The following is a 72,089-nucleotide window of genomic DNA, read 5'->3' on the forward strand; positions in this document are numbered from 1 at the left end:
TTTACTTTCTTGGTGTTGAAAAATGGGTAAGAGTTGTGTAATAGTTGTTTTCTAAGAATAAAATGCTTCTCTTTCATTACGCCGATGAAGGAATAAAGGGGTGCTCTACTGTTATAATAAATTATTACATTTGTAATCTCCTGTTGATGAAAGGAATGATAAATGTTAACAAATTCCATAATATGACTACAGTGTTCCAATTTCCACACATAAAATTATCGATGTGTTTTTCGTTAGGAAAGTCACAAGGATATTACTCTGTTCTGTAACATTATGATGCTGCATCTACGGAATTACTATTCAAAGTAACTGCCGTTCAAAGACTGTGAATATGGGATCGTGCTACTATGTTTCCTTCATCATTGTACTTTACATCCAATTTTCCTTTCGCAAAAGTCAAAGAAACCTCACACCATTCACTTTAGGATGTTGTTGTTGTCATAGTTGCTTCTGTAGTGTTGGCATTTCCGAAGACTGGCTTCATTGGCATCCTTAGCTGAATGAAACATGTCTGCTGTATAGATAACATACGTGGTGGAACAATGTTACCGCTCAGCGTCTATTTCACTTTCTTATAGGAAGCAAATTTTTCTGGCAGGTAGTTTGCGTGTGTTACGTGTGATGATCCAACAAACAATGTTGAATATACTAAATACACTACTGGCCATTAAAATTGCTACACCACGAAGATGATGTGCTACAGTCGCGAAATTTAACCGACATAAAGACGATGCTATGATATGCAAATGATTTGCTTTTCAGAGCATTCACACAAGTCGGTGAAGGTGCCAACACCTACAACGTGCTGACATGAGGAAGGTTTACAACCGATTTCTCATACACAAACAGCAGTTGACAGGCGTTGCCTGGTGAAACGTTGTTGTGATTCCTCGTGTATGGAGGAGAAATGCGTACCATCACGTTTCCCACTCTGATAAAGGTCGGATTGTAGCCTATCGCGATTCCGGTTTATCGTATCGCGACATTGGTGCTCGCGTTGGTCGAGATCCAATGACTGGTAGCAGAATATGGAATCGGTGGGTTCACGAGGGTAATACGGAATGCCGTGCTGGATCCCAACGGACTCGTATCACTAGAAGTCGAGATGACAGGCATCTTATCCACATGGTTGTAAAGGACCGTGCAGCCACGTCTCGATCAATGAGTCAACAGATGGGGACGTTTGCAAGACAACAACCATATGCACGAACAGTTCGACGACGTTTGCGGCAGCATAGACTATCAGCTCGGAGACCATGGGTGCAGTTACCCTCGACGCTGCAACACAGACAGGAGCGCCTTCGATGGTGTACTTAACGACGAACCTGGGTGCACGAATGGCAAAACGTCATTTTTTCGGATGAATCCAGGTTCTGTTTACAGCATCATGATGGTCGCATCCGTGTTTGACGACATCGTGGTGAACACACATTGGCAGCGTTTATTCGTCACCCGTCTCGGTCGCCTCCTGTTCGCACTGACGGCACTTTGAACAGTGGACGTTACATTTCAGATGTCTTACGACCCGTGGCTCTACCCTTCATTCGATCACTGCGAAACACTACATTTCAGCAGCATAATGCACGACCGCATGTTGCAGGTCCTGTACGGGCCTTTCTGGATACAGAAAATGTTCGACTGCTGCCCTGGCCAGCATGTTCTCCAGATCTCTCACCAAATGAAAACGTCTGGTCAATGGTGGCCGAGTAACTGGCTCGTCACAATACGCCAGTCACTACCCTTGATGAACTGTGGTATTGTGTTGAAGCTGCATGGGCAGCTGTAGCTGTGCACGCCATCCAAGATCTGTTTGACTCAATGCCCAGGCGTATCAAGGCCGTTATTACGGTCAGAGGTGGTTGTTCTGGGTACTGATTTCTCCGGATCTATGCACCCAAATTGCGTGAAAATGTAATCACATGTCAGTTCTAGTATAATGTATACTATACTGTGTATACAGTATAATGTGTACTATATAATAGTACAATGAATACTCGTGTATCATCTGCATTTCTTCTTGGTGTAGCAACTTTAATGGCCTGTAGTGTAGTCTTCAAGGTTTTTCCGTCGTATCACGTTGTGCAAATTCCACAATATTTCTTCGGAGCAACTGTACGATATCTCCATGTCGTTTAACCTTCCTGGTGGCTAGATACGACTGACCGTATCCGCACGTCGACGCCCCGTTTCTAGAACACGCGCGGAAAGAATGCGCACGCTCGGAAATCACGTATGCGCACTGATTTGCAGATAGATGGTGCCATACTCTAGCGCCCTCTGCGGAATATCGCAGAGCGGCTCTCCTGCGTATGCCCAGTGCGCTGTGTTTACTAACAGTGCGGCCAGACGTTACTCACTAAAGACCAATATTATACCGGGTCTGCTATCGAAAAATCTTGATTTTCGCAGTTGCAATCCACAGAGGACGTTCGAGTTTGGAACCATCTATCTGCGAATCAGTGCGCATGCGTGATTTCCGCGCCTGCGCATTCTTTGCGCGCGTGTTCTAGAAACGGGCCGTCGACGTGCGGATACGGTCAGTCGTACCTAGCCACCAGCAAGGTTAAACCACCTGAAGATGCCGGACAGTTGCTCCGAGGAAATATAGTGGAATTTTCACAATGTGATCTGGCAGCAAACCCAAGAAGACTATTTACAACATATCCGCCGAGAAAGCTTGAAGAGTCACAATGTTGAACATACGTTAGAAGTCAGTTGAATGTCATTTATATCCTCAATAGTATACTATCTAAACTTGTGTGTGTTTTTTTCTTTTTTATGTGGTGGAAATATATAACGGAATACCTTGAAAAATGTAATATTGTGTTCCGTTCACTGGGTCATAAGGCTCTCCAACTTTCCTTAATTTTCTTTACTGTTTGCACAACATGCCAGCGGAATAATATGAGGAATACGATTCTATCCTGTCTCGCTTCTTTTTCACTTACTTCTCCCTCACATGTCATTCGATTAATACAACTTGAGTCCGTTGAAAGCTCCCTGGGTTTTAAAAATGAAATGAAATGTGTGTGAAATCTTATGGTACTTAACTGCTAAAGTCATCAGTCCCTAAGCTTACGCACTACTTAAGCTAAATTATCCTAAGGACAAGCACACACACCCATGCCCGAGGGAGGACTCGAACCTCCGCCGGCACCAGCCGCACAGCTCATGACTGCAGCGCCCTAGACCGCTCGGCTAATCCCACGTGGCTCCCTGGGCTTGATGACTTCAGGATTCCGATAAGTGTATTCCTGTCAGCACTCTTATACGTGTTTCCTTAATTTAGAAATGCATGAAGTGTGGGTTTGTCTTTCTTAATTCTAACTTATCAAATCTGTCAGTATCCTAGCTCACTTAGTGCATCACGATATAAATCGCTTGGTGGCGAGCAGAGTATCAATGCACTCATCGACTAAATCATTACATTTTCCCTGAGGAAAGTATGATGTCGGCGCCTTATTCGAACAGTGGTCGTCAAGTACATTCCCAGTCGTACATCAGGCTATCATTAGGGATTACAGACTGCAGGCGCTGGAAACAACGTGATGGCCCCTTGATTTAAGGAGGCTATTCTCCAGGATGGATGGCGCAATCAATGCGCGAGCTATACCTCACTCTCAAATTCGTAGAATGAGAACAACGCAGGAGCGCCAGGGAGGCGAAATGGCTTCCCTGATAGCGTTGCTCCATTTGTCTCCGCGACTCCTCAGAGCTGCGACACGCAAATTAAGGAAGAATGCAAATTACGCCAAAAGTGCGGCCATTACTCACTGGGTGCGCATATTTCCAGATTTCTCCTCCCTTCGGACATTACCTCGCCAACTGTTCCCGCGAAACTTGCTCCGCCAGTTTCCTTTGTTCAGAACTTAATCTCCGCGGGCTCTTCCTCTTCTTTTCAAAGTTCCGAGGCCGGCGCGGCCGCTGCTCGCCGCAAGCTCAGCGCAAACGTGCGGCAAATCTGACAGGCGCAAAGTGGGGATCCGGCCAGAGCCGCTCTCTGCTCCACCTCGCAGCTTCGCCGTCTTTTCTGCCCCCGTTACAGATGCCAGTGCGTGCCAGTGGAATGGAAGGTCCACAATGTAAGATAATGTCTCTTCGCGTTACTTCGCAGTCGTCACGAAACAGCGCATTTCCTGACCTTTTATAACATGCAGTATCCCTCAAAACTACTTTGTTGTGATAACAAATTCCGAAAACTAGTTCTTGAGGAGAAAATTTAAATGAAAGAACTTAACCCTAGGACGCCTAAGGGGGGGGGGGGGGCGGGGTTCGTTGAACCCACAATTTTTTTATGTCCCTTGCTTTTGCCCAAGTAACTTTCATACTACGTATTCCCTTTGAGTTATTGTTTGTTGGCTACTTTATGAAAAGTTTGTGTCAATATATTTCATAGAAAATTCCTGCTTAGAAAGAACAAATAAATAAACTTATTGTGGGTCCAACAAACCCCCCCCCCTTAGGCTACCATGCTATAGAAAATTTCCCTTAGTAGGATTTCGTATTTCTCATCTCTACAACAATGCAAGTTACTTTCTTGTTGGTTGGTATTCTTGATATTCATAACAATCGGTTTACTTTCAGAGGAAGTGATTGTTGATGTCAGTCAGCTATCATTTATCTTGTAAACTTGCAGTGAGTTAGTGCAGTTCCCAACAAGTAGGCCTCCAGTAACATTGGTGTCCTACACAGCAAAAACGAAACCAAGTAAAAACTTGCTGATGCTGTCAACAATGCACCAAGATAAAGGCACTGTTGGAGGAGAGAAGAATAAAACCGAAATAATTCCATATTATAATTCCACTAAAGGTGGAATTGATACCATTGATCAAATGGCGCGTATGTACATCTGCAAGAGGGGAACAAAAAGATGGCCTCTATCTGTATTTTACTCTCTCATCGACATTTGCGCTATCAATGCAACCACCACATTCATCCAGCAACATCCAAGATGGAATGAAAAGAAACACAACAAACAGAAACATTATCTTCTGCATGCTGGGATGGAACTAGTGAAATTGCAGGTAAAAGAAAGAAGTGCCAATGCAAGAGGGTTATCTAACCAAATTGTTCAATCAATGGAGACTATTCTACAAAAGAAAATCAAAGATGTGACAATAGAAGCACGTCAGCCTCCTCCAGGGAAAGGTCAGGGCCATATTTGTGCAACAAAAGCTAAAACAAAACAGCAGAAGTACAACAAGCTAAGTAATCCAAAACAGTATTGTGGACAGTGTAATAAACATGTGTGTGACACACATTCAGAAAAAATTTTGAAGTGTGTCTCTTGCCTTGAAGTTGAGGACTCAGACTAGTCTATTGTATATGAACACATCTGTATTTTGTATCGTAATATGTCAATTTTTTATTCACTCAATCCAATATTTATAACAATTAACAACATTTACAAAACAATGCCTTAGTTAAAATACATAAACCATTTTGAAAGCTGTAATTTTTCGTCAGTAAACTTATTTAATACATATGGGCCCGCCGAACCCCCGCCCCCCCCCCCTCCCCCCTTAGGCATCCAAGTTAGAAAAAAAGGCTTGGACGTCCTAGGGATAAGTGCCCAATCTTTATAATGTGTACTTAATTTTCTTACACATATTATACAATTGTAATCATTTACAAAAATACAAACGAACAAATTAAACTGACTCGAAAGTATTTAGTGAAAATTAAACAGAAGAAAAACAAAACTGAAGTCGTGACCCATGACGATCTTGGTTTAATTCTTGGTTGCATAGGCCATTGTGTGTATTACTGCAGCAAACCCAGATGGCACTGAATCCACGGGTTTTGCCGGTCGCCCCTGACGAATATTCTTCCATAGCTCACACAATTCGTTTTGGTGCAGTTTTGTTGGCGAACAGATCTATAAAGACCCCCTCAAAGAAGATCTATAGCGCTTCGCCATTGGAATACATTGCTTTGGACTGCTTAGGAACTTCTTCACACGGCCAGGACTGGGCTTCGGATCATTGCCCTGCTCGAACTGTCAACTACGAGACTTATTTCGCCTTCCGTGAGGTACCATAGGATCTTTTAACATTTCACCATATTTCAGACTATCTATTACCCTATGATTTTCGACGAATGGACTTATGCCTCCGCGTTAGAAACAACTGCACACCATGATACTTCTTCCTCGGTGCTTCACGGTGGGAACTTGGTACCTGCTGTCGTTCCTCTCGTTTTCGGGCTGTCGAACTTACTACACACTTTAAAAAAAGTTTTGCATCAACTCGGTACCGAGAGTTCTGGAACCTGCACAGAAAATTGGAATAGAGATCAACACAAACATAATTTCCGTCCTTTATATTGCTTATGATAACCACACATTGCATGTTGTACTTCATTGACTAATTCATAAAATCTGACTGGGACAGCCGACCGTGTGGCCGAGCGGTTCTAGGCGCTTCAGTCTGGAACCGCGCGACCGCTACGGTCGCAGGTTCGAATCCTGCCTCGGACATGGATGTGTGTGATGTTCTCAGGTTAGTTAGGTTTAAGTAGTTCTAAGTTCTAGGGGACTGAAGTCCCATAGTGCACAGAGCCATTTTTTTTTGACTGGTACACAGGTCACGTAAAAACTGCTACACTATAGTAAAATATAGAATAATGTAATGGCACGGCTCTTATCGGCATCAGTAGAGGATCTTTTCTTCGTGTGTGCTCGTATGATTAAAGTTAGTTTTTATAATTTTATTGGCCTTTTCTGGTAGAGATAGACCTTTTAATGATTCCAGTATTTAGATCTGAGGGCCACGGTCATTTTACATACGTATAAATTTACTAAAATCATTATATGTTGTTTCAGAAAAGAATTTATAAAGTTAAATAATGATAATTTTTATCATACATAGCTGTGAAATAGTAGTAATGGAATTAAAAATTCTTTGAAAGAAGATTTGACTGTGGAATAATAGTACTGACCTATAGCTCATAGTAGTAGTGCCAACAATGATACCACTTATATTTGCAGTAAATATAGCAATAGTAATGTCAGGAGGTACAAAACATATTTGAGGGCGTCAGAAATAAAATAGCATGACAAATACATTTCTGATGTAGATGAATTCTAATGGACTGCACTAGCTACGGGCTTTAGAGAATGAGTAAACTCAAGTGGAAAGGAAGACTACTTAACCCTAATGGGGTAAGGGGTGTGTACAGCATAATACCAGACATTACTTTTGTTTTAGAAGGTATATCATTAGCTGTTTTCGAAGGTGTGATGCTATTTAGTTCTTCAGTATAATGATGCACATATTACGGAGTCGGGTTCTGCAACGGAAATAGCTTAGATAAGGCAGTTTAATGATGGAGGAGCAGAAGTAATTTCAATCTGATGAAAACGAACGTTTCAGCTCAGTTGTGAAGACAGGAGCGTTAAGGTTCGCTTCGTGCAGCTAACGTGCAATCACACAGTTCGGTTTGGTATTTCTTAAAGGACGTCTTCTAAACCAGGTTCCGCAACCTTCCATTACTCGCGGCACCTCCTGATGGGTATAGACTGATTAGAGCACACCAAAGCGTCTGTCCCCTTAAAACCGTGTCAATCTTAATACAATTAGGAATTATTTCGTCTTTATGTAATCAATTACTTTTATTATTATAAAACATTAAGTGACTCATCCATTTATAAACAACTATTTCACTAAAATTTACTGTAGGGAATAGACCTTCAGAATACGGATTTTAAAGTAAATAATTCAACTCATACCTTCAATGTGATACCTGAACCTGTCTAGCTGCAGACAGCTGATTCGTGGCTGAATCGTTGAAAAAGAAAGCCTAATTTCTTAATCGATGGATATGAGACTCTTTCTTTGATGTTTTAGTTTCAGTCATCGTCGAGAATCCCAGTTCATACAAGTATGTAGCGTAAAGTTGCCATGATTGGACTGGCTCCACAGATGGACCATCGTTATATTTTTGTTTGGTCGTAGCTACTGCCATGTAGCTAAATAGAACTGACTTATATGTTGGGGAGCATGCCAACACCTTACTTTGAAAGTTGAGGGCTACAGCGAAGACGTTATGTACGCGCATGAAGAAAATTGTATCACTTGATGTAGCGTCAGGTTCGAATTGGATAGTATATGGTGATAACAATCATTATTCCAGGTGTACTTGGTATACACCATTGCTAAGTGAAATGATCAATTGTGTGTGAAATCTTATGGGACTTAACTGCTAAGGTCATCAGTCCCTAAGCTTACACACTACTTAACCTAAATTATCCTAAGGACAAACACACACACCCATGCCCGAGGGAGGACTCGAACCTCCGCCGGACCAGCCGCACAGTCCATGATTGCGGCTCCTAGACCGCTCGGCTAATCCCGCGCGGCCATTGCTAAGTGAATCTTACTTACTTTTCATGGATGTACTTTTATTTGTATTATTTGCTGCAACTTCGCATCTAATGGCGTGCAGAGCAGACGTTACGATCATGTCACTATTGAACCACCTCTAGCTCCTAGAAATGGATCAGTGGCTCACTCATGAAAACACGATAAAATTACTAAACGATATCATATGTACAAACAGTTTTATGATTTATTTATGTTACTGACAATAAATACGTACAAGAGACCATTCCAGTTCATCTGATAGGAACACAAATATGATTGAAAGACCAAATATTTCATATTGTAAACAATAACACGAATTAAATATTTAGCAATGGTATTAAACTATTCTAGTATATTTATTTAAAAACAGTGGTTATTATGTTTAGCACTACAATACTGCTACTACGCGCTCTCTTTAAACACAGTGGAACGAAAACAAAATTTAATTCGCATTTAGCATTTGTATACTTAAGTTCAAATGGTTTTAAAGTTTACCAAGTAGAAGCCCAATAAAATTTTCAATGCTTTGAAACTCGTTTTATAAGTAACCTTTGTTTTATTTTCCTTTAATACATACTTAAACTATTCTTCTGCACTCTTGAAAATGCGATAAAAATATGGAAAATCGGAGAATGAGAATATGCATGGAGCGTGTGATGCTGTGCGAAATAGTGAACTGAACGCTACTGCAACGCTGTACTGCGTTCTCAATGCAACCCTCACACGTCGGCTGGATGGAAGAAACTGTTTTACTGTGGAGGATAAAAAAGTACTCGGAAGCGTTAGTGACTTGTCTTACGAAGTGGAGCAAACGGTAGCCAAATGCTAATGATAAATGCAACATATTTCTTAATAAATTTATATTCCTTTTTGAAAACTATTGCCCCAAAAAATTACTAAATCTAACATCAAACAGTTTTAAAAGAAACCGTGCATTACTGCAGGTAAAAGTGTCTTCAGAAAGGAGAATATAACTGTAAGAGACAACAAGAATTAGTAAAGACTCATAAATAATTATACACCATAAAATTATAGTTACATACTGACAAACGTTGTCAGAAAATCAAGAAATATGTATGTCAGAGATGAAATTAAGAACTTGAGCAATAAAATCAAATCAGTATGGAATGTTGTCAGAAGGGAGACAGGAAAAGTACGCGACTGCAAAATTATGGCCAAGATTCAGATACGTATGTGTGTCGCACATCACAGAATATCTCAAGTGGCTAACCGGAAAGGTCAGTATCAAAGTGAGTAATCAGATCAAAAACGGTGTAATATCCCTTGGCCCGTGCCAGCTGGTGGAAGTCCTGGATTGATTGGCTGATCGGTCGTAACTATTATGATGGGTAGTGTTACTATTAAAGAGAATGAGACCATCTTCACAAACAGTACACAAGTAAGTAATGTATTTAACAACCACTTAGTAAGTGAAGGTGAAAAAGTTAGTGAGAATAGTTCAAAAGAGAAAGCCAAGCAGTACATAGAAGAATCAGTTTTGAGAAATCTTAGTCAGATTAACGTCCATCTAACAACCTCTTGTGAAATAAGGAAACTCATTAAATCTTTGAAAAATAAATGTTCTGTTGAAGTAGATGCCGTCTTTAACAAGATACTAAAACAATGTGGAGCAGTTTCAGCTGATGTTCTGAGCCACATATGTAATGCATCACGAACTCAAGGTATTTTCCCATAAATGTTAAAATACACCAGTATCAAACCTCTCTACAAAATAGGGGACACCACAGATGTCAGTAATTACTGGCCAGTGTCATTTCTTATAGCATTTTCAAAAATCGTCGAGAAAGTAATGTACTCAAGAGTGGTAAGCCATTTCAACAGTAATGGTATACTTAGTAAATCGCACTTCGGATCTCAAAAATGCTATTCCACTGAGACAGCAACATACAATTTCACTGCCCACATAACAGAGTCTCTAAATAGTGAAATGGCACCAATAGGAATTTTCTGTGACTTATCCAAAGCATTTGACTGTGTGAAACATGACGTAATGTTACAGACATTACAATTCTATAGTATAAATGAAAAAGCATATGTGTACTTTAAGTCGTATCTACAGAACAGGCAGAAAAACGTTTCTTTAAATGGCTTAAGTGATTTAATAAAGTTAGCAACTTCGTCTCACCCGGGTGAAATTACATTAGGTGTTCCACAGGGCTCGATCATGGTTCTCCTTCTGTTCTTGATGTATGTGAATGACCTTCCTTCTCATCTGAAAAAAAAGGAGCTAAACTAACACAGTTGGCTGGTGATACAAGCATCGTTATTAAACCAGTAAAATAAATTCCAATGGAAAATGATACAAATAATGTCTTTGGAAAAGTTGTTAATTGGTTTTCTGCGAATGGGCTTGCTCTGAACTTTGAACAAACACAATACATCCGACTTTTTGCTGCAAGGAGTACAGTTCCATCAATAAATATAGTACATCAACAGAACTCAGCAGCCAGAGTAGAGCAACCTAAGTTTTCGTTTGTACATGTAGATGAGAATCTTAAGTGGAAAACTCATATTTTGATCTCCTAAAATCAGCTAGATTCAGCAATAATTGCCAATTTTGAGGATGTAGAGATTAGTAAGTTAACATATCTTGTATACTTTCACTTCCTGATGTCATATGGAATGATATTTTCAGGTAACTCGATACTTAGGCGAGAAGTATTCACTACTGAAAATAAAGTGGTTAGAATAATGTGCGGGGCTCATGGTAACACATCTTGTGGTCATCTCTTTAAAAGGTTCGGAATTCTTACAACAGCCCCACAGCACATTTACTCAGTAATGAAATTTGTTCTCAGCAACCACGACCAGTTTAAAAACAACAGTGACATTTATGATTGTAGTTCAGAAGAAATAAAGACTTACACAATCCTCTACTTGACCTGTCTTTGGCACAGAAAGGAGTAAAATAATCCTCTGTAAAACTTTTCGATAAGTGCCAGATGGAATAAAATGTCTCACAGATAGCAATGATAATTTTAAAAATAAACTGAAATGATATCTCCCCGACAACTCCTTCTATACTGAACATCAATTCCTGAATAGCAATAAATAAATCTATGGGTAAATCATTTGTATTTTGTGCCATTTTGAATGTGGAAGATAATAAATACACTCCCGGAAATGGAAAAAAGAACACATTGACACAGGTGTGTCAGACCCACCATACTTGCTCCGGACACTGCGAGAGGGCTGTACAAGCAATGATCACACGCACGGCACAGCGGACACACCAGGAACCGCGGCGTTGGCCGTCGAATGGCGCTAGCTGCGCAGCATTTGTGCACCGCCACCGTCAGTGTCAGCCAGTTTGCCGTGGCATACGGAGCTCCATCGCAGTCTTTAACACTGGTAGCATGCCGCGACAGCGTGGACGTGAACCGTATGTGCAGTTGACGGACTTTGGGCGAGGGCGCATAGTGGGCATGTGGGAGGCCGGGCGGACGTACCGACGAATTGCTCAACACGTGGGGCGTGAGGTCTCCACAGTACATCGATGTCGTCGCCAGTGGTCGGCGGAAGGTGCACGTGCCCGTCGACCTGGGACCGGACCGCAGTGACGCACGGATGCACGCCAAGACCGTAGGATCCTACGCAGTGCCGTAAGGGACCGCACCGCCACTTCCCAGCAAATTAGGGACACTGTTGCTCCTGGGGTATCGGCGAGGACCATTCGCAACCGTCTCCATGAAGCTGGGCTACGGTCCCGCACACCGTTAGGCCGTCTTCCGCTCACGCCCCAACATCGTGCAGCCCGCCTCCAGTGGTGTCGCGACAGGCGTGAATGGAGGGACGAATGGAGACGTGTCGTCTTCAGCGATGAGAGTCGCTTCTGCCTTGGTGCCAGTGATGGTCGTATGCGTGTTTGGCGCCGTGCAGGTGAGCGCCACAATCAGGACTGCATACGACCGAGGTACACAGGGCCAACATCCGGCATCATGGTGTGGGGAGCGATCTCCTACACTGGCCGTACACCACTGGTGATCGTCGATGGGACACTGAATAGTGCACGGTACATCCAAACCGTCATCGAACCCATCGTTCTACCATTCCTAGACCGGCAAGGGAGCTTGCTGTTCCAACAGGACAATGCACGTCCGCATGTATCCCGTGCCACCCAACGTGCTCTAGAAGGTGTAAGTCAACTACCCTGGCCAGCAAGATCTCCGGATCTGTCCCCCATTGAGCATGTTTGGGACTGGATGAAGCGTCGTCTCACGCGGTCTGCACGTCCAGCACGAACGCTGGTCCAACTGAGGCGCCAGGTGGAAATGGCATGGCAAGCCGTTCCACAGGACTACATCCAGCATCTCTACGATCGTCTCCATGGGAGAATAGCAGCCTGCACTGCTGCGAAAGGTGGATATACACTGTACTAGTGCCGACATTGTGCATGCTCTGTTGCCTGTGTCTATGTGCCTGTGGTTCTGTCAGTGTGATCATGTGATGTATCTGACCCCAGGAATGTGTCAATAGAGTTTCCCCTTCCTGGGACAATGAATTCACGGTGTTCTTATTTCAATTTCCAGGAGTGTATTTTAAACTTAAAAGAACCGTGATTTATGTGTGCATTTCTTATGCGCTTGACACGTTCCTCATCATAACAGCTACCGTGAGATTGATCAATGGAGCATGTAACTAACTAACTAACTAACTAACTAGCAAGTCACATAATTAGTGCATGTTTGACATCGCGCCTAAGGACCAACGAATGATAGCATTCGAAGTTGCCAAGGGAAACAATATACTCCACATATTCAACAGTGAGAAAATGATGCCGACAAGAACCGGTACTGCGGTTTCGTGAAGAGATATAAAAAGCTCTCGTTGAGACAACTGGAGGCCACGTCCATGGCTCGTGACACTGATTCCTAAAAAGACAGAACTGCGCAGTTTTTTGACATTCTCACGACGATAGTCGATGAGAACATGATGGAAGCCTCTGAAATGTCTAATATCGATGAAACTGGTCTCTCCACCATACAGATAAACTCAAGGAGAGTATATGAGATTGCAGTCTTTCTCGGCGTATTCCAGTGATGAATTCTTCTCGGATTACTAGCCGAGTGGTGGCGTCGTCTTGTCGCAACGTTTCGATCAGTTTCGTACCCATCATCTGATGATGATGAAAAGAATTCATCAAAGGAAAGTAAGTGCTAAAAAGCGGAAAGCGGAAAGCGTCGTGTTACAGCAGCTGCTGTTTGCTGCGTTAGTGCCGCTGGATAGTACGTACCGCCGATGCTGCTCTTGAAGAGTGCTCGTAAAGATGATCTGAAGGATGGAGCGCCTCTGGGACAATCTTCGCGTGGTAGTGAACAGGAATGTAAGGTTTCTCTTCTCCTTGACAGTCATACAACCGACACAAAACATGCAGAAGTACTGCATCTAGGTCGGGAGAAGGGAGTGATGAAAATGCTTTCTATTCCCGCGTACACCGAACATTGATTGCAGGTTTTAGATGTGTCTTACTACAAAATTTTAAGCAGTTGGTACGTAGACGGAATGGAAAAACGAGTACGTACGCGTCCAGACGTGTAGTGACCCAATTCCTAATTCCAGCAATTTTGGGAAAAGCTTATGAGAGGGCAGCACCTACAGAGACTGCAAGTAATGTAGTCTGGTGGAGGATAAAGATGTCTTTAAGGATTATCACTTTTTCTGCCTATAACGCAGTTCACTCCGATCCAGTGAATGAATATTTACCAGAAGTGAGAGAGACAACACTACCACCACCAACTGTGATGGAAGGGGCCTTACGTTCAACACAATGCTTAGAACCTAAAGCAAGACCACCAACAACCGCAAAGGGCGTAGGAAAAAGTACTGCTGGACTCAGTCGTGTAGCTGTTCCTTTGGCAGACGCTTCTTCTACTCCCAAAACTGCCACGTCAGTGAAGGCCAGGTCCAGAAAAAGCACAGAAAAAGCTTTGATACTGAAATGTTCTCCATACAAGGACCAATTAGGATGTAGTGCTAAATCTCCCACTAACCTGAACATAAAGCTGCTTATAGTGAGTCAAACGAAACAAGTTGAAAGCACAGACACTAATGGTTGGTTTTGTGCGTTATATCAGAATCGATTAGCGGAAGACATGATTGAGTGCATGGAATGAAGGAAGTGGGTGCATGAATACTACGCTAAACTTAGGAAAAATACTAAAAGATCTTTTGTTTTAACTGCAGGTAGATTATATCCCTATGTTTTGTAACAGAGCTTGAACTGTCTCGTATTTCGTCCCTGTTATATGCAATGGCGATTATTTTACAAAGTAATCTAAATTTCTCTTAATTTCGTAATAATGTCAGTTTAGAATTGTACTGCACTTCAGTATTGGTCTACTTCAATTTTTTCGTGTCCAGAATCAACACCGTTTGTCCATATTAAAATTAATCTTCTTTTAATCATTTTTTTTTTTAAATGGAGCTCCTTCGTTTCAAACTGGGGAGTTCACGACATGTGGGGCTATAATATTGTCCGTTCATTTGAGTAGGGCTACCACGAACAGAGGCCCATCGAGGTGATCGAAGTCGACGCAAAGCAGTGGAGAATAGCGGATTTAAGGGAAAAAGCAAAAAGCTGTCAAGGCGAGCTCCAAGGGAAACTATGCTGCAGTCTGGACGGGTACTAAGAGCAGTAGCGGATTTATTGCTACTTGCAACAGATCACCCAAGGGTACTTTACGTTACTGGAGGGATCATGCATCTGGATACGGTGTCACAGCCAGTGTTCGTCATAGTAAGACCGCACTGCGCTGCCGTGAGGCCTTCTGCTGCGCCCTGTCAATGGTGACCCGCGCAGCATCAGGCTGACCTTAGCCGGAGGAACCTCGCTGGCGTTCCGCCTCTTCTGTTGTTGCATGGCGCAGGTTTCCTGCAGCTGATCTTCGAATAGGGCTGCCTGCTAGAAGAGCTGCACTGCGGTCTCTTCGATGGACTGAATGCTGGCTTCTCGCGCTTTCAAGCTGAGTGCTGCCTTCTTGTCTTCCTCGGCGCAGGACACACCTATGAATTGCGGCGTCACCGTCGTTCCCGATGGGGCGACAGATGTCTTCGGGGCGCGCTTCTTCTGCGGCACTGCTGGAGCGGATGCAGGGGCAGGCACTCTTATAACGGACGGCTTATTGACGACGGTATTCTGCAAGGGTGCAAGAATGGTGGCCTTGGTTGGCACCCCTGCAGCTGGTCTAATGTATGAGCACTGGTTGCAAAGCTGACTCGAGGCCTCCTTCTTCTCAGCAGTCAGAACGGCTGCGAACGCGGCCCTCTCTGCGGCTATGACGGCTTTAAGAGACGCTGCTGCCCCCTCTACGACAGCGCGAAGGTCGTCGATGCTCTTGTTATCAAGGGCGAGAATTGCTTCCCGACCGCCCAACTTCGGCCTGTCTTCCCCACTGTAAGCGGGAGGGGAGGTTGTTACTTCCGTGCTATCCCTCTATTACGTCGGGCTGGTCTTATCCCGCCGCCATCGTCGTCGCCGTCGTCGTCTTCTCCGCAGCTACCTGCGTCGGCCCGGCTGTGGCTTGAGGAAGCCGGACAGCCACGGCAGCTGGCAACGTGTCGCCCGCCACACGGAGCGCAGGCTGGCGAAGCTTCTTTGTCGCCCGCGGTCGCTGACGCGTCTGCCGTGGTCACCGGACCACTTCACACATGTGGAGCGGATGACTGGGCCACGGGGCCCTCGCGCTAGCACTTGCAACACTAGGGTTGAGGCTCTATACCGGTCGGGAGAGCTTCCACTGTCGCGGGGAAGCCCAGCATCTTCCGCAGAGAGAAGACGTCACTTGCGCCGGCTGGTGTTTGCATCGCTACAGCAAACAGCGGTGGTCTCCTCCTGTCGGTCTGGTTACACCACCTTACAGCTGCATTACCGAACCCACCACGCAACAGCCCTACCCGGGCAGTTGTTTCGTCAGAGCACCGAGGCAACCCTCTTAGGGGCGCGTTGGTCGTCTTCTCTGCAGAGTCGTCTTCTCTCACGCACGGTGACGCATCGGCGATACGGGCGGTCACACCGCTCTTGATTACCCTGTGGTCGGCCATGCTCGCTGCTTGTACGAGGATCAGTGAATCTGAGTCAACTGACTCGAGGACCAGTTCGTGTGTAGAGCAGCTCGACATCCTGTCGAACAGCGCCATCCACCCGACATCTCTACACTCAATGCACAAAGGAGAGGCACGCTGAGAATGTTGTTCGCTGTTCTTCTTGCGTCGATCGGCAGTCTCGATGAGCTGCACGACCCACGACGACCTCATCGTGGTGAAGACTCCCCACCACCCAGCTAGTTTTGCACCATGCCGTGGCGTGGAGATACATGACAAGCTTCGTTGCACCCTTAACACAGCAAGACACTTCTTCGTGAGCTCTCTCCTTTGGCCTTAATGGCGGTGCGCGTGCAGCAGTGGTCCGCCAGCCTCGATGGCTCAGGGATAACTCACTCAATCATCCTTTACTTATTCACGTATGCAACCTGGTTGGATCTGAATATGGCCACACAACTGAAGAAAGTAAAAGAACTTAATCATCCTTTTGGTTTCTTAATTATTCAAATACATCAGCCGTTGTATACTCGATTAACAGGAATTGAATCAATACAGGGTGGTCTATTGATCGTGACCGGGCCAAATACCTCACGAAATCAGTGTCAAACGAAAAAACTACAAAGAACGATACTTGTCTGGCTTGAAGGGGGAAACCAAATGGCGCTACGGTTGGCCCGCTAAATGGCGCTGCCATAGTTCAAACGGATACCACCTGCGTTTTTTTAAATAGGAACCTCCACTTCTTATTACATATTCGTGCAGTACGTAAAGAAATATGAAAGTTTTAGTTGGACCACTTTTCGGCTTTGTGATACATGGCGCTGTAATAGTTACAAACATATGGCTCACAATTTTAGACGAACAGTTGGTAACAGGTAGGTTTTTTAAATTACAATACAGAACGTACGTACGTTTGAACATTTTATTTCTGTTGTTCCAATGTGATACATGTACCTTTGTGAACTTATCATTTCTGAGAACGCATGCTGTTACAGCGTGATTACCTGTAAATACCACATTAATGCAATAAATGCTCAAAATGATGAAACTTCCTGGCAGATTAAAACTGTGTGCTGGACCGAGACTCGAATTGGGGACCTTTGCCTTTCGCGGGCAAGTGCTCTACCAACTGAGCTACGCAAGCACGACTCACGACCCGTCCTCGAAGCTTTATTTCTGTCAGTACCTCGTCTCCTACCTTCCAACCTCCGCTGCAGAGTGAAAATCTCATTCTGGCTCAAAATGATGTCCGTCAACCTCAGTGCATTTCACAATACGTGTAACGACATTCCTCTCAGCAGCGAGTAGTTCGCCTTGCGTAATGTTCGCACATGCATTGACAGTGCGCTGACGCATGTTGTCAGGCGTTGTCGGTGGATCACGATAGTAAATATCCTTCAACTTTCCCCACAAAGCCGGCCGCGGTGGCCGTGCGGTTCTGGCGCTGCAGTCCGGAACCGCGGGACTGCTACGGTCGCAGGTTCGAATCCTGCCTCGGGCGTGGATGTGTGTGATGTCCTTAGGTTAGTTAGGTTTAAGTAGTTCTAAGTTCTAGGGGACTTATGACCTAAGATGTTGCGTCCCATAGTGCTCAGAGCCATTTGAACCATTTATCCCCACAAAAAGAAATCCGGGGACGTCAGATCCGGCGAACGTGCGGGCCATGGTATGGTGCTTCGACGAGCAATCCACCTGTCATGAAATATGCTATTCAATACCGCTTCAACCGCACGCGAGCTATGAGCCGGACATCCATCATGTTGGAAGTAAATCGCAGTTCTTTCATGCAGTGAAACACCTTGTAGTAACATCGGTAGAACATTACGTAGGAAATCAGCATACATTGTACCACTTAGATTGACATTGGTAAAATGGGGGCCAGCTATCCTTCCTCCCATAATGCCGCACCATACATTAACTCGCCAAGGTCACTGATGTTCCACTTGCCGCAGCGATCGTGGATTTTCCGTTGCCCTATAATGCATATTATGCTGGTTTACGTTACCCGCCGGCCAGTGTGGCCGAGCGGTTCTAGGTGCTCCAGTCCGGACCCGCGCTGCTGCTACGGTCGCAGGTTCGAATCCTGCCTTGGGCATGGATGTGTGTGATATCCTTAGGTTTAAATAGTTCTAAGTCTAGGGGACTGATGACCTGAGATGTTGAGTCCCATAGTGCTCAGAGCCATTTGAACCATTTTTTACGTTACCGCTGTTGGTGAAAGACGCTTCGTCGCTAAATAGAATGCGTGCAAAAAATTTGTCATCGTTCCGTAATTTCTCTTGTGCCCAGTGACAGAACTGTACACAACGTTCAAAGTCGTGCCATGCAATTCCTGGTGCATAGAAATATGGTACGGGTGCAATTGATGTTGATGTAGCATTGTCAACACGGACGTTTTTGAGATTCCCGATTCTCGCGCAATTCGTATGCAACTGATGTGCGGATTAGCCGCGACAGCATACAAAACACCTACTTGGGCATCATTATTTGTTGCAGGTCGTGGTTGACGTTTCACATGTGGCTGAAGACTTCCTGTTTCCTTAAATAACGTAACTATCCGGCGAACGGTCCGGACACTTGGATAATGTCGTTCAGGATACCGAGCAGCATACATAACACACGCCCGTTGGGCATTTTGATCACAATAGCCATACATCAACACGATATCGACCTTTTCCACAATTGGTTAACGGTCCATTTTAACACGGGTAATGTATCTTGAAGCAAATACCGTCCGCACTGGCGGAATGTTACGTGATACCACGTACTTATGCGTTTGTGACTATTACAGCGCCATCTATCACAAAACGAAGAAAATGGTCCAACTAAAACATTCACATTTGTTTACGTACAACACGAATATGTAATAAAAATGGGGATTCCTATCTGAAAAAACGCAGTTGATATCCGTTTGACCTATGGAAGTGCCATCCAACCACTGCGCCATCTGGTTTCCCCCTTCAAGCTAGACGAGTTTCGTTCTTTGTAGTTTTTTCGTTTGATGCTTATTTCGTGAGATATTTGATCTGGTCACTATCAATGGAACACTCTGTATGTACAGGGTGTAAATTTTAAGTTGACAAACCAGAATAACTCGAAAAATAAGCTTCACAAGAAAAAAATGTGTAGAATCCAAACTCGAATATTTTCGAGGGGAAATCTGCTGGTGCTAAAATCAGCCGGCCACTCCAGCCCCCTGGGAGTGGGGCAGGAAGCAACTTCAAAATTTCAAATGGGAACTTCCATTTTTAATTGCAGAATCAGATTTTACAGAAAAACTACTTACGTTTTGTTTTAAACATTGATTTTGATTCAATCTTTGTAGTTGGCGCTGTAATTCAAGAAAATCCATGTTCTCATTTTTGCGTGGAAAATGGTTACGGATAAATAAAAAATACCTATTTACTTCTTAAATTTTGATTCGCTAAACTAGTTAGCTAGTCAGATGATTTGCTTGACAGTTAAAAGTTGTATGGCCTGATGACCACTAAACAACAAGACTTATCCGAATCTGCGGAAAAAATTAATATTTGGGTCAACATTTGTAAAACTCTAATTCCTCTCTCTCAAACCCCACCGTATGGGGAGACTTTTAGTTTTAGCGAATACATATACCATGTGTTGAAATGTACCCGGACACCACAAAAAACATACGTATTTCATATTAGGTGCATTGTGCTGCCACCTATTGCCAGGTACTTCATATCAGCGACCTCAGTAGTCATTAGAAATCGTGAGAGAGGAGAAAGGGGAGCTCCGCGGAACTCACGGATCTCGAACCTGGTCAAGTGATTGGGTGTCACTTGTGTCATACATATGTAAGAGAGATTTCCACACTCCTAAACATCCCTAGGTCCACTGTTTCCGACGTGATAGTGAAGTGGAAACGTGAAGCGACACGTACACCACAAAAGCGTACAGGCCGCCCTCGTCTACTGACTGACAGAGACCACCGAAGTTGAAGAGGTCGTAATGTGCAATAGGCAGACATCTGTCCAGATCATCACACAAGAATTTCAAACTGCATCAGGATCCACTGCAAGTTCCTTGACAGTTAAGCGGAAGGTGAAAAAACTTGAATTTCATGGTCTAGCGGCTGCTCATAAGTCACACAACACCAAGGTAAACGCCAAACGACACCACACTTAGTGTAAGGAACGTAAACATTGGATGATTGAACAGTGGAAAATCGTTGTGTCTAGTAACGAATCACGGTACACAACTTGTGTCCGGTGAACGTCATACGCTAGCGTGTGCAGTGCCAATAGTAGAATTCGGAGGCGTTGGTGTTATGGTGTGGTCGTATGTTTCATGGAGGGGCCTTGCACCCCTTGTCGTTTTGTGTGGTACTATCACAGCACAGGCCAACATTTATGTGTTAAGCAACTTCTTGCTTACCAGTGTTGAAGAGCAGTTCGGTGATGCAGATTCCATCTTTCAATACGAGCGAGCACCTGTTCAGAATGCACGGTCTGTGGCGGAGTGGTTACACGACAATAACATCCGTGTAATGGACTGGCCAGCACTGAGTCCTGACCAGAATCCTATAGAACACTTTTGGGGCCGGCCGGAGTGGCCGTGCGGTTCTAGGCGCTTCATTCTGGAACCGCGTGACCACTACGGTCGCAGGTTTGAATCCTGGCTCGGGCATGGATGTGTGTGATGTCCTTAGGTTAGTTAGGTTTAAGTAGTTCTAAGTTCTAGGGGACTGATAACCTTAGATGTTAAGTCCCATAGTGCTCAGAGCCATTTGAACCGAGGCAGGATTCGAACCTGCGACCTTAGCGGTCACGCGGTTCCAGACTGAAGCGCCTAGAACCGCACGGCCACACCGGCCGGCACTTTTGATCACGTATTGAATATAAATATGTAACTATATTCATGGAGTTCAACTGATCCATTGACAGATCGGATGTACATGATTAGAACTTTACGGAAAGTAATTCAGTATTTTACCTGGTGATGTTAAAGGTATTTCAGGAATAACCGTTATAAACTGTAGTGTAGGTTACCTGAAAAACAATGACAGTTTCATAACAATTTAAACATTGGTTTCCCTTTAATTCGAGACAAACGTTAACTGGCCCATTGATATCAACGTATACCCTAGTTGAAAATTGTTAAAACACTTTAACTGCCACCTCGGAGATATCCAGGTATTCGCTGCTTACTGAGAACGTTTTATTTTCTCTCAAAATAATAAGCAGAGGCTCAGATTGTGCATGGCTCCTAGGATGTATTACACAACCCTTCTGCTGCTGACGAGAGAAATGGAAAATGGAAGGAAATAATATCCACGCTATTATAACGAAATGCGTTGCCAGCGATGTACTTCATTAGCTCGTTGCCAGCGCATGGGAGACAGTACTGAACTTAACTTCGTTGCAAACTTATTCCTGGTTCTTCCGAAGCAAAATTATGAGGCAAATATTTGGAACAAGCTTGTAGTAATACACAGAGGCGGTGATGGAAACAATTTGCCCCGAAGTTAAGAACAGCAAGTAATGTCGCCTTTGTGTGAGCAGCATGTTCCCGGAGGCAGACAGCTCGCATTCCCAAGGTGCCTTTGAGAATTCTGTACGGCGACCGCGTGGGTGACGCTCGCTGAATCCAAAATGAGTTCGCGCTGCGTTCGCTGGTTCATCACATCCGCGTCGCGTCGCACTTCCTCCTTCCCGCCTGACTGCGCGAAAGGGGCAAGTGTGCACAACGTGACACGGTACGAGAAGAAATGAAGCCGTGGGATGATTTTCGTACGGAACGTTTAACCACGGCTTCCGATACCACAATAGCACTTTAAATATGAGGGCTGCCCAGAAAGTAATATACCGCATTGTTTTCTTTGACAATTCTGTATTGAACATAATGAGAATTACTCACACGAAAGAATGGAGCGTTTTCTACACACCCCATTTTTCCATGTGATCTCCATCCCATTCTATGGCCTTCCTCCAGCGCGAAACAAAGGCGTGTACGCCCTGTCGGTACCAGTCCTTGTCCTGGTGGCGGAGCCACTGCTTCACTGTGTGAATCACCTCGTCAACGTCCTCAAAATGTCTTCTCGAGTCGTAATGTGTCTGTCCTCTCGAATTACATCAGCTCGCTATAGCATTTCAGGAGTGACAGCCGTGGATGGTCTTCCTGTACTTCTGTCGACAGCAGATGCTCCATATAGTTTGCACAAGCGTTTGTGAGTATTTCCCACAGTTTCTTTCTCAGTAGTGAGAAAGTCAATGACGGCAAGTTTCTTGTAACGTACATCACCTACAGACGCCATTTTGAAACTGTCCTGCAGTTACGGTATCTGTCAGAAGTGACGGAAACTTGGCGCGCTCACTCAAGAGAATTCAAATAATACATACGTAACGTTTCACATTCGTACCATTGTTTTCGACTGAGAAAAAAAAAAATCGGTGCATTACTTTATTTTAGAAGGCCGTGCTAATTTGAACAACGGAAAAACTGTAGAATCTGACCTAAGAGAAGACTATGTAACACGCCCAGAAGTACATATGGTTGGGGGACCCTTAAACAGGTTTCTCACTTCGGACCGTGACCATGTGCCCTGTCCACACCACGTACTAGAAAATCCCGCGGCGGTCGAACTGTTCTGCTCCACACTGCGGCTGGCTTGACGGAAATTATGAATGTAAATATGCAAGCGGGTTTAGGGGAGCCACACAACGTTAAAACACAACACTGTCCTACGTCTCGTATGAACAACTATATTCTGAGGCGATAAAGGAAAATCGCAGGTTGCACTGTTTACGTTCTAAGTCCAAAAATATTCAAATCTGTGTGAAATCTTATGGGACTTAACTGCTAAGCTCATCAGTCTCTAAGCTTACACACTACTTAACCTAAATTATTCTAAGGGCAAACACACACACACCCATGCCCGAGGGAGCACTCGAACCTCCGCCGGGACCAGCCGCACAGTCCATGACTGCAGCGCCGTAGACCGCTCGGCTAATCCGGTGCGGCACATTCTAAGTTATAAGTGTTTATCCCAATTAATGGATGATTACAAGTCCAAAATATCAGTCTGATGAGCGTACGCGTAACCGAACACGGCGCGGATGTTTGTTGATGATGTTGCAACCGAAAAATCAAATGGTTCAAATGGCTCTGAGCACTATGGGACTTAACTTCTGAGGTCATTAGTCCCCTAGAACTTAGAACTACTTAAACCTAACTAACCTAAGGACAGCACTCACATCCATGCCGGAGGCAGGATTCGAACCTGCGACCGTAGCGGTCGCGCGTTTCCAGACTGTAGCGCCTAGAACCGCTCGGCCACCTCGGCCGGCAACCGAATAATCGAACGAAAGTTCTTACACTCTCCACGTATACCCCGATTTCTTCTGTTACCAGTCCTCCTTGACACTAGTAATGATATAATACTGTTTATAGAGCATGCGCGTGACTGTCTCGAGGTGGCTGATTGTTGATGATGCGGAAACTCGATGACCGAACGCACTTTCTCGGGCTGGCTACAAGACACTGGCACATGATTGCATTCCTTTGTGGTAACTATTTTTTACTGATTACATTAGTTCAATCTGTGAGACCGAACACGGCGCGGATGATTGATACTGTAGGTTACGACACGCAACGAGAGGATACACAAATACAGTATCGGCGGCACTGCTCATTTTTAATTACATCTTGACGCACTTTCCTATGAATCACTTCCATATTTCATCACTTTACTGTAATAGCACTTGTAGCATCACTTCAGCTTCCATACTAACAATGGCTCTCACATGCAGAGCTACCCACTACACAACATACCAGTTCCGTGTCCTGCGCTCGAGTCTGCAAACGCGCTGCCAGCAAAGATACTCCGCATCCAAGCCAGCGATATGACAGTACGAACTGTCGAAGAGAATATCGGAATCTAGATAATTCCCTACTGCAGGGGGTTAGAGAGATGGTGTGAGGGAGGGGGGGGGGGGGGGAGTTATGCCCCATTTCACGGGTATATACTCATTGCCGCATTGTGGACCAGTCGTGAGTTACTCACAAGCATGGAAAAATAAAGAACAATTGCTAAAATGCCCAAAACTTTACATAATAAAAGAACCCTACCTACTGTGGAACATGTATAGCAAAACACGGTTACAATAGGGTGGATAAACAAAGAGCTAATACAATAAGACACAAAAAAATTGTCCCTAAAATAGAAAAGTTTACAATTGCAAATGCAACAGGTTAGATATGATAGGCAAGCGCCTGGAAGAAACGATAAAAAGATAGAAAATCACACGCATTCACTGCTACTCCGCGAGTAGACATAATCACTGGACACTATTGGGCATAAAACTAGAGAACCTCCACCAGCACTAGACCGTCAAAAATATAAGAAAAAGGAAATTAATTCACTACTCACAACTCTGCGTTACAAGGAACTGTTCTTTGCATTGAAAGGGGTGGGGAGTGACTAGCGTCGATGCTGCGCCGACGAGCAGATGTGCAGTATAGTCGTCAGCTCGCCACTCTCGCGTGGTAATCCGTCCATTGGCATACATGACAGTGTTGTCCTAGCAATTCCTATTCAACTTACTCACAGTCTGTTACCACTATAGTAAACTTTACAATGTCCTACATGACATAGTAGAAAAAAACATAGGCTAATAAGAAAAAAATGTATGGATCTCCACAAAGTCAAATTTAGTTACTAAGTGAATGGTACAAAAAATCATTAAGCAGGAGTAGTAAGAAATTGTAAATGAAAAACTTTTGGATAGCCCAACCTATAGACACTAGACACTAGTAATCACTCAAACCAAATCACTGTATGGGCAAAAAGAAGTGTAATACATATAATGGAAAGTGAAAAAAAAAATATATTGAATTTGATGGGAACACATCCTAGTTAAATCTCATTCGATTAGAGTGTCCTCATAAAACGTCATAATAATCAGAAACTAATGCATGTACTTCAGGACAAAGTAGCCGACATATGTAGAATTCCCACATGTCACATATAACAATCAGTCATTAATCTTGCTCACATGGTATGGTTTAATGTACTCCACATGGTGTTTTCCCTCCTGTCTACCTGACATGAACCAGTTCAACAGTATTAGGACATTTAATATCAATAATACGATATGGTCCTTGGTATTCATGGTGGTATTTCTTAATTTCTTCATTCAGCATGCTAGAAAGTGTGTGGGTTTTGACTAACACGAAGTCACCAACTTCATACTTAATTGGTCGCACGATCTTATCATGTCTTTCTTTCCGCCATTGAGCCTCGTCAGGTAAATGTTCCATGCCCAATTCAATTTTTTGTCCCACGATTGATCCACACTGGAAGAATCGTTCAAGATGTTGGAGAATATACTTTCAGGAGGTTGGTTCAACAGGATTTCACGTGGTGCAAAACCTGTCGTGGCATGAGGTACGCTATTGATTACACCCTCAAAATCTGTTGTATACTCTTTCCATATGCTATGTTTCCGACCACAATATGTCCTGCATATGTGGTTCACCTCTTTCATGACTAGCCGGCCGCGGTGGTCTCGCGGTTAAGGCGCTCAGTCCGGAACCGCGCGACTGCTACGGCCCCAGGTTCGAATGCTGCCTCGGGCATGGATGTGTGTGATGTCCTTAGGTCAGTTAGGTTTAAGTAGTTCTAAGTTCTAGGGGACTGATGACCACAGAAGTTATGTCCCATAGTGCTCAGAGCCATTTGAACCATTTTGAATCTTTCATGACACTCTCTGCGGATCTAAGGCTGATCAGTATTTGGCTATCAGAACTTGTTCCACACCATTCCTCTGCAACATCTCCTTCCAATCCTTTAATATAAATTGTAGGCCATTGTCTGATAGTACTTACCTTGGTTTACACACCTGCGTAATATAGTCATTTTCCATTGTCGCTGATATTGCCTTACAAGTTCCTTTCCTTAGGGGGTAGAACTTTACATATTTTGAACACACTTCTAACACCACCATGAGGTGCGTGAAATTTCCACGGAACTCAGTGGACCAAGTAAATCCATGGCCACATTGTCTTTGAGTTCTTCAGGAATTATGGGGTGCATAGGTCCCTAATGGCTAATAGTTGTTGTCTTGGTCTTCTGGCACACATCACAAGTCCATAATATCTTCCTTATCTTTTTGCTCATGCCAAAGAAAATACACTCCTTCCTTAGTTTTTCTAGACATTTGATTGTATCAAAGTGAGCATTACTGAAATGCGTGTACCACACCAGATTCTTTACAGCATGTTCCAGAATGCACAACTTCCAGTCCTGCGACGATTCATCCACATGACGGTATAAAATGTTGTGATGAATTAAATAATATTTTCTTAATTTATCTTCTCCAGAACACCCGTATCTCACCTTCTCACTCTTCATGCAGGATCTTCATTTTGCTCACGTCGGATGTTCTTAAGTAATTTGGCAACAAATAACTCGTATTGAACGCCCTTGATCAAATTAATGCTTAATTCCTGCCCGTGTGTCCCACTAACATTCATATCATCCACGCCAGGTGGCATCCTCGAAAGTGCATCAGATTCATGTTTTGGTTCCCAGGTCGGTATACAACATTAAACTGATATTCTTGTAAGGGAAGCGCCCATCTGGTGAGACGTCTATGATATAATTTGCCATCAAGTAGGAAAGTCAGTGCCTTATGGTCTGTGACTACCTTGGTGGTTCTACCAGCCAGGTAATATCTGAATTTACCCCACAGGACAGCAAGTGCCTCTCTCTCTGTCACTGTACACTACTGTTCCCATTTAGTCAGAGCCCTGCTTGCCAATGCGATTGTTTTAACATTATCCGAGTCCATTTTATCCAACTGGTATAAGTGCACTCGTAATCCGTAGTCTGAGCTGTCACAAGCCAAGTAAAATTCCTTGCTCAAGCCTGGGTGCGAAATCAGCTTACGATAGTACAGATGTTCCTTTATTTCCTTGAAAGCACCTTGGCACTCATCTGTCCAATCCCATAACACCTTGTTCTTCAGCAGATTCCACAAGTGTGGGTTACTAAGTGACTGACCTCTTACAAAGTTCCTATACCATCCGAATAAATCAAGGAAACCTCTTAACTGCTTATTACAGAGTGGTGCTGGTGAATCCTTGACCGCTTGTAGTTTGTCCTCATCCAGTTTGATCCCCTGTGCATTCACGATGTGGCCAGGAAACTTAACCTCACTCCTTCGAAAATCCGATTTCTCCAAATTCGCTGCCACTCCTGCTTTCTCAAAGGCCATGAGTATTTCTTCAAGTGTTTTAACATGTTCTTCCCAGTTTGCAGTTGTTATCAATATGTCATCAACTTAGCCAGTGATCTTCTTACTCCACTGCTTACCCAATACCTTATCCAATGCTCTAGCAAAGGCAGATATTGAAATATTAAGGCCAAATTGTAGAACACGATACTGGTAGCTTCTTCCTCCATACAGGACGGCAGTAGTCTTGAATCTTTATGTAGAGAGACCTACCAGCACCCCAATCTGAGAACAATACTACTGAATACTCCAGCCCCATGAAACTTTGGAAGCAACTCTTCCAAATTCACAGGTCTGTCTCTGTCTGGAATAACAATTTTATTCACAGGACATACATCCAATACTACTCTGACATTGTCAGTCCTCTCTTCCACAACGGACAATGGGTTGTTATATTGGCTAGTTGACGTTTCTATTATTCTTATTCGCAACATTCTCTGGAGCTCTTCTTCCACTCCCTCACGTTTCGATTGAGGTATCGCATAAGGTCGTGCAAAGAACGGTTCATGCTCCTTCACCTGTAATTTTGTTCACTTAGCCAGTCGACCCCTAAGATTATGGGCAACGCCAACCCGGGCATGACTAGTGCCGACACATCATAATCTTCACCACCAAGCTTTATTGTGACAAAGATCTGTTCCTTAATAACCTTGCTCTTTGTAGCAATGGCACCTGTGATACATATCCAATGTACAGGAAAATTGGGTATCCTCCTTCCTTCTTCTAACCACTTCGTATAGAGCTTCTGACATACTGCATTGACCTGGCTACCAGAATCGATTAGAACATCGATACGAGTACCAAAGATTTCTGCTTCAATGATAGGCTGTAAAGCTTCCTCACGGCCTTCACTGACTTCTTGCAATAAATCTTGCACAATCTCTGTCACATTATCCAGCTTGCAAACAGACATAATTATGGGCCCTCCACCCTCCGTTCCTGATCGGGCCGCACCAGGAACCTCCTCTAGTTTTCCGGTGTTCCTTCCCTATGCTGCCTGTCCAGGCTATGATTTGAGCTTCACACCTGGTCATGTAATACATCGTGCCCTGGGTTCCGAAATCCGAAGTCACCACGGTGTCCTCTGTGACCACCATGGCCATGGAAACTGCCGCCATGTCTCCTGCCATTATTATTCCAATATGGTCCATTGTGTCTATTGTTATGGTTTAAATGGGTATCTGTATTGGCCTCGTTGTTCCCTGATACTCTACCATCACCTTTTCCTCCTCCTGTTCCTCGTGAATCATACAACGACTCTAATTGTCCTAAGGCTGACCTTATTGCCTCTGCGTCATCTCTAGGGGTTGCTAGCAACTTATCCTGAACTTCTGTATGTAGTTTACTTATGATCTGGGACGCTATAGCTTCTGTCGTCATAGGTTCATCTAAATACAAGTTCCTCTCATAATGAGCTTAGAAAAAATTTCTTTAATTTCTGGTCATCCCCTCTGTCAAACCTTCTACCTTGGTATAGACTGTTACATCATTTTGCTTCTGTCGCTACCAATATAGTTGCAAAAATTCTTTTTCAAATTCAGCAAAGGTTGTACACTTATGTCCTATTGTCATGCCCCAGGTACCAGCTTCACCTTCCAATCTTGCTGCAACGAAGCGTACTTTTCTTTGCTCGTCCCATAATTCAGGTCACACGCCATTAAGTTGATCTAAGAAATGTCTGGTGTGCCATCTTCCATTTGATTCGAAGTTCTTAAAATTCCCTATGCCAAGGAAGACCTCATCATTTTGTGTATCAATTAAGCTACCTCCGTCAATGCTTCCATCACGTAATACAGATTTCACTTCACTCTCCACCTGCTGACTAACCTGTTCCTTAGTCTTGCCTACCTCACTGTACACCTCTTCTACTCGCCGTGCATAAGCATCCTGGTTTAGCGCAACAGCTGATATCCTGTGTTTACAGTGTTTCACTTCCTCGTCCAGTTGTTACAAATGCTCGTCATAAACCTCAACCTTTTTAGTAAGTTCTTCCTTCAGTTCTTTGATATCTGATTCTACCTTTTCAAAACGTTTAGTATTACCTGCAACGTTGTCCTCAAACCAAATGGGAAGTTCATCTATCCTTTGATGACTGGACTCAGCCAGCTTCCTTAGGGCCTCATTAGTCTTGTCGATCTTTTTACTAAGTCGTTCGTTTATCTGCTCTACTGATCGCTTAATATCTTCCTTCTGAGGCATAATATCTTCACTTAATTGTTTATTATCTAGCAATAATAATTTCTGGCTGTCCTGCAATAAAGTTTTGACCATGTCAACGATGGACAGGTCAGGCCTAAGATTACACTCATCCCGTCTAGGCGTCTCCATGATTGATGACGACACTACATTAGGACTTCCCATCTCTGATGATGGACTACTGTCCCCTACACCGGAATCCGACACTTCACTACTCCTTGCATCTGTTTTCGTCTCCACCTGATAACTATCGCCTAAAGAGTCTGCTTTCAGCTCCCTGTCTACTGCAGTTGTGCCAACCTCAGTATTTGCCATATTGAACCACCCAATCAAGAAATAAACAAATCACAATAACACTCCTAGCACAGAATGGATGGTAATAACTACAACTAAACTACAATGCCGTACGCATTCAAAGCTGTAATTCGTGCTCAGAAGCACACATAACATACAAGATCACGTAAAAAAAAAGCTAACGTAAATATAGTTCTGCAATTGTATTAACTGCTGTTAAAAAATTAGACTACTAAGTAAGCATGGTCTGACAGTGACATTTACTTTACTGTACGGTCGGCAAGGTAAATAATGTCTCGTGACATTAATTTAATCATACCAAAGAATTTTAACTGTCACTATTTGCAATTACGTAATTATAGAATACAATCTGCACTGCCAGTTAATTACTCTCATTGCTTGAGTTGCGTGAGGTAACGTTGTGATGCGCGACTTACCTTGCGTTGTCTGGTGGCCTTGTAGTCAGTCGTAGCTGCTCCTTAGTGCCGTGCCGCTGTCAGCACTGCTCCCTCTCTGCAACGCGTGGTAATGGTTGCAGTGTCGTTCCTGGGCACCGCTCACGTAGTATGTAGTAATGGCTGCCAAAAGTTTTCACTTTTGCCCATACGTGCCAATAGCGTCGTCTTCAGTAATGGCTGCCAAATAAATGTTCCCTTTCGCACACAGGTGCCGCTAGCGTCGTCAAAAGCGCACCACCGTGGAGTATGTTTACTTCGAAGCACTAGTTACTTGCACTGTCATGGATCGGACGAGTATGTACACTGTCTGACAAGTTCTTTGACGTATACATCCCACAGCTCGCGTGACGTCACTCAACATTCCAAACTAACAGTCACTGTTTGTACACAAATGGCTCACTATCCTAATAAATTATACGGCACTTCTTATCCGAAATTGCAGGTCCTGAATACATGTCGCCATGTAACACGCCCAGAAGTACATATGGGTGGGGGACCCTTAAACTGGTTTCTCACTTCGGACCGTGACCATGTGCCCTGTCCACACCACGTACGAGAAAATCGCGCGGCGGTCGTACTGCTTTGCTCCACACTGCTGCTGGCCTGCCTGAAATTATAAATACAAATATGCAAGCGGGTTTAGGTGAGCCACTCAACGTTAAAACACAACTCTGTCCTACAGCTGGTATGAACAACTATATTCTGAGAAGATAAAGGAAAATCGCAGGTTGCACTGTTTACATTTTCAGTAGTAAGTGTTTATCCCAATTAATGGATGATTACAAATCCACAATATCACTCCGACGAGCGTACGCGTAACCGAACATGGCGCGGATGATTGTTGATGATGTGAAAACCGAGTAACCGAACGAAGTTCTTACGCTCGTCACGTATACACAGATTTCTTTTGGTACCAGTTCTCCTTGACACTAGTAACGATATAACACTGTTCATAGAGTTAATTATTCAGTGCTCTGTTCTCACTTGTACAAGCGTGCGCGTAACCGTCGGGCGGCGGCTAATTGTTGATGATGCGTAAACTCGATTACCGAACGCGCTTTCTCACGATGGCTACAAGACACTGGCACATGATTGCACTCCTTTGTGGTAACTAATTTTTACTGATTACATTAGTTCATTCTAGGAGGCCGAACACGGAGCGGATGATTGATACTATACAGTGCGACACGCAACGATAGGATGGATAAATATGTTACCGGCAGCACTGCTCAATTTTAATTACATCTTGACGCACTTTCCTCTGAATCACTTCAATATTTCATCACTTTACTGTAATAGCACTTTTGTACTTACGTTCTTTTCTTTTTTTCTGATTTCCCTTTCTAGAGATGTTCATTGCTCTTCAACTAAACTGCTTACTGAGCTACAGTTTTGTGCAGAAACCTTCAAGTGTACCTCTTCAGGCATCAGTAATTTCGTATCCCTCTTCTTTGCGCACTGATTTTTCCAGACTAGTCCCTTAAACTTGAGCCTACTCTTCATCACTCTTAAACTGTAATCTGACTCTTTATCTGCTCCGGTATACGCATTACAATCTAGTCTGCCTTACCATGAAGTAATCTAGCTGGAATATTTCCGTATTTTCGGGCCTTTTCCAAGAATATCTCCTCCTTTTGTGTTTCTAGAACAGAGCATTTGCTATTACTAGGTAAAATTTGTTGAACAACTCAATTAGTTTTTCTTCTCTCTCATTCCTAGTATCAAGCCCATTTTCTTCCCGAACCCTTTCTTCGACTCTTTCCCCTACAGTTACATTCCAGCCCCATGAGTATTAGACTTTCATCTGACTTTGCATACTGGGTTACCCGTTCAATATCGTCATGTACTTTACCTCTCCTTTTTTTGCTTGCGACGTCGGCAAGTATACCTGAGCTATCGTTGTCTATGTTGGTATGCTGTCGATTCTGATGAAAACAAACCTGTCACTGAACGGTTCACAGTAATTCACTCTCTGCGCTACCTTCCTATTCGTAAACAAACCTACTCTCATTATAACACTTTCTGTTGCTGTTGATATAACCCTATATCGTCCGACCAGAAATCCTTCTCTTATTTCCATTTCATTTCACTGATGCCCACTATATCTACAAAAATCAAAAAAAGTTTTGTATCACTTCGGTTCCGAGAGTTCCGGAACTTGTACAGATAATTGGAATAGGGAACACAAACATCAGTTCCGCCCTTTTTATTGTTCATGAAAACCACAAATTGCATGTTGTACCACCATACAGCAAGGCCATCAGAGGTGAAGGTCCAGATTGTTGTACACACCGGTACCTGTAATACCCAGTAGCACTTACTGTTGCATTGATGCATACCTGTATTTGTCATGGCGTACTATCGACAGGTTAATGAAGGCACTGCTGGTCCAGATTATCCCACTCCTCAACGGTGATTCGGAGCAGATCCCTCAGAGACGTTGGTGGGTCACGTGGCCCATAAACAGCCCTTTTCAATCTATCACAAGCATGTTCGATAGGGTTTCATGCCTGGAGAACATGCTGGCCACTCTAGTCGAGCCATGTCGTTATCCTGAAGGAAGTCATTCACAAGATGTGCACGAGGGGGGTGCGAAGTGTCGTCCATGAAGACGAATGCCTCGCCAACATGCTGCCGATATGGTTGCACTGTCGGCCGGAGGATGGCATTCACGTATTGTACAGCCGTTACGGCGCCTTCCATGACCACCAGCGGCTTACGTCAGCCCCACATTATACCACCCAAAAGAGCCGGGAATCTCCTTCTTGGTGCACTCACTGGACAGTGTGTCTAAGGCGTCCAGCCTGACCACGTATCCTCCAAACACGTCTCCGACGATTGTCTGGTTGAAGGCATATGCATATGCAGCACTCATCGGTAATGAGAACGTGGCGCCAATCCTGATCGGTGCATTCGACATGTTGCTGTGCCCATCTCTACCGCACTGCATGGTGTCGTGGTTGCAAAGATGGACCTCGCCATGGAGGTCGGGAGTGAAGTTGCGCATCATGCAGCCTACTGCGCAAAGTTTGAGTCGTAACACTACGTTCAGTGGCTGCACGAAAAGCATTATTGAACATGGTGGCGTTGCTGTCGGTGTTCCTCCGAGCCATAGTCCGTAGGTAGCGGTCATCCACTGCAGTAGTAGCTCTTGGGTGGCCTGAGCGAGGCATGTGATCGACAGTTCCTGTCTCTCTGTATCTCCTTTGTGTCCGAACAACATCGCTTTGGTTCACTTCCTGGCACAAAGTAACAATGCGGACGCGATCGAACAGCGGTATTGACCATCTAGGCATGGTTGAACCACAGACGACACGAGCCATGTACCTCATTCCTGGTGGAAAGACAGGAACTGATCGGCTGTCGGACCCTCTTCGTCTAATGGGCGCTGCTCATGCATGGTTGTTTACATCTTTGTGCGGGTTTAGTGACATCTCTGAACAGTCAAAGGAAGTGTGTCTGTGACATAATGTCCACAGTCAATGTCTATCTTTAAAAGTTCTGGGAACAGGGGTGATGTAAAACTTATTTTCATGGGTGTATATTGAGTCTTAGTACTTTCCTTTTCAGATATTCTAGCTCCCCTATTCCGTTCAAACTTCTAACTTTCCAGGCCTCGACTAGTAGAAAGTTATTTTTTCGTTGGTCATTCATTTGTTTTCTCAAGGTCACCTCCTTCTTGGCAGTCCCCTCCCTGAGTTCCGAATTGGGGACTAGTGCTGAATCTGTCGCCAATGGAGAGGTTATTACGACGCTTTTTCAGTTACAAGCCAATGTCCTGTGGATACACATTATGTCTGTAATGCACTGGTTTCCCTTACCTTCTGCATCCTCATGCCGTTATTGTTGCTGATTCTTCCGACTTCAGTGGCAGTTTCCCAGTTTAAGGCAGAGAGTGCCCTGAACCACTGTCCGCTTCTCCGTCCTCTTTGACGAGGCTGTTCGATGACTGAGGGTGACTTCTTATGCTGAAAGCCATCGGCCGGCATTGCTGAAAATCTGTTTTTTAAATTAAAGTGGTACCAGGGTTCGAACCAGGAACCAAGAATGCTTTGATTATTAATCAAAGACACCACTCCTAGACCTCGCGTGCATTCTGAAAATTACATAGGTAAATAGAATAATGCAGAATTATTAAATCGACCTGGAGTAAAGGAAATTTATTGAACAACTAGCCTGAAGGAAGGCATCGGTTGATATATTCTGAGACATCAAGCTATCATCAGATGGATAATGAGCCGAGATGTGGAGGGGAACATTTGTAGAGACAGTCTAAGGCTTCAGTACAGTGAGTAGTTAGAAACATACGTAGGAAGCAATAGTTACGCAGAGAGAAAGAAGCTTGTGCTGTGTAGACTAGTGTGGCGAGCTGCTTCAAACCAGATTTCGGACTGAAGATCTCAATAGAAACATGGTAAATCGAGAATTACGTCTGTTCATTGTATGCTTATTTCTGCCAATGGTGTGCAGTACTTTATGCAAGAAAACGCATTTAAGCAAAATAACTTTTCAACACATTTGATCGTTTGTGAAGATCTTAGCACCAATAACGTCACTGTGTAAGCAGTACACACGTTCCTAGAATGCTCATCTTTAAGCAACGATTGGTGCAACGGATAATCTCACAGTGCTTCATTTCAATACCAACTACTGAGTCATAAATTGAGTAATCACGTTGCGCCCAATTTCGTAAATTTAACTACCGTTGTCCATTCAGTATCGCGTTGGAGCAAGGAGTTCTATCGTACTGGTCGGTTTGCGCAGTTTGTTCATTCGGTTGGTCACCATAAGTACTACAGAAATGTGAACAACGTTCGTTACCACGCGCCGTACTGCCTGGAGATACGTTGTAATGGGAAACTATAATGTAGGCCTCCTAGAACGCGATCGAGTATCGATACTATCGCTAAGATGAAAGCATTGTCCAGAAGATATGAGAACATAGCCTACTTGGCTCAGTGGATTTCTTCAGTAGTCAAGGAAGAGTTCGGCAATAAAATAATACTACTTTTGAAATGTATTTTAAAGCATGATTGCGTAAGAAACTTAGTTACATATGTGCTTTTGCTTTTGCCATCAGCTGTGATAAATGCAGGGTTACGAGGTAGCGAAGGACAGTAAATACAGAAAATTGCTTTGTTAAGCAAACAAGGCGAACACATAAATAGGAAGGCCACCCAAGCATCCGTGCTTCTTGTGCACTCCGCTTCACAATGCAGCGGTACTTCACCTTCTGTTCAGAAGCGATCAGCCTATCTAGATCGCTGTGCAGATGTTTCAGGTCTCCACGTCGCCACTGTCATGCGTTAAGGTAAGCTAAGTCTACACTACATTCATACCTAGCAACTCGCATCAGTTGATAAGGACAATGAGGGTGAAGTAACTACTGTCAGTGAAAGCAATACTCGCATTTTGTAATTGAAAAAGTGTTAATGTAGCGGTTCAATTTATTGTTCCATATACGAGGGTTATTATGAAAATAAAAAAAGGTTTTGATATGACGAGTAGCGTGATTCTTCTCCCACACTGTCACAAAATTCCTAATAGTTGGCACCAGTACTTCAATAACAACGAAAAGAAATGGTCGTTTACTGTTTATAAGTGAGATTTCAAAATGTATGACAAAATTAACAATCCAATGAAGTGTGAGTTTCGTAGTGTAAAACGACTTCTGAATGGTGCTCGCTATTCAAGACCACCACCGTCTTCATCAGCGCGTCGTATTCGTCCGCTGTTAACGTCTTCAGCCGCCAGAGAGACTGCTTTCAACAGAGGACTAGTTTGCTTTCGCCTAGTAGTGATGGAAATGGAGATCCTTTTGACCACAGACAGAAAAAAATCACGTGCTCCAGACGCTCTCCCAGAAGAGTTCAGTGTCTGCAGTCAGGTAATTACAGTTCTTGTAATAACGTTCCGGATCTCAGTACTGCGAGTTCCGTTCAGAGTTCAACAGATTAGATTTAGCAGTCACCATTTACAAAAAATTAGGACAATCAAACGAGTATCTGCATAATTACCCTCAGTCATATTGACGATGTCATAGACTGCCAACAGACACTAAAGTTATTTCGATTTCATTTTGTTAGGTATGGACAGCAAGTGCTGTCCGTCAGTGTCATCAAGGTTAAATAGAGCTTTAGAACAAAATCTTAACGAATGTTACTCATTATTTCTGAAAGTGTTGCCACATTTCTGTTCTAGAGCCGCTCTGTTATGCAAGCGTATAATTTAACAGTAATCCTGAACAACATTAGGGTCTTCTTCGGCGCAGAAACGCTGATTATGGGAATTTACAATGCCATCTCGTGTAAACCTTGCATCAATAAACAAAATCTTGGAGGTAAATTGTGGATATGCACCACACTGCCTCGAGAATCATTGGCAGAACTGCACCGTGGCAGGATAGTCTTATGGTCCAAGGGCCGGGGTGCACTGAACATGCTACGGATGCAGCCACTTCTCATGAAGTACCTCCCATACCAGATGATGACTAACACTTTCAGTTGCTACTGTTCGTCGCACACTTACTCCAGGATTGTCATCCACTGCATCTAGAACACGCTCCTCCATTTCAGGCGTGCGCACTGAACGAGGACTTCTACCGTCTACTTTATTGTGCACTACGGAACCTGTTTCCTCAGGTCGCTGGAACAATCTGCTGAGCAGCTTAACAGATGGTACCCTTAAATGTGAACATTGTAGGTTAGGCTTTACTGTGGCTCTTATTGACATTAAGTGAAGCAACAAGTTTACTGTTATCAGTCACTTTTTATTTATTTCTACGACGCGCTTAAAAGGTTCAAACCTCCATCATCAGGTGTATTTACATTTGTTACAGTATTATGACATGTGTGTGTGGTGCTTTACGATTTTTTGGAGGAACTTTTGGCACTGTCTCCAGTGGTCGCAGGTTCCTTTCACTGTCGTAACATTTTTACAAATTATGACAGTATACAAGTGATGTGTTACGACATTGGAAGGAACCTGTGACACTGGAGACAGTACCACAAGGTCCTCCAAAAAATTGTAACACAACACATAAACACACACATGTCATACTGACAAACGGGCTAGAGTAGGAACGAGTCTTCTGCTACGGCAGATGTTTGGGCTGAGTGAATTATAACAAGCAGTTACATCTCAAAACTTCTCTTAAGATTTAGCACTGGAATAAGATATGGGAATATATTTATGTTGCACAGAAATGATTGTGTAGTTCCTATTCTGAATGAAAAAGAGTACACCTTCACAGTCACGAGATTCAGATTCCTTTATAAAGGCATTATCCAGAGCCCAAGATAATGCAGCTGAAGTCTGACAGTTCTGATAATGGTGGGGTGGTGATGGTGGTGGTGATAGTGGTGGTGGTGGTGACAGTGGTGATGATGGTGTTGAATGGGGTTGTGGAGAAAGAGAGCTGGAGAGGGGACGAGGGTGGCAAATGATATGTCACTTATGCAGAAAATATTTTCGAACCAATCTTGCTAGCAGCTATCAACAGTATAACAATATGTAGGGTCAATATAAGGAAGAAAATGACGGATACACAGGATGTTAAAAAAGAGCTGTCTAATATTTCAGGGGACGACTGTACACTCAAAAAACATCTTAAAAGCATGGACCCTACAAAGCATGCATTCTGACATATGACCACTTACTTTGAGGAAGTACTCAGCATGATGTCCATTCATCCCAATGCATGCGTCTGCCCTTCACTATGAGGACTCCCGTACGCTTTTAAATAGCCCTGGTTGGTTATGAATGTGCTCAGAAGCACGTAAGACAAGATTATATAGTATCTGCACATCGTTTATTGGAGTGGCAAAGACCAATGAAAGGTCTGCTCGAAAAAACAGCATTAGTCCAAAAATCAAGGATTTGGGAATCGAGACGAAACTTCAACCATCATAATGCAGCGATATATGTGGCATTTGGTACAGGGGTACGTTTACACGCAAAGAAACATTTATGCCTTTGCAAATACATAAAGTGTTATATATCACACATAGTATGATGAACATATGTCATTAATGGTTGAAAATACAGATACACTATGTGATTAGAAGTATCCAGAGACCCCAAAATCATATGTTTTTCATATTAGATGCACTGTGCTGCCACCTATTGCCAGGTACTCCATATCAACGACCTCAGTAATCATTAGACATCATGAGAGAGCAGAATGGGGTGCTCCGCGGAATTCACGAACTTCGAACGCGGTCAGGTGTTTGTCACTTGTGTCGTACGTCCGTACGCGAGATTTTAGCACTCCAAAATATCCCAAGGTCTACTGTTCCCGATGTGGCAGTAAATTAAAAACGTGAATGGACACGTACAACACAAAAGCGTACGGGCCGAACTCGTCTGTTGACTGACAGAGACCGCCAACAGTTGAAGAGGGTGTAATAGCAGACATCTATCCAGACCACCACACAGGATTTCCAAACTGCAAAATGGTTCAAATGGCTCTAAGCACTATGGGACTTAACATCTGTGGTCATCAGTCCCCTGGACTTAGAAGTACTTAAACCTAACTAACCTAAGGGCACCACACACATCCATGTCCGAGGCAGGATTCGAACCTGCAACCGTAGGAGCAGCGCCGTTCCGGACTGAAGCGCCTAGAACCGCTCGGCCACAGTGGCCGGCTCCAAACTGCATCAGGATCCACTGCAAGCACTATGAAAGTTAGGCGAGATGTACGAAAACTTGGTTTTCATGGACGAGAAGCTGCTCATAAGCCATGCATCACGCCGGTAAACGCCAAACGACGCCTCCCTTGGTGTAAGGAGCGTAAACATTGGACGACTGAACAGTGGAAAAACGTTGTGTGGCACTATCACAGAACAGGCCTACATTGATGTTTTAAGCACCTTCTTGCTTCTCACTGTTGAAGAACAATTCGGTGTAGGTGATTGCATCTTTCAAAACGATCGATCACTTGTTCATAATGCATCGCCTGTGGTGGAGTGGTTACGCAACAATAACGTCCCTGGAATTGACTGGCCTGCACAGAGTCCTGATCTGAATCCTATAGAACACCTTTGCGATGGTTTGGAACACCGAATTCGTGTCAGGCCTCACCGACCGACATCGACGCCTCTCCTCAGTGCAGCACTCCGCGGAGAATGGACTGCCAATCCCAAAGAAACCTTCCAGCACCTGATTGAACGTATGCCTGCGAGAGTGGTAGCATTACCAGTGGATGGCGCCACGAACTTGAAAGTTATTTTCAGCTAGGTGTCCGGATACTTTTGATCACATTGTGTATCATAAACACATTTTTTTTATGATACATTCATAAGTATAACAATGTACAAGAAACATACAATAATGATATTACATTTGAAATGCTTATTCTGTGTAACTGTCTGTAACAGAACTAGATGCAAACTCGTAATCAAGGAGTCTTTAATACAATTTCGGTGAACTGAATTAACAATACACGAAGTTTATATTCGTGTAACAGCTGCTGTCAGCTGCTCGTTCATCACACTCACTGCCGTTATCATTACAACTTGTTCATTGTTGACTTGAGGTGCTATGCAAAGTTAGTTATAAAATGCTCTGTTGTCGTGCTTGCTCAGATATTGCATCAAGTTATGCAGGTCCGGAATCTTGGCTGGTGGTATTGGTAGCCATACATTGTGTACTGGTTTTATTTCATTTTCCTGTGAAAGTGGAAGGATGTGCCTGTGACGCTAGTCCTTCACAGACCTGAATATGTATCCCTCAGTTTTACAGCTGAACTTCTCTGCTCTATCTTGAACATTCTCACTGTTTTAATTTGCGTTGGAGGTTTGTGACGATTTAGAAAGTATTGCGCCAAATTTGCTCTGAAATCAATGACATCGCTGTATGTATATTAAGTGGTGATGAGTTTTGCGTGATCTTGACACTATTTCCATTCAGTCATGAAGAGATTCTGTTGCACTCAGTTTCATTATTCCGTTTTTCTGTGAAGGCAAAGTTGGAACGTCCCCTTAGAAAAATTATACGTGACTGTGCTTAAACTGACACACAATATTTTTAGCGCAACGCAATCTGACTTTCAATAATCCCTACAAAAGAATGGCCCTGACTAACATTAACCTATACCTTTCACAAATCACTTACCTCACAAAAATCTTCGTTGCTCGAACTACTGCAATACAGCGAGCGCCACTACTGTCAGCTAAATAAAATATTCAAACTACGGAAGGCACTAACTACTGATAGGCATAGTTAGCAAATGAAAGATTTTAATAGAGAACAAACAATGTATTTACCTGAATAGTGTTGAAAAATCATAATATACATAGGAGTTCATGACATCCAGTCTTACATATTTCAAAACTCTGCCATTTCTCTCCCCACATCCACCACTGGTGGCGGCTCACCTCCAACTGCGCCACGCTACCCGCTGTTCACATCCAGCTGCCCAACACTACAATGGCAGACAACAATGCAAACTAGCCACAGACTGCACACAGCACAGCCAGTGATTTTTCATACAGAGCACTACGTGGCGTTGCCAATAAGAACACATAAGAAAACATAAACAGCCTACTTACATAGCAACCATGCTCCCCACAAAAAATTTTACAAATTGTTTTGGGCAGTGGCCAATACAATTTGATAAAATTTTCCATAATTACAATAACAAAGAAATCAAATGCACGCACTTATTGATACAATGTTAGCCAAAACCTAAAAGTTTCTCACAGTCCATAAAGACAGTCCTGATCATTCATCACAGTAAAATTGCAGTTTTTTTCTCAAAGTCTGAGCAGTAAAAGAAAATGCACACGGAAGTAGTGGATTTCCATGCAGTCTTGAAGAAGTAGTGTTGTCCTTCCAACGGAAAGACAGTGCTGACTCTTGACATGCAGACAGGTAATGGGCCACAACAGAGCAAACCCACAGCAGAGTCAGTCGAAGGTTTGAAGAATATTGGTAGGTAGGTCATCAAAGAGCAGACCCACTGTAGTCCTGGTAGAGATTACGGTATTGGTGGGCCATCAAAAATGCAGACCCACTATAGCCCTTGTAGAGACGGCCAGTAGCCACTATTGCGACTGTGCAGGTGCACAATCACCATCAAAGAGTCTTGTGGAGAATATAGCAAGACCATAACCACCACTTGTGCGCACAAAGTTTTTGGAATTGACCTTAGAACCAGTAATGCTGTTATCCAGTCCCTTGCTGAATTATTAACACACGCGCAAACACTAACAGTCCCCACTTCTCACATATTGTGCATTACTATGACCAACAGAAACGTGTGCAGCGAAATGTAACTTAATTTGAAGAACTGGTGTCTATACAATTACAACATAAGAATACAATTACAAAGGTACAAAATACATCATTAAAGAACATAATAGTACAGATAACATTTGTAGTAAAACAGGCTTTACAACAGAATCGAAATAACATATACATCAGTGTTACAGGAATTATGACATGAGTACATACATAAAAGATCAGAATAACTTTCGAAACATCAACTTCACACATGAGCATTAAAACAGAACAGAATAAATAATGTCTAAACATCTTTACAAAGAAAATAACAAATTATCAGAAATGTTCTACAACATAACTCTTATTAGATAAGCACATTAGGACAGGAAAAACACAAATATACAAGAGTACACAAACACATAACAGAATAACACAGGAGGAAAGAACAGGGTTTGTTTTCAGTGTAACATTTGGTACTGCAGTATTTTGCAAACAAAACCTTTTTTTTTCTTGGAGATCTCCCTTCGTTCATCATTATTCCCAAAAGGTCCTATCTATACCTGCTTACTGTACCTTTCTCGTATAACTTCTCAATGCATTTCTTCCAATTCATCGCAACTCATTCTCTTATATAGTCTACCCCCTCTTAAGCTAACTTAAATCTACTGAGTTCAGATGCTAAACTAAGGGACGAGGCAATGCAGCAGCATAAAACAATTAATACAAACAGCAATGAAAAAAATGGAAATTGTCAAATCAATTGCAATATTACGACTAATATAAGGCACTGAGCAGCAAACAAGAAAAATAAATCAGTAGTAAAACTAGCTTAACAAAGCAATACAAAGTCAAATTCAGTAACATTATGCCTGGCAAACAGCAGCAGCAAATGTAATAACTTATATCTAAACATGACAAAGCTCAAGCAAAAATAATATTACACTATAGATGGCCATGTCTAATAACTATGTCACATCTTAATACTAGAGTGATGCATCACAATTTATTCTACAAAAGAAATTACCAGGTACTCGAAAAGAAAATTCTGTATGCAATTCCTGTGAAGGGAAATGTCTTTTTGTGCTCCCTCATTGTTTTTTTTTTTTGGAATAGATTATAAAGTTATATTGACTGGATCTGTAGGCATAAAATAACTATATTAGTACATCTATTAAATTTTATTTTAACCAATGCTGCAGTGCTAGAAACTAGATATTAAACAAAATGAGTAAATAAATACGTAAAGCAAGCCATATGGCATTTCTCTCAACTAGCAAGACAATAGCCGTGAAATGTTTCTCATCGTTTCATTAGGCATTTTAGTAAATATCATAAATTAAGAGCACCACATACATTTTCATATGTTATCAAGTTTGAGCGTGTCGTATTTGCGATCCTTTCTACAAAGGAATGTCAATAGCGAGGATAATGGCCTCCTTCTTTTTTTTTTCACCTGTGCCTCTGAAAGGCACACATTAATGGCTTTTTTTTTCAGGTGACTGTCATGCAGCTGGGTGCCCACGACGCATTACGTGCACGTGGCCACTTAACTTTCTTACTGAAATATTTACGACACCAGTTTGCACTACAGTGACAGTCTCATATAAAAAGTTTCACAGGTCTAGAATTTGCATTACAAATCTGTAGAAACAAAATCCTGTAAATATAACAGTGTCCAAAAAGTTTTCGGCGGCATTGTGGTACATTCACGCATTTACACACATTTCATAACTCTTAAACTACGATTCTTGGTTTCCAACATCCTTTTTCACAAGTCAGAGTCCCTAACCACTACTCATTATTCATTACCTCATTACACATATACATATTTGTCGACACTTCTTCAATATTTCATCATAAGAAATACGTAGCATAATCAAATTCCTCATATACAGTAGCATCATCTTATTGATCATAAACATACCTCAGCAGCATAATTCACATTGTCGTCATAATAATAACATCATAACACCTCAGTCAAATCATGAAAACGTCGTAGCTCTCTGCAATAATTTCAAAACCTAAAAAATTCTCTGCTCATTTCAATAGTTTCACCAACCTCAAACGTACTTTAAAAATCATGATCCCATATCAAATATATCATTCAAAGCTTTCATAGTATCACAATGGTTCCAAAAAATTATAAGCAGTTCACAAAGTACAGACAAAATACAATTTCATAAGTATGAACTTATCCAACTGTGTAATTGCGTAAACATCTGTCACTGATGTAGTAAAATTAATATTTGTCTCTCTCAGTTAAATGATCAGATAGCTGTGTAATTCTGTGTTAGAGAAATATGGTAACGATGTGTAAAGTGGTATCAGCAAATACAATATTAGCTAGGGCCCCTTGTGCTTGCCAAACACATGGTACACAAGGTAGGCATGTACCCCCCTGAGGATAAATGTAATTATACCCTCAGGTGTTACAGATTACAGCAATAAAATGAAATGTATCACGGAAAACTTTCTTTGTAATTCAAAAGTCCTTAAAAATAAACGTTTTAAGTACAAAATTAATTACTGAAATGCGTGTCCTGTAACGCTAAATGTGCGTCTTGCTGTAAGATAATTCTGTTGAAGTGTCGTAGTTATCGTCCTCTGGAAGCAAAGTTCTGCTGAAGTCAGTGTACTCACCTCCTCATAAACAAAAGTGAATTGCTTTGCGTATAGATATCTTAGTTATTACGCTTATTGCCGTGATGAAGAAAGTACTGTGCTGTAACGTATTGTTGTGCTACAGAAAAGACTGTCTCATTGTAGCTATACCTCAAAAGTTACTACTAAAACATGTTTTACTTTCCTGAATAATTCAGAAAAACTGTGCAGATATAAAACAGAAACACCGCAAAAGCAACTTTGTAAATTGTCACTCATTAGTAGCGTCGTGATAAAATCGTGTAGCTGTCACATAAACTAACCACTGTGTCATCTGGTATCTCACAGAAAGTACTTTAAATCCAGAATGTATTTTCAAGTAAACCAAAATGTTGCATTAAAATCTCATTGGCAGTACTGGTAAATGTTCTAAGTATGTGAGCCTTATAGTCGTTACGTAATCGTGAACTAACAATCAAGAATGTACACACACTATAACAGTGTGTTGTCTGTTCACAATAACAATGCATTCATAATTTCTGTTTAAATAAGTTCTCTTGGTTCTTCACTGGATATTTAACTTCAAACATTGTTGCATGTTAACTGATTCTAAGTCTGACAAAGCATACTAGTAATGTAAAGTGCAAAATTTTATAGCAAAGACCAAGATAAAAAAACAGATTATCTCTCAATAAACGGTTTTACATGTTAAATGTGTTGCAATCCTTTACTCTTAATAGTACTCAGAGTTTCAACTTGAACGCAAATATCATGCGGTATACGTCGGTAAAGAATACTGGAATTTTTCTCGAGGTTAGCGTCTATGTTATTTTTTCTCTGAGCCAGCCGGTGCACGTGGCTGCCTGCTGTGCAAGTCATTGTCTGTCTCTTTGTTGGCGCGCATCGTTATTGGGATTTGGAGACCTAACTTCTACAAATTCACCTTGTCGAGAGTGCCCTATTCTGTTTGAATCCCGCCGGTTCTGATGCAATTCAGGTCTGTCGTTGCGATCATATCGTCTGTCGTCATGTCGGTAGATTCCATAGTTTCTTTCTTGTTGGTCACGTGGTAGAGAATTTCTCCCTGAATCGTAACTGCGCGCTGGACCGTTGCATCTAAAGTTATTCTTTCTCCCTTTTTAATGATTATTTTGGTTCCCATATTGTCTGTTTCTCTGATTGTCTCTGTGATAGTCATTACTGCGGAGAGGTGATCTTTCCCTGTTATTATTACTGCTCTGCCAACGGTTGTCATACAGGTGGTGTCTGTTTTGGTCACGATTTACGTTGTAAGAATAGCTTTGTCGTGTATTATTTCTGTCATCGCGGAATTGTGACAGATGTGACCTGTAATAGTTGTGTCCTGTTTTCGCGTTCCGCGATTGTCAGTGTCAATTTCCAGTTCTTGTAACAGTCCCTGAAAAGCTTCAATGTCGTCTTTGCAACGTCCTGCTAAAATAATATGTCGTAAATGTTCAGGCAATTTGATTAAGCAAATGCGGATGAGTTCTGAGGGGCTGTATGGGTTTGAAAGATACTGATTCTTATGCAACATGTCTTCAAAATATTTCACAAGACTGGAAAATTCAGATTGTTCGAAACGTATCATCATTATGATGCTATGTTTTACTCGGGCTTGTGTAGCTTGAGACCAATACGCTGAGAGGAAGGCATGATAAAATTCTCCTTCACTGTGGCAATCGTGAATGACCGATCGCATTCTAACAGCAGGTGCATTCTCTAAATAGCCACACATAAATTCTAATCTGTGCTCTAATGACCAGTTGGGAGGAAAACAATGAGAGAATTGATGAAGCCATGCTTGTGGATGAATGTCGTTGTCAGAATTCTTAAATGTTTTGAATTTATGTGTAGTAATGAACAGCTTACAGTCAAAATCATGGTGTAGGTGAGTCGCACATCGCTCATTGTTGCTTCGTTTCGGCGGTTCCATCTCAAAATCCAATGCGCCTTGCCAATTTCTTTCATAATTTCTGAAGTGTCCTGTGTTATTATTTTGTGGTTGTTCCGTATTTCTATGTCCCTCTTCCCGTATTGGAGCGCGAGTGTCCTCTGAAATATGTACTTCTTGTATTACTTGTGCCAACTGATCTTGTACTTCCCGGATATCTCTTTTATACTGTGTATTGATTTGATTTTGATTTGGTTTGAATTTTCTAATTTGTTCATACTCTTCAGTGTCCGTGAAGGCTACAGGTCTTGTGTCATTCAGATCATCATCTACCTTTGTAGATAAGTTAGTGAACTGATCTGAAAGTTCGGCTACTTTATCCGTTAGTGAAATTATTTCCTCTGTGTGTTTTTCAGAACCAAGTTTCTGAGTGTCCAATTGTGTTGAAGTCGTATCTACTGTGTCTTTTAAGTTTTCCTGAGTTTTTGCAAGCTACATAACTGAATCGGTAGATGCAGCTGAGTCAATTTTAGCTTGCAATATGTCGTGATTTTCATGAACAATAGGTTGCAGTTCCTTCATGGCTGCTTCGTGATTCTGTAATGCATTTTCATGACGCGAAAAAATAGGTTGGAAATGCTCACAAATTTGTGTCTTTCGTCGTTACAGACTTTTTGACATTTAGATTCGATTTTATGTAACTCAGTAGTTAAATCTTCACGTGTTTGTTCAAGCGTGGTGTGAAGATTTTGTTTCATTGCGTCTAACTTTTGAAGATTTTGTCCCATTTGTTTCTGATTTTGTTCAAGCGTTGTGTCTAACTTTTGAAGATTTTGTTCCATTGTGTCTAACTTTTGTAGCCTTTGTCCGATTTGTTGCATTAACTGTAATAACATTGCACTGGTGCCTGAAACATGTTCTTCAGTGCTTTTCGGCAGTGAATTTGCACCGGCAACATTCACATTTTGACAAGCGGAAAATGTGTCTTGACTCATTTGAGAAAACGGTGAGAACCCAAAACCTGAGTTTACAGTATTTGCAATATTGTGTCCTGTCATTTCGGAATCCTGAGGCGAGCTGTTGCCGACCGATCGATCGATAATGCTTCCCTGTTCACTAATTGTTTCACTGTCTACACCATTATTTGCCGCCCGCTCCATTTCCCTATGCACAATTACCAAATTACTACTTTGAATGTCTGTTAATTCATTACACAGTGGTGCTGATAAGCTACGCTCGTCGTCACTATTATTTCTCAGTTTACTTTGGAGCCTAGTATTACGTTTTTCACACGCCATTATTGTCACAATATTTCACACGATAACACAGAAAAGCACAATTTGAAGAGCAAAAATAAGAGAACACATTAACGTAGCACTGAAACAATATCTAGTTAATTGCAAGCGCAGCTGCGAAATACTTGGTGCCAATTTACATGCATGCCACAACTGTTTTACTGTACAACAATGAAAGACTGCAACTACAAAGGAGATTCTCTCTACAATTACGCGTTAGCAATAAACTAAAGCTACACTAATGACACAAACTACAAGAAAAAATCAGAAGATTTCAGTGAGGTATCCTCGGCTAAGGGTCGACATATGAAACGTCCCCTTAGAAAAATTATACATGATTGTGCTTAAACTGACACACAATATTTTTAGCGCAACGCAATCTGACTTTCAATAATCCCTACAAAAGAATAGCCCTGACTAACATTAACCTATACCTTTCACAAATCACTTACCTCACAAAAATCTTCGTTACTCGAACTACTGCAGTACAGCGAGCGCCACTACTGCCAGCTAAATAAAAGATTCAAACTACGGAAGGCACTAACTACTGGTAGGGATAGTTAGCAAATGAAAGATTTTAATAGAGAAAAAACAATGTATTTACCTGAATAGTGTTGAAAAATCATAATATACATAGGAGTTCATGACATCCAGTCTTACATATTTCAAAACTCTGCCATTTCTCTCCCCACATCCACCACTGGTGGCGGCTCACCTCCAACTGCGCCACGCTACGGGCTGTTCACATCCAGCTGCCCAATACTACAATGGCAGACAACAATGCAACCTAGCCACAGACTGCACACAGCACAGCCAGTGATTTTTCATACAGAGCGCTACGTGGCGTTGCCAATAAGAAAACATAAGAAAACATAAACAGCCTACTTACAAAGTCTTGTTCGTTTTGAAGGTTGCTGACTCCCCACTTTAAAAGTTAGTACCATATGCTACGAAACATTTTCAAGGCATGCACTGGAAAATACAAGAAATACACCATTACATGATTTTTGTTTAGTTCACATGTACCACCTCTTATTAGAACTAGATGTTAAGAATCATAATTCGAATGTTTTATTTTGTTAAATAGTATTGATGTAACATCAGTGGCTCCCTTTTACGCATCGGTTTCGTGATAAGTAAACACAGTAAATCGGTCATCAGTTAGGGAGTGTATACCAAAAACATAATACCAGAGTTGCCTGGAATAAAAGACAGCATTAGATTTAATGTGTGACAGTGGAATGTTTTGAATATACCCAATGCTAATGCATGTCACCTCATTAGTTTGGTCTTTTGCCTCAAACATTCTCTTTTGTTGTCTGAATGCTTCTGCTTCGCTCAAGTGAAGCTCCTTCTCTGTTGTCAAGTTCTCCTTGTCATCCAGGATCAACTCTGGATTGTTTAGTGTCTGTTGCAGCGAATCATAACGTGTATGAGTCCGAGTGAGGAAAGGCGAACTTAATGTTATGATTGGAGAACATGTGCGAATACAGTTTATAAGGTATATTCAGTTCAAATTGTGCTAGAAACATTCTGTGCAATATTTTGCCGGCCGGGGTGGCCGAGCGGTTCTAGGCGCTACAGTGTGGAACCGCGCGACCGCTACGGTCGCAGGTTCCAATCCTGCCTCGGGCATGGATGTGTATGATGTCCTCAGGTTAGTTAGGTTTAAGTAGTTCTAATTTCAAGGGGACTGATGACCTTAGAAGTTTAGTCCCATAGTGCTCAGAGCCATTTGAACCATTTTTTGCAATCTTCACTGATGTATCTTCCGGTAGATATTTCACGTTGAGATTGTGTTGGAGAGAATAATGAGACTGCCGGACAGGAACTGATGTGATGTGGAACATGATAAGATATATCACTACTGTCGTGTATGAATTAGGCCGGTTGTCATCCTTGCCACCCGTATGTTTGGGGGACGTGCCATGAACTACCAAACACATTAAAATTCTGCACACACGTACATGAGTTATGCCATGAAGGCTTATAAATGCTTTCAGACAAAGTGGCACATCCACACCAACCAACCTTACTTTGTAGTACAAGCAGCACAATGATCTTTGCCACTGGATTCTGCAGCACGGGAACGTCTTCGAAATACGTGATGCACATTGATCAGTCCAAGCAAAAGAGAATCTTGATCTTTTTTTGTTTTCTAGTGCATTAAACGTTTCAAGAATATGCTGTCATCCTTCATGTTCTATCTTCTGAAAACACTGAAAGTGCGCACACCTGATAATGAAATAACGTTCAAAGTGAGGTTATGTAATACTAAGACTACTGGGAGCAGAACACACCATTGCACAATATGCTTGTGGTAACTCGTCTTATTTCTTACTTCCAGTCAGCTCCTCTTACTCGATTTGGTACAACACGGCCCATGTGGTTTGTATGTTCTATCCCAGCCACTTTCTTTTGATGTATCAGCTGTGTAGTATGTATCTTCCTCTTCTTACGTAAAGCCCAGTCATAACATTCACGTTCTCCATCCGCGTTCATGATTACATACCGACTCACAAGCAATTTAATCTCGAAGGATAGCATGTCTTTACCGAAAACACAACGTCTCTGTTGACAAGACTAGTTTCAGGGCCTGCCACTGTACTGCAGCACCACGCTCCACTCTTTGGTGTAAAATTAGCAGTTGTCCATGACTAGGGCTGTTTTTCCCAGAATCACGTTGAACGTGTGCTGTTTCTTCAGAATAACCTATATTGTAGCTCTCGTTTTCTGTGGGCTTTTAGCGGACACAAGATTATCATCAGACGCGTTCATATACATACTGCAAGATGGCACCACTAACTCAATTTACGCGATAATGGACTACTGCTGTTTTCCCTAGAAGCTCTTAAATTGCTTCATTGTCCCCACACCCAGAAGTCTAGCGGATTTAGGTCCGGGAAACGACTAGGCGAAGGCATGGTACATCCCCGGCCCATCCGCCGGTTTTCAAATGTCCTCGTTAGGTACCAACGCACAGCGCAGAGAAAATTTGTTTGCATCCCTTAATGCCTCCATCAGCAGATGTATTTACATTTGTTACAGTAGTATAACATGTGTGTGTCTGCTGGTTTACGATTTTTTGGAAGAACTTTTGGCACTGTCTCCAGTGGTAGCAGGTTCCTTTCACTGTCTTAACATTTTTACAAATTATGACAGTATACAAGTGATGTGTTACGACAGTGGAAGGAAACTGTGACCACTGGAGACAGTACCACAAGATCCTCCAAAAAATGGTAACGCAACGCATAAACACACACATGTCATACTGACAAATGTAAATCCATCTGATGATGGATTGAAACCTTCGAAACGCGTCATGGAGGTAAATAAACAGGGACTGGTAACAGTAAACCTGTTGTTTCACTTCAGATGGTATCCTGAGTGCTGGAAATCATTTAGTGCACAAGTTATGGGCTTTCATATTAACTCCATCTGCTAAATTGTAGCAGTAAATCGTGTCTACTATTTCCCTTGCGGAATAAAGGCGTCCAGCGCTAGTTTATATCAGACTGTCTGCAAGGGAGAAAACATATTGTACCACACCACAAAAATCACAATATCATGTACATTAAACGTGACCTGTAAGTAACCAATAATCACAGTAGGCACCCGGAGTTAGGAGGAATGTACGCGAACGTAAATAGTTGTAACAAGACCACGTAACTATCCCACAACGTAATCGGAACAATTCACTGCGGTTCTCTGAGCCAACTAATGTTTACATTGGTACTACACGGCAGTATCCCAGGACGCTGTTGCCTCTTGTAAGACACGGGGCGCAAATGCAACAACGGTGCTCATATCCGCAACCACGTGTTGGTGATGCTTTCCTATCTCGCAGTATTTCAAGGCCGGGGTGTAATTAACGTTAGTTATCGGGTAGTCGTCTGTAGTAAAACAGGTAATGCATTACCATGGATGACATCACAAGAGCACCTCCTAGGAACATGTGTTCATATGTCATATTTCAGAACGTACATTTTGCAGGACCCATGATCACAAGATATTTTTGTCTTGTTTTGATGCACACTACCATCCCCTGAAATACTGGACAGTTTCTTACCACCCTGTATGTGATGGTACAGAATTTCAGTGAATTTTCACCAGATATCATTGCGCCAAAACCACCAAAAAGAAGAGTACACTGACCTCCCCCAGGAAAGGCACTCGTATTTGGTACTTCCTTACCAACCATTCCAGTGAATGCGGCTACTTCGATCAATTTAAAGTGGTGACACACAGAGCAAGGAAAAATGGTTCAAATGGCTCTGAGCACTATGCGACTTAACTTCTGAGGTCATCAGTCGCCTAGAACTTTGAACTAATTAAACCTAACTAACCTAAGGACATCACACACATCCATGCCCGAGGCAGGATTCGAACCTGCGACCGTAGCGGTCACGCGGTGCCAGACTGAGCAAGGAAAGAATTGTGGATAGTATCAGGATGCTAGAGAGGCTGCCAGTGCTATAATATTCAACCTACCACACTTAGAAAGTCGTGGTTTACGCACGGTATAAGCTTCTGGCCATATTTAATTCCGCTGATATGGCTGAACTTCAGCCACACGTACTCCCTCAGTCAGGACAGACACTGAAAATTTCCCAAATGGTTGGTATGGTTCAACATCACGTGGTCAATGATTTACCTTAGTGTGAGTGTTACGGAGACCAGCAGGTAATTTTGACAGAGAGTCTTTACTAGTAGCAATCGTTTGTCACAGAATACAACTTACAGAGTCGTTAAGGACATTCTAAGATTTTGTAAAGTGTACAAATAATTGAGTGTTTATTCCCACAACTTCCACACAAAAGAAGAGACTTCCTTACATGTACCATATTTACGGATTAGCTGAACTTTACCTTCTGTATGCCATCTTAGAACCTGAAACAAAGTTGCAGTATCACTGAAGAACAGATTTGTCTATCTGTAGTTTTCTTTAACTTTTTCCCCTCAGTAATTTAAAAGAATTATGTTTCTAGCCACAAACCATGATTTGTTTTTAGGACGCGTTATTCGTCGTTATGTGCTCTGTCTATACATACGTGCATGGTGTTGGTGTATAAACACAGATATTTCTATTGATAACTGAGGACAGTATACTGAACAACATTACATCATTACTTATTTCATTCGCAGACTAAAATCATTAGCCAACAACTATTTTTCTGTAACTGGTATCGAAACAGCAAATATTTACGTTTTGAGGTGTGCTGATGATGAAAATATTAATAAAATGGAGGATAAGATCTCGTTTTGAAGTTTCGATAACTTCTCGTTGTTGCCTACATGAAGTTATGGATGTATTCTCCTTGGTGTTATCCCTCGGTGGAAGGTCATTGAAAGCGCAAACTCTTTGATTGGCGTTTTTAGCTTTTTGCTGGCCGTAGCCTGACGTATCCATCAGTAATCGTATAACACTGACGCACTCCACTTTCCCTGGTATCTCACTTCTACTTCCGAAATTTGGAGGTGGAAGCGTTCTCCGTGCTCGTCTGTTACAGCATCATAGTTGTCAGGAATGAAGTCCAAGAAGGAATCTAAAAAATGTAGCTCTAAGGAACTTTGCGCCCAAGTCTATTGTAGATTTGCCACAAGATCTTTATAGTTTTCTACCTTCTTATTTCCTAGAAAGTTGGTTGTCACTTGGACAAAGGCATCCCAAGCTAGCTTTCCGTCACCTGTCTGGATGGTATTGAAGTACTCATTTTTATACAATTTACGGATACGGAGACATACGAAAATCCGCACTTTTATTTTCGCGCCACTATGAGGTGTAGATTTCTTGCGCAAGTAGAGAAATGCTTCCTCATTTTTGTCCACAGCCTTAAGGAAGTTTTATATTAAGCTCAGTTTTGTATGAAGAGCATTGAGACTTCTGTTCCTGGATTCGCCAAAGCTTCAAGCTTAACACTGTGTGATGCTGTTTCAAGTGGTCGACACTTAGGCCAATCTTTCGTTTTGTAATGAAATGCTATGGTGCGGCTACCCCAGAAGGACAGAAAGCAACAGAATTTGGTATAGCCGTGTTGTATTCGAAATAATATGCCTATGACTATCAGATCCATTGAAATCTGCCATTTAAACTTTGCATAGCTCAGGCACAACTCATTCACGTTATTATACGTTTCTTTCATGTAAGGTGCATACCCAGTCGGAGTCGATGTTAGTACGTTGCCGTCGTGCAGTAAGACACACTGGAGATTTACATTAGAGGAGTCGGTGAAGAGTCTCCAGATTACTTTCATAGTCAATGCCTATAGCTCCAATCAGTCACTGTGCACCACTAAAAAACCACCGAGTTATTTTCACTTTCGAAGTATCGAAGGAATGGCATATGGGTGTTAAGGGACGGAGTCACATTTATCGTATTATCGAGACAATTCAACTGTTGTAGTCTTGACGGCGACAGTTCAGCTTTACCTTTCGGCAATTCCAGATCTCTCACTACGTCATTAAGTTCACACTGTGTTAATTTTTGAATCTCTGTATACTCATCGTTGCACACAAAATCAAGATCTTTCGAAGAACTGGGTTCTGAAGGTGATGGTCCAGCACTAGTTTCATTGCCGCCCTCGCCACAATCAGGTGCGGCAGGAAGAAGCAGTCCATCTCCGTGAGGTACTGGTCTCTTGGTCGACGGTATGTTACGATATAAAAAGGAAGCCATTTTCTATTTGGAAATGTCATGTGTTAATCGAGATGTCATGAAAAAGTAACAATCATTAACATTATTTCAAGGTTCTCGGTAGATCACGTGTGTAGCAAAGACCATGGAAGATCTTTTACGATTCAACCACGAATGAAGACTCGAGACACAAGATACACAACATACATGAGGAGCCCATGGCTTGTCCTGATCCCTGATTTCACAGCCAAAGCAATGTCTCCACGCCGTCTTTACATGAAGTGGTATTGGCCTCCTTTGCGATTTCATTGTAGCCCGTCCGCAAATGTAGCAAAAATCGTCATCATTGTTTACGCTTTTGCAAGGCATGTTGAACCACTAGAATTACAATGACCATACGTATTAACTACACTTCAGAAACACATCCTTACACCACACGAACACAGTACAACCTGTAACACACTCAAACTATGCTTAAGTCAAACATGCTCCACCCCTCCCTTCTCCTTCCCCTTCCCCTTCCCCTTGCTGCTACGAGCTCGGGTTAAAAATAGCGACAAAATTGAAACTTCATCACTCTGTCTACCATCAGCAGGATTTACAAGTCTGTACTGGCAGGTATGGACTTTGAATGCTAATTGTTGAGCCTTGTACCGCAAGGTAACTAGGAAGAGGACGTTGTTATGCGTGGCAGGTATCCTCCTCAAGCTACTCAGCAATAGTCCTCTTGCACACAATATCGGTAATCTTGCTGTTACAAACTGTAGTCTCACTGTCGTTCCGCCGGAGGTTCGAGTCCTCCCTCGGGCACGAGTGTCTGTGTTGTTCTTGGCATAAGTTAGTTAAAATTGTGTGTAAGTATAGGGACCGATGATCTCAGCAGTCTGGTCCCTTTGAAATTCTCACACACAATTTTCGCTGTCGTCAATAACCTGCTCCCTGTGTATAATCGTAGCCTGCGGTGTGAAGCGAGCCCACTCTGCGATGAACTGACAGACGCGAAACTGGAATAGTTTCTGTTACTATGTAGTAATATTTTGAACAGTACTTACAAGCTGCGTGGACGATTTTCTACATGTTACGACCCTGTTGCGCTTCTGGTGTTGTTCCTCTTCTTATAAATGCCAATTTGCGGTTTTTTCCCACATTTCACAGCAGTGGGAACTGAACACTTGTTCTGATGCAATTTTTTGGTTTGTGTAGCCGACTGTCAGATGTTATTGCCAAAGATAGAATGTTATTGCCAACTCTCGAGTGTAATTATTGAAGTATCTCTGATCTGTATGTGCAGGCATTTCTGTGTGTGTGTGTGTGTGTGTGTGTGTGTGTGTGTGTGTGTATACAGAAGGCAGACAAAAAGGGGGGGAGGGTGATTTTATTCTGGTTGTGTGTGAGGGACGATTTTTATCATTTATTTTATTAAGTATAGTATGGAGTCTTTGCTGATGTGTGTTTGTTCATTTATCAGCTGGTTGTTTCCAGCGATGGCTTTCTAAATGTGGAAGTTTCCTTGCGTTTGTATAAGATGTTTGTCATGGTTGCTTATTCTCATTGTAGGATGGTGGTTACAGTGTTATAAATCTTCAGCAAATGTGGAATGGGTTGTTTCGTACTTCCAACACTTGATATGTTATTTGTATCGTGTTTCTAGATTCCTGCATGTCATACTAATGTATACTGCATCACAACTTTGACATTCAATTTTATGTATTCCTGATTGTTGGAATTTGTCCCTCTTGGTAGCTGGTTGGCTTAGGTGTAACTGGATGGTTTTCCCAGGCTTGTATGCTATTTGGAAGCCCTGTCTCTTTAGGATGTTTGCAACTCTGTGTGTTGATTTATGGTGTAGCATCTGGTTCTTTTCTGTGTGGTGTTGTCATTGTGTGTGTTTGTTGAGCGTGTTTGTAAGTTTGCAGCTTGTGAGTTCTCTTGCATACTGCAAATATTTTGCTTGTTTTGTATTTGTGTTTTTATTTTGTGATTGATCCTGTGTAATACATGTGTGTCATACCCATTGTTTCTAGCTGTTCATATTATTGTACTCATTTTTTCATAGTTTCCCTTGTTGAGTGGGATTCTGTCTAATCTATGTAACATATGTCTTAGTGCAGCAAGGTTCTGGTTATGGGGGTGGTTAGACGTGTAATGTATTATTTTGTCTGTGGCTGTTAGCTCTCTAAAGATGTATATCTATGTCAGCCATTTTCTTTTTTTGTTGTACTGTGAAGAAAATTTATTTGGCTTTCTTTTCTTTTTCATGTGTGAATTTTCTGTTCTGATGAGTTTTGTTGATTTTTGAGTTTAGTTTCTCTATTTTTTCACTTGGCTCATGTACCAGACAAATAATGTCATCCTCATATCAGACAATAAGAAACTAAGCCTTCAGTTGCAAGGTAATTTTGTTTTAGCTTACTTAAGTTTCGATGCCAATAAGGGTATCTTCTTCAGAACCTATAAATTAACCCGTAGAGATATATTAAATTGTTAAATAGTCCAAAAGATTACTTTGTTAAAAATTATGTTTCCACTGTACATCAAAAGTTGAAGAGTATTAATCTTAAGCTCAAAAGCAACGAAGCACTGATATCTAAGGCCGACAAATGAATTCCTTAATTATCGCCCACAAAAGCGAGTACATCCGTAAAACAAAAATGTTTTATGAAGAAAATGACATCGTGCCAGTCGAGGTGGACCCCACTCCCATGCTTCAAAAAGAGATCAGATCGGGTCTTAATAGTACATAAACGTTAATCGGCGAGTTTAATAAAAAATGCCTTATAAACATGAATCCGAAACCACCTATTTTTAGAAGCCAGTTTAAGGTTCACGAAAGTTCCCATCCTATCCGCCCGCTCGTTGACAGTACCAATTATCCAGAATCCTACACCGTAAATTGAAAGAGAATGTTGTGTTTGAAAAAAAAATTTTCTTTCAAAAATTCGGCAGACCCGGCCAACAAACTCAAAACCTTAGCTTGTTCTTACATCACAAAATCCGTATCATTTTATATTACAAGTTTTTATACTAATGTACCTGTTGAGCAGACGAAGGACTTCATAGAAACCAACAAGCGATACCATAAAAAATTATCTGTCCCTGAACTAATGAACTAATGGTTGGCCGGCCGTTGTAGCCGAGCGGTTCTAGGCGCTTCAGTCTGGAACCGCGCGACCGCTACGGTCGCAGGTTCGAATCCTGTTTCGGGCATAGATGTGTGTGATGTCTGTAGGTTAGTTAGGTTTAAGTAGTTCTAAGTTCTAGGGGACTGATGACCTCAGATGTTAAGTCCCATAGTGCTCAGAGCCATTTGAACCATTTGTAACTAATGGTTCTGTTACGCACCACCCTCAAATAAAATTACTTCTCTTTTAATAATAAATTATACTCGCAACCCTGTGGTCTAGCTATGAGCAGCCCGTTAGCTTGAATCATGTCAGAGATTTCTATAAAGTCAATGGCGCAAATGTTTTGTCGGAATTATCCAGATCTGGCAAATAATACAATTTTCTATGCGAGATATGCATATGACATGCTGTTTGTGTGTGAAGGTTCCCCTGAAGACCTAGAAATGTTATTTAAAACTTCCAATAACCTCCATGCAAAAATCAGCTTCACGCAAGAAAATGAGACAGGTGATAGGACCTTAGGCTATGTCGATTTGACTCTCTCCATTATTGGCAGCAAAATAGATTTCAACATTTTTCGAAAAGCAACCTATTCCGACAACTTCATCCCAGCTGATTCCACCCATCCTTTCACTCGATCATCCATCGAACCCTTTCCATTCTGCTTTCGCCAGACAATTTACAGAACGAATTAAAGGTCCTCGAAAACATCACTCAGAATAATGGATATTATTCCAGTATAGTGAGACAGTTGTTTAACACAAACACGAAAGAAGACTACCTTCTTTTCCAGGTCAGGTACCCACAATCAAGACCAGGCAACAAAATACATATCAGTTCCTTTTATAGGTAACGTATCCTACAAGGTAGGTCGTTTATTAAAAAACGTAAGGTGTAAAGTTTCTTACTCTACCACCGACAACCTTAAAAAGAATTTGGTCCATTCTCTTGATAAATGACATCTTATTATTGACAGAGAAAATTTACTTAATGATCAGCTACAACTAAAAAATTGAAATTATTTCGAAGGATTTCAACCTTTACTCAAATGAAATTGACGTAGAGTCCGCTTCGAATGGTCGATGCTGTTTTCTATCTGCTTTGCCCCTTCATTATAGTGCGTTTGCACGTTGTGTGTCCATATAATTTGTATTATACTGGTAATGACACCAGTTGCAAAGGTATTTCTTAATTTTCCTGTTCTATGTTCAAGATATTTCATGCTTTGCACGCCTGTGTCTCCCATAGTAATTTATTAGTTACTGTAGTAGGGTTTAGCCCTCTTATTATAATATTTCGATGTAAATTTTCTTGCTCTGACTTAGTAGCTAGTTCTTAGGAAAGTAAGTAGGCATTTATCCATTTGCAGGACTGTATCCTGTCACATTTTGTTTACAATTTATGTTGCGCTAAGTTATTTTGAGACAGCTTGTCTCTAGCCCTTGCACATGCGCTTCGCCGCTGGCCGAGCCTCGCCACGGAACTGCTGGCGAGCGCCTAGTTTCCTTGTTGCTTACGTGTGATCCATACTCCTGGCCCGGCGTAGCTCCGTCTACGTTTTTCTTATTGATTTTAGTACTGACAGACATAATATTATGATTACGCGCCTTTATTCTGCATTAATTTTATTCTATGACATGGCCAATGTTTGGCCCTCAAAGTAATTGGATTTTCGTAAGTATCGCGATATTCCTTATTATGAAATCATTAGATGGATGATGTATTTCAATGGTTAATATATGTCCGTATGGGTTAATTTATAGGTTCTGAATAAGATACCATTATTGGCATCGAAACCTAGGTAAACCAAGAAAATTTTACCTTGCAACTGAAGACTGAATTTCTTATTGTCTGAACAATTCACAGATGCTAAAGCGCTGCATTATTTTAAAGATTTGTCATCCACATATTTGTAGCAATATATGATTTCAAAACTTTCATTAGTGGTTATCTTTTCAAATATCTGTTTTTCTAGATGACTGATGAAAATGTTTGCTAATGTTCCTGATATTGGGGATCCCATGGGCAGTCCATTACTTTGTAGATAATATTCATTCTCGAACTGAAAGCAGTTTAGTTCAGTTGTCAGTCTGAGCATATCTTTTATTTCCTTTATTTCCACCTGCGGTGAGGTTGCCGTGGGACGAATGATTTTGTTCTATGATTTGTATTGTTTCTGTAATAGGGATGGAGGTATACACATTTTCTATGTCGAATGAAATCAGTGATGCTGTGTGTGGTATCTGTACGTTCTGTATGCGTTCTATTAGGTTTCCTGTGTCTATTGCTGTTCTGTTGTTTTCTATTTTGTAGTGTTTTGTAACTAGCTTTTGGAGATGTCTGACTGTGTGGTACGTTGGGCCTTTCTTGAAATTGATGACAGCTCTCATTGGCATTCCATCTTTATGTTCCTTTGGTTGGCTGTGGAGTGTTGGTGATTGTAGGTTTTTCTGTGTCATGTACTGTTTCTGTTTGTCTGTGAGTGTGTGTTCAATGTTTCTCAGTGTCCGCTTTGCCTGGAATCGTGCAGTTGGATCTGACTTCAGTTTTTGTATGACGTTCGTGTTTATGTATTCCTTGGTTTTTGTGATGTATTGCTGTTTTTGTCCATGAGTACTGTTACATGTCCCTTATCTACTCTTGTTATTAATACGTTATTGTTTGTTAACTTTTGTTTTAACCTTTTCATGGCGGCTGCTTCTGTTTAGTTGTTCTTATTAAGTGACTGCTGTATTTGTTTTATTATGCCTTTTATTTCCTTTTTTACTAGTTCTTTTTTCGGTCTTATGTTTATTTCACAATTATTTTGTTGTTCTTCACGTGGAAGGATTTGTTCAGATTCTACTATGAGATGTTCTATGTGTTGGTTATTTACTTTGCTATTGGTGCAGTGTTTCAAACCTTTTTCCAAGAGAATTTTTTTTCGTTTCCTGTAGTTCTGTCTCTGTCAGGTTAACTAAGCGTGGAAGGAATGTGTGTTGGTGTTCTCGTGGTTTAACTTTCAAAATGTAGATGTATTTTTGTCTCAAACATGCATTTAACATGTTTAGAAGACCAACAGCCACAGACACAATCATAAATTCCACGTCTAACCATCCCTACAACCAGAAACTTGCAGCACTAAGACATATGTTACATAGTTTAAACCGAATCCCACTCAACAAGTGAAACTATGATGAAGAAATGAGTACAATCACACTAAAACTAGGAACAATAGGTATGACATACATGTAGTACACAAGCTCAATCAAAAGATAAAAACAGAAATACAAAACAAAAACAAAATTTGCAGAATACAAGAGAACTCACGTGCTGCTAACTTATAAACACACTCAGCAGACAAACACAATGACAACACCACACAGAAAAGAACCAGATGGAACACCATAAATTAACACACAGAGTTGCAAACATCCCAAAGAGACAGGGCTTACAAATTCCATACAAGACTGGGCAAACGCTCCAGTCACATCTAAGCCAACTAGCTACCAAGAGAGACAAATTACAACATTCGAGAATACATAAACTTGAATGTCAAAATTGTGGTGAAGTATACATTGGCATGACATGCAGGAATTTAGAAACACGATACAAATAACATATCAAGTGTTGGAAGTACGAAACAACCCATTCCACATTTGCTGAAGATTTATAACACTGTAACCACCATCCTACAATGAGAATAAGCAACCATGACAAACATCTTATACAAACGCAAGAGAACTTCCTCATTCAGAAAGCCATCGCTGAAAACAAACATCTGATAAATGAACAAACACACATCAGCAAAGACTCCATACTATACTTAATAAAATAAACGATAAAAATCGTCCCTCGCACACAACCAGAATAAAATTACCCTCCCCCCCTTTTCGCCTGCCTTCTGTATACACACACACACACACACACACACACACACACACAGAAATGCCTGCACATACATATTAGAGATACTTCAATAATTACACTCGAGAGTTGGCAATAACATTCTATCTTTGACAATAACATCTGACAGTCGGCTACACAAACCAAAAAACTGCATCAGAACAAGTGTTCAGTTCCCACTGCTGTGAAATGTGGGAAAAACCGCAAATTGGCATTTATAAGAAGAGGAATAACACCAAAAGCGCAACAGGGGCGTAACACGTAGAAAATCGTCCACGCAGCGTGTAAGTACTGTTCAAAATATTACTACATAATAACAAAAACGAACCACCAGAACTGTTTATAAACTATAGGTACAGTGACCAAAATGTATACTAAACATCAGAAATATGCACATATTCCAGGTCACTGAAGATGCCTTGCAGAAAATAAAGGCGAAACGCCTATTGCATGAAAACTGTGTTTAATTCAGTAGTAGTCAGATGTTCCATAAACCAAAAAATATCAGCGTACCGTAATATCGTACGCAACTGAGGAAGGCAGGACTACAAAAGTTGAAGACGATAATGCAGTGATTATTTCGCCATAGCTGAGTTCATCGAGAGACGCAGTTGGGAATAGTTTTTGAATTAACCCGAACACAGGTGACCACGCAATCGTAAGGAAGTATTGTAACTTACCAGTACCTTGAACGTGATGAACTTGACTGTGTGCTTGGAAGAGAATCAGGTATTCGAGCCATTCCTCATCTGTTTTCTTGAATTGCCGGAAGTTAGTATACTGGTCGGCAGCAACTGTTGGGCTGGTTGGTTGGTCAGTTGTGACTGCGGCAGACGCAGCTTGAGCAGCCAGTGGTTCTTGTACGATCGTTTGTTGGGTAGCAATTTGTTGGTTCTGCAACTGAAAAAAAAACAACATTGGCCGTCTGCGACTGAGGCGCTGGGGCAGCGGGTGGAAGGGGTAGGGAATTCTTGGTTTCCACAACTACTTTATACGAAAATGCAAGCAAAGACGCTGAAAAGAGAAACTTGGTTAATTCTGCGGTCCCCTCCTGGAATACATACAAGAACACTGCAACAAATTAATAAATAGGAAAACTTGAACACTATAACCCATGCAAGCTAAAACACAAGAGAAGCAAGCAAAATTTTCGGTCAAGTTGATTAACTTCGATCGCCACTGAATTATTTCATTCCCGTCCCCGCTGTGGAGCTCGTACCGCAGAATATGGAATGTATTCGAGTTAAGTAAATTTTCTACTTCCTGCAAACAAAGAAACGTAGTAACACGAGTGTGCACTTCTGTTTTAGAAAGAGGATACCGGCCACCCATAATAACATCTTCTCCCTTGGTTCCTTACGGGACAAGACTCTACAGTGGCGACGAGGATGCTACACTAATGAGATACAATTATAATTAATTCTACCCCCTCTCTCCCTCTACCTTGGAAATGAGAGATAATTAGAGTTTTTCATATACATTTTCGTTAGCAGCGTAATCGATAAAGTTAAATATTTTATTTCACGCTAGTTACATTTTCACTCTTGTCTAGTGGAATCATAGGTACTACCAGCAGTATGTTTTTAGATTGATTAGTACCTCCAAGTACGCACGGCATAAGTTAGCCATTAATGTTTATTTTCCCAAGGTTGCAGTTTTCAAGTATTGAAATGTGGACGGCATGGACGCAAAACAGAAAGTCTATACTTACAGACGTAGCCGAGTTTGCGGTCCAGTTTCGATTACGCAGAAGATATCAAGTAGCAAGTGACATGATGTGTTTGTGGAAAAATCATTGGATGCAGAGATGAAACAGCTAACTCAAACACATATTACTAACGATTTCAATTTCTGAACCTATACTCCTAATACTCTGTGTATTGGTTTTAGTCTGCATGTATGATTTATGTAGAACGATCCAAACTGAATCGTATGTACAGTAAAATGATTTTTGAGGTTATTATGAAACAACGGCGATCGAAGTCCTGATTAAAATGAACTTTTTTTTTTTAATTATGTTTTCTGGTTTTGGTTTCCAATGACATTTCATCAGGCTCAAAAAGTGACGTAGAACCATTAGCTGCGCTATAAAATGATGTATTTACCACATGACGTGGGGAGCCAGGGCAAAGAGCCGTTCTGTAGCAACAAAAGACAGGCCTACCTGCCACGAAATCCAGATCAGCTAGCAAAGGCTAGATGTTACGAAAGGAACCTTCAGCCCACCATTCCTGAAATTATATATGATAGAAACCATCAAATTCGACAAAAAGTTTATGTGAAAAAGAAAATTCGTGTATTGTACATGAAATCGTAATAGAACATTTCTTGCAGTTTAATAATACACTTATATAAAATGAAACGGCCAAAATTGTGTTTACCATCAGTGTCACCGACCTGTGTAGTAAAGTTAGAAGCAAGTCTTTACATTATGTTGGCAGAACGACAGCGGCGGCCCGTGTGACCGGGTGATTCTAGGCACTTCAGTCTGGAACCGCGCGACCGCTACGTCGCAGGTTTGAATCCTGCCTCGGGCATGGATGTGTGTGATGTCCATAGGTTAGTTAGGTTTAAGTAGTTCTAAGTTCTAGGGACTGATGACCTCAGATGTTAAGTCCCACAGCACTCAGAGCCATTTGAAGAACGACAGCGATCGCACTCATGTTCCTATCGAAGTATCAAGAGATTTTTACTTCTGGACAAGCACAGTCCGTAGATAGGCCACGTGTGCTCCGAATATGGCGCACAGAAGACGGTGTCAAATATCTGACACCGACGAGCCTTCACTCATAGCACCATTGCAGTATAGATCCGGTACTGTACAGGCCGAAACTGGAAGGTGTGCAATACCTTCAGTAACAAAAGGGCGACCAATTCCTGGATGCGTGATGTTGTGGAGTCCATTTTCCACTCATTACATTTTGCTTTTTTATTGTTATTTCAATAATAGCAACAGTATTTGTTCTCCTCTACACACGGCCACTCTTCAACCGAGAGCACTTATAAAATAAACAAGTACATTAATAAAATTTAAATACGTGTAAGTTTTTAAACTATTAAACTGGATAGCCATGAATTAAATACTGTGAGTAAAATGTAGACGCCAGTCTTTACAAAAACAGTACCGCAGTACTTTCCTCAACAACATTGTGGGAAGTAATTAGAGGGTAAGGAAGATAGCTGTGAGAGAGTGTTTTGCAAAGAATGTTGGATGAAAAAATGAGGAGGGGGAGCCTCTCTCACGCAGTTCGCAAGGGAAGATGGAAAATTAGTATTATGTCAAAACTGAGATGATGGGCGGATTTCATTGTAAAGTTGGGAAAAGTGTGGAAAGTATGTAGGCGTAATGCCGGGGTGGGAGGGACTTATTGGTACAAATATGATCCTTGATAACCACGAATTAAACGGTGGAGTGGTTGGTGTAAAATTTGCAGGAAATATAGGGAGAAAGAACTGATATGTTTATGCACCATTCGAGTGAGGAGCGATTAACAAATTCGGAATGAAAGAGACAGTTCATGCCGTTGTAGGATTTTCGGGAAGTGATGGAATTTCAGTGAGTCGAATTCAAGAGACGTAGCCATATGACATGATAAGCCAGAACAAGGCCGCCCAGGGTTGCCGCGTGGTCTTGGGCGTCTTGCCATAGTTCTCGCGGCTGCTTCCGTCAGAGATTCGAGTCCTCACTCGTTCATGGGTGTGTGTGTTGTCCTTAGCGTAAGTTAGTTTGAGTTCGAGTAAGTAGTGTGTAAGGCTAGGGACGATGACCTCAGCAGTTTGGTCCCACAGAACATACCACAAATTTCCAATTTACCAGAACAAGGCTTTGTTGGAACGTAGGGTGTTGGAGGCACGCAATTTTCCATGTCCGACTGGTTATTAGATTTAGCAGTTTTAAGAGCTTTTTTATATTGCCTCATAATGAAAATTGAGTACTCAGAGGACATGGACATGTGTATCTGACAAGTAGGGTATATGAGCGGCGTGAACAGAGTCTGATCCTGAGTAATCACGGTGAAGGACACGGAAATTCCGCGTACTAGTGTCTGATGATCAGCACCTGAAAGAGCTTGAAATGGGCCTCGCTGCAGATCCCTATTCGGGGAATTCCAGGGGAAATGGATCTGACGGGAAGACCCAGTTGTATGACCACGTTCACCTGACCTAAGTCCCCTGGGGTTCTTCCTTTTAGGATACCTGAAGAGCACATGTATTCTGCTCATCCAACACGTTTTGAAAAAATTATAGCACGTGTTCATGCTGCTCTAGTATTAATGGATGCAGAAATGTTGCGAAGAGTACAGAGCCGCATGGTAGAGCGTGTTAGGGGTATATTTTGACGTCCCGCTCTGAGGACAACGCATTCTTTTGAAAATGTCATGTGGTCATTAATATGGGAATTATTATTGACACTGGTTGCTAACGTGTTACATCTGAGCGGACAAGTATAATTGATTAGTAGGTGTTGAGTTATTTAACTGTACAATCATCTTTAGCATCTAGAAATTGATATTATTTTTGTTGTTATTCTGTCCTGTGATAGGTCATTTGTTTAAATTGTCTATTTCTGACTTGTTTTTGTTACGTTCCCCGCTACAGAACACTGTACAACGTAACTGTCGGAGACGTGCGGCTTAAGAAACGGCGTATACGACAGTATTTTATGGCAGAATGAAACTGGCTAACAAAAAGATGTACGCCTCGACCTCCTGCATTCGTACCCAAAACGATATCAAATGAACCACCTGCACAGCTCTGCAACTATATGTTCACAGAAGTAGTTGCCGTACATGTGATTACAGCGCGTGATGTGTGGTCTGTACATGTTATTGTAAAAGTATGAAAATGTTGCAGCAAGAATAACAGTATTATTTAAAACAAGTAAATAATCTGTGATAATTATTATTTATGTACTGCTGAACCCGACTACAATCAATTATTTTGTCATACCCTATCACTACAAATAAATATTGAAATGCTGTTTCATTATGTCAGTAAGTCACATTAAAATGTACGCACCAAATAATATATCACACCACAACCTCTTCCCATAACAAAACTGGTGTCGTAAGTACTTTTTAAAGTCACTGATAAATTACTCTGAGAAAAATTAAACTTACACACCAGCATAAAGTCTAAGATTGTTCTATTGAATGTCATTTTCACTGTTAGAATAGATAAATTAAAAATTGGTTCTTGTCCTCTGAGTTCAAATATTTTAATATCGATCGAATGAATTAATGTCTGATTATTTCCACAGACTAAAATTGCCGCTCCATACTCTCGCATAATGGCTGCAGACAAAACACAGTTTGGACTGGGTATTCTTGCCAATGTAATTTTTCGTGGAAATCAGTAACATCAAACTTTCCCTTCATGTTGGATTTAATGTCAGAATCCTACACCGTTCTGACTGTTCACAATATCAGTATATTCACCAGTTACCAACATTTCAGTATCGCTGTACCAGGCACTTATGGCCACTTTTCTGTTTGCTGCGGACACAAAACTTAAAACATTCATAGTAAGTTATCTGGTTACAAATAAAAGTCCATACAATCGAATTCCATTTAGTAAATTGTACATTATATTTAAGATTACTTGTAGCTCATGCAACACGATAATTTTTTACAATATTTAAAACAACAAACCTCAGCATAATCTTTGGTCCCACCTCTTCATGCATCATAGAGAACAATAGAAGGAAAAATATATTTCACAGAAAATAAAATGCCAGTACGTTTTTTAGTGGTATTATCTTTCGTCACATGCTAATTTTTTGTAGAAACTGTTTATAAAAGTAATAAAACATCTTATTGTTTTAGGTTAGTTACAACTCACAATATAATAATAAGTTTTTATCTTTATCAGTTTTCACATATAAACTTAAAAGTTATTTCCAGAAAAATATTCATCACTACATAAATCTCGAATACTGTCACACACACTGATGACACAAAATATTGGCGTTGTAATTACAGTGTCCCTTGGGCTGGGAAAAAGATACATTTGTTCATAGATAAGGGTGTAACGTCCCCTTAGAAAATTTCTGAATAACTGTGCTGATTACCCCTTACGTTATTTGCTTTTCAAATAGCTAAGCAAAACTGAACGTACTCAAACATTCACTACAGTGACACACAATATTTTTAGCGCAACGCAATCTGACTTTGAAAAATCCCTACAAAAGAATGGCCCTGACTAACATTAACCTATACCTTTCACAAATCACTTACCTCACCAAAAATCTTCGTTACTCGAACTACTGGAATACAGCGAGCGCCACTACTGCCAGCTAAATAAAAGATACAAACTACTGAAGGCACTAACTACTGATAGGCATAGTTAGCAAATGAAAGATTTTGATAGAGAACAAACAATGTATTTACCTTAATAGTGTTGAAAAATCATAATATACATAGCAGTTCATGACATCCAGTCTTACAAATTTCAAAACTCCGCCATTTCTCTCCCCACATCCACCACTGGTGGCGGCTCACCTCCAACTGCGCAACGCTACGCGCTGTTCACATGCAGCTGCCCAATACTACAATTGCAGACAACAATGCAAACTAGCCGCAGACTGCACACAGCACAGCCAGTGATTTTCATACAGAGCGCTACGAAACGTTGTCAATAAAAAAAACATAAGCAGCCTACTTACAAGGGTCTACGAAGCCAATGCCAAATATCGTTCAATTTTCACTTTAGGTAAAGAGTTTTTAAATTAGCAAAGTTTAGTTAGTGGTTAGACAAAACATCAAGTAGTATATCAGGTTTATGGTGCGGATGTGATAGCTTTAAATGGCTTCAGCAAGTGTGGAATTTTCAGAAAAGGCTGCGGAGACTTCTCGGAATTCCTTATCAATCCCCTTCGGGTTTACTGAATCCGAAAAACTGGGAACAAACCCATCCAGCGGGCTTTGAAGAAGTACGCTTACCTAATCTAAGTGTCAGTCTTCACCTGTTCATCATAGAAAATGCTGAATCTGTTGTGAGATCAAAAGAGGTCAATAAATGTTTGAAAGTTCATTTCAACTAAAAAAAAGAATGAAGTTCCCGGTGACGTTGAATACCCAACCTTGTATCTAGTCGCTGGATCGTAGGTCGAAGACAGGTGGGGCCGCTGCTGGTTCGTCCCCAGCACGTCGATGGAATGCCGGCTGCTGTCAATTGCAACCGGTTCATGATCTACAAAGTATTTCTGGAACAGGTCTTGACTCCACATTACACGTTCCTCTCGTCCAATGTGGGTACATGCAAGATCGAAAATTGGTGTCAGTGACAAAGAAATTATTTACTTTATCATTTTGAAGAAGAAAGTTTATCTCCATTCACACGGATTAACTCATTTTGTTTACAGAGGATGTTCTGTATATAAACACTGTTCTGGTTACTGTAATGATTCATAGTTCGTTTAAATAAATCACATATGTATAGCACTGCAGTTCTTAAAGGTTCTGGTGTTCATGGTGTGATTTGTTTATTTCTCGTCGTACGTAATCATTTGCGCATGGCGCAGACGAGCCGGCGTTGTACTCACATTGTGGCGCGCAGCTGGCAGTACAATGCGCTTCAAGAGCTTATACTCGCGAGGTTATCTCGTTATATTAAAAGTCTGAGGTCTGTTCAATTTTTTTAAAACTTTAAAGTTTTTTAACCGTCTACCAACGTCCAGTCGTTGCTGTTAACTCATGCACTCGAAGAGCGTTCATATTATCATTTCTTAATACATTTTTCAAATGACAATATTTATTACTGCTGGGGCTCATAGTTCCACACAACAAACAATCTTCATACCACTTTACGCTTACACAGCAATGATATTCGTTCATGTCTACATTTGGTATTATGTCGAAACATGAAGACAATAATCGTATACTTTATTGATCGTCACGTGAAAAATGACTTATAGAATCTTCTACATTTGTCTTGATCAATCGATCACTTTCGAACCGTGTAGATTTCAGTACATTTCCGTAAGTTGGTGTGTTTTATTTGTTTATTGTCATTTATTCTCATTCGATCACAATCGATTAAATCTCATGATTCGAATTTCGGAACAGATGCCCATATTCGGTAAACCTACTAGTAAGTATCTCGAGAGCTAACGGCAAAGCAAAACCGGAAATTTAAAAGTGCCCTAAGTGGTACGCGAGAAGGCAAACGTCAGCAAACAGATCCAAATCGGAAGTAAGCAAACACGCGGACTAGCACTCAACTAATATCCGGTCGGGTGTATTCACTACAGAAACCAAGGTAAAGTACATTCATGACTCACCCACATTCATAGACGCATGATATACTTAAAATATATACATATTTATCCAAATTTAACCTAGGTAGATAAAAATCAGAAAATCATATTTACATTAAAACATTCAGTGTAATTTTCAGTATTGCAACTTCAAGGCTATAAATTCTTTAATTATTCCCTTGTGGGAACTTAGATTTGATCAGGAATTGAAATTACAGTTAAACATGTCATCTGGTCATAGATGACCTGAAATACACCCTTATAAACTAAGACACATGAGTAAAAGAAATTACAATAAAACTACTCTATAACGACTATTTACATATTTTACAATGGTGCTTGTGCAATGAATATGTTTTATTACTTGCAGTCTTATTGCAGATATTTCTTAAGGTCCCAATGACAATAGAGTCCCTTTATACTCTCAGTATCGACTTCTTGCAGTAAATAGCAGCCGTTATATGGAATTGAAACGAACTTGAATGAGCTTTCATATAGTAGATGCTGCTTTTTATTTTTCATCTTAATCAGCGATGGCCTAGGATACGTTCTAAGCATTACTAGGTCGTCGACTGCGTACTTCTGTTTATTGCTAAGCTTCTTGTCAAATTTCGTTTTGCGAATTTCTGACTGGCGAGTTATATTGTTTAATGCGATGTTCAGCTTTTGTTGGCCGGTTATCCTTTGGTCCCGAATCTTTGGAATGGCATTAGTCCACTCATTTATTTCATCTTTCTGTTCCCTCATTAATTCAGTTAGTGTAAAACCAGTTGAAATGTGGGGTGGGTTATTATAGATTTCCATGAAGCTGCTATGATACACTTTGCAATTCAGCCCGGAAGTTTTAATTAATGAAGATGCCGGCCGTGAAAGCTTACATGTTAAGATTTGTTGATTTGCTTTAGAATTATTTATGATATGCCAGTATTAAGACACCTATAGTGTAATAACCAAACATAGCACATTTACAAAAATGAACACTCAATCACAAGTATAAATAAATAAGATAATTATTCTCAGACACATAAATAAATAACAAACTAAAAAAAATGAAACTTACTGAATGGCGTGCAAAACGGTAAGTGTCTTCCTTGTGCAACAGGTTCGAGAAAAATGTTTTCGTAAGGTAGCTACATGTAAGAATTAGTGGACTAAACAAAATACACTAAAATACAAATTAAGTGCACATTGTTTAGAGAAGAGCAAAATCGACTGAAATTTTACTATTTCATATCTGAGCAGTTCTACTGCACCTATTCTAAGTTGTAGATTAGAAATATCTGTTTTGATACTTTTTCACTTGAAACACAGGGTCGTCTGTCTGTTATTGTTTGCCCCTGCTTTGAAAATATGCACTCATTTTTCATTATTTCAAATAGTGTAGGGAACAGCTGTAATGTCTGTGGCCCCTGTTCCACGCTAGGATTCGATTGCTAAGCCATCAACGACACTTCCACGCCTGAACCGTGACAAAGGAAATCTCAGGAGAGAAATGAAAACTCGGATACGAGTATCAGCCGATGAGGAGGGAACAACACATGATTTTATTTCCAGCACAGCGATGGATCTTGTCTTCTGTGTATTAGTGGCATCTTCATATATTTACCAAGCTCGACTTAACTTGCAGCACATGGATTCTCTGCCCTTTGAATCAAGCCTCCTATAGCTCGGTCAAAATCTTGCCAGAGGTTTGCCACTGTTAGAGCTGAATGTGCTCATTACAACAAGTTTGGCTGGTGGTGGATTGTCTGTAGAACACAGAGTGGGTTTCTGTTGTATTGCACAGCACTTGTTATTTGTGGCATCTTTTGTTTCTTTTGATCGATGCCCACTTTCTGGAAATCCGTACTCCCTGAAGCGAGGATCCAATAATGTTGCTTCATATATAGTTGCTTATTAATGGCTTCACTGCTGTAATCTGAGGCTTTCAGTCTCAGACAATGACTTTATAAACCTTTGCTTAATAAGACAACCTTTGACAAGGTTACATTTTTTTCGCTGCTAATTTCTGTTGTGACTTGTTTAAAAGGAGGTAGTACTTCATAAGGTTTTTTAATAACTGATCAGTCTTCATTGGACAGTGTTCTTTGTGAATCCACTCCGAGGATGGCGAGGGTCCTTTGAAAAGGCTCTTTGATTCTCAGAAGCCTGTCAAACGTTTCATAAGTGGAATTCCATCACATAGGGCAATCTTGTTTCGTTGATAAAACAGGGAAGTCCATTTGCTTCTGAATATTGTGTAATTTCTCATGTGTTTGAGGACTTATTTAGAAAAGTTCCAGTACTGATTTCACTTTTGTGCCTGTGTCTGTAATTGGTTCAAGGCCTGCTTGCACAATTAAATTCGGTGTATGTGCAAAACGAGTTACATTACACCATTTGCATGTCGACACTGCCTTCTCCATATTAAGTGCATTATCTGTAGTGCAAGCTGAATTAAGATTTTGTAATTCACTAGAAATGTTTTCAGCTGTTTGCTTGTGATGGAATTTAAAACTAGATAACAAATTTTATTTCAGATTGT

This window comes from Schistocerca americana, chromosome 8, assembly GCF_021461395.2.
Source record: "Schistocerca americana isolate TAMUIC-IGC-003095 chromosome 8, iqSchAmer2.1, whole genome shotgun sequence".
Classification (NCBI taxonomy): Eukaryota; Metazoa; Arthropoda; class Insecta; order Orthoptera; family Acrididae; genus Schistocerca; species Schistocerca americana.